At 42.3% G+C, this 60,948-nt stretch overlaps 3 protein-coding genes across 3 annotated transcripts; 1 reads left to right on the plus strand and 2 right to left on the minus strand.

The window, feature by feature from the left end:
* Positions 14,362–15,749, minus strand: LOC8083622 (probable NAD(P)H-dependent oxidoreductase 1). The gene is made up of 3 exons (XM_002467348.2): positions 15,723–15,749; positions 15,307–15,486; positions 14,362–14,966 (listed from the first exon to the last, which is right to left on the minus strand). The coding sequence occupies exons 1-3, from the start codon at positions 15,732–15,734 to the stop codon at positions 14,688–14,690; spliced, it is 471 nt and encodes a 156-aa protein (XP_002467393.2). The 5' UTR covers positions 15,735–15,749; the 3' UTR covers positions 14,362–14,687.
* On the minus strand, positions 24,479–26,942 carry LOC8086255 (non-functional NADPH-dependent codeinone reductase 2). Its single transcript, XM_002467349.2, has 4 exons — positions 26,460–26,942; positions 26,061–26,310; positions 25,424–25,603; positions 24,479–25,083 (listed from the first exon to the last, which is right to left on the minus strand). Exons 1-4 carry the CDS (start codon positions 26,789–26,791, stop codon positions 24,805–24,807), a joined length of 1,041 nt encoding a protein of 346 aa, XP_002467394.1. The 5' UTR covers positions 26,792–26,942; the 3' UTR covers positions 24,479–24,804.
* On the plus strand, positions 36,557–37,143 carry LOC8086256 (translation initiation factor IF-2). The gene is made up of 3 exons (XM_021455661.1): positions 36,557–36,684; positions 36,764–36,949; positions 37,062–37,143. The coding sequence occupies exons 1-3, from the start codon at positions 36,661–36,663 to the stop codon at positions 37,128–37,130; spliced, it is 279 nt and encodes a 92-aa protein (XP_021311336.1). The 5' UTR covers positions 36,557–36,660; the 3' UTR covers positions 37,131–37,143.

The following is a 60,948-nucleotide window of genomic DNA, read 5'->3' on the forward strand; positions in this document are numbered from 1 at the left end:
TCAAAAGTTTGTTAGAAGGCATATGGCTATGAAAAAAAAGCATCCGAGAAAATAAAATGGGACATGTGTCCGAAACCTCAAAAAGAAAGATCACGAGGAAATAAAAAGGGACATGTGTCCGGAACCTCGAAAAAATAAAAAAAAATGGGCAAGTGCCCAACAGTAGAATTAGCCACATAGCCTAAACTCTTTCTCTTTGGAAAAGAAAAAGTTTTCAAAAATTCAATGGTATGATTAACTTTCTCTTTGGATCCATTGTTTAATTTGACAAATAAATGTGCTAAGTTTTGAAAATCAAAAAACTCCGGAACAAAAGTAAAGTAAAGAACTAGGGATATAGCGCTCGATCTGATCAAATCCATCCTGCAAATGCTTAAGGACTCGAGGTATGAGCAATAAGCCCCATGACACATCTATTCAAAATTCAAAGGAGAATTCTTGTTTGATGGTATGTACTGGATAGAAGTGAAAATATTGTAGCAACTCCTCATCAACAACCAAGATCTTAGCTTCTTGCTCGAGGACGAGCAAGGGGTAAGCTTGGGGGAGTTTGTTGGCGGTTCTTAATGACATATTTACCCCGCCAACATAGTCCATGCAAAGGAAGAAAAGCATGTATTTTACTCACATATACTTATTAAATGCTTACCAAGTTCCACATGTAGTGCAAGTTGTGTTTTGCAGATCATATACAGGCATACAGGTGGAAAGCAAATAAAAAGGCGCAATCCGACACGTCAAAAAAATGTGCAAATAAGTACCCAAAAGCCCAATATAGAAGTGCATCAATTTGCAGGTGGATCTGGACTCAGGGGCCCGAGAGGAAGGCAACGGGCTTCGAGCCAGGTCCAGCGGGGCCCACCAGGGGGCGGCCGCCCCCTAGGGTCGGCCGACCCTGACCCAGCCCATCTCGGCACCGCCTTTCACAGAGGCGGTGCTGAGCCTATCCTCCCGCAGTCCCCGCGTGCAAATTGCAGTTTACACCCTGGGGAACCGACCTTCCCCACCTATTTAAGGAGGGGGAGAGGGAGGCTCCATTCATCTCATCACATTCACAATCAACACTCCACCTTCAAGGCACTTGGGCACTACCTCTTCTTAGTTTTTCCTTTTAGCTTTTAGAGAGAGAGTTGGGTGAGCTATCAAGGAGGGCTTGGCTCCTTGGAGAGAAACTTGGGTATGAATAAAGAATATCTTTACTCCAAGTCCATGCCTTATCATGTCCGATATAGTTCTTCATATGAACTAGAGTATAGTTCTTATGCTATGGTATATGACATAGAACATTGGCCCTGTTTTATGATAACATATGAACTAGAATATAGTTCTAGTGAAAATGATATGACATACATTTTAGTATATAGTTCTTATAGTATAATGCTATCCTAGGGCTAGTAGTGTATTATATGAACTAGTGCTAAGTGTATGTTGTATTATTCTCACTTAGGACTTTAGTCTAATTGCTTCATGTTAATTAATTGCCTAGAAATAGCTTTGTGTGAAGATGGGGGTTTATCATGCTCTTTTGAGTAGGCTCGGGCATCTTACCTGTCGATCCGTAGGGTCGGGGACCCGGGGGAGTCCGAGTAGGTTCTTTGCATGTAAGCATGGTGCTTGGGTGTAAAGGCCGGGTAAATGCATTGTCCTAGTCCACGGTTGAGGGGATGGCGGCAGGTGGTGACAGCCCTGTCTGTCCTTGGCATTCCCCCACGTTCGGCTAGGGTGTAGGAGTCTAAATAGTTGCGGAGGTTGCTGGCAGACCAGTACTCGCGTAACCTCCCAAACCATCTAAACACAGGACTAGATCTAAGTAGTATAATTACATGATTAACTTGTTCTATGACATGATCTGTATCTAGGACCACACCTGCTCCAATAGGTTGTTTGTTTATTCTTTGATTCAATTCATTCTTTTAGTCTCTTTTTATTCCTTAGCCCATATGCCATGCCTAGATTGTGATGGATCACTATTCTACATATAAATGTTTATCACATGCTATGACTTTTGATTCCATTATTGCTATCATAATTACTTTGATCTATGCTTATCTTAGAACCTTAACATATTAAGCCTTCCTTAGAGCAAACCTATAAATACGACACTCGGTAAATCCTCGGGTTGAAATGCTACACGATAATTCCCGTCCGCTTGCGGTACTTAAACTCCAAACCTAAGGAACTATCACCCCGGTATATACTTAACACTGTTGCTAGACATGCGCCGAGCTAGTGACTTGTTAAGGAATACCAACATGGCAATCCTAGTGCCACTACCTTGTGTTGACGGTCCTTAAGTATCAAATTTAATTATTAAATAAACAAAGAAAAGGATCCAAATGAAATCAACATCCAGACTTAGGGTTTTATCTGACAGAATTCCACGAGTTTTGGTGTTTGTCTATTTCTGTAGGGGGTTATCAGGAAATACGAAAGAAAGGCCCACACGTCGGGATTACATAGAGATATTAATGTGCCGCGCAATTATCTTACATCTAGAAGACTCTAGAAGCCACGAGACCGAAGCGAAGACGAAACGGGGCCAGAGGCAGGGCGCCCGCCCTGTTCCCCTGGGCGCTAGCCCCCTCCCTGAGTCCAATCAGGACTCTATTTTGTGGGAGATCTCCACCGACCTAAAGGATGAATCTAAACCATACAATCTATGTCGGTTTGATCCAACGGCCCATATTCACTTGAAGGGACTATAAAACCAGACCCCCTGGCCCCTGGAGGAGAGAGCCTCTCAACCCTAATTCATTATTCTTCAAGGGAGAAGAAGCCTCTGATCAAGATTAGAGCCACCACATCAATTAGATATCTAGATTAGCATAGCTACATAGGATTAGAACTAGAAGGAGTCAATCTTCGATTGGTTTCCGGATCTGTCAAGAGGATTCTTGGTAATTCTCTAATTGTGCTTCTAATTGTTCTTCTAATTATCTTTGTTCTTCAATATTATGAATATGACTTTGTTCTACTTCAATATATTGCTTATGACTTTACTCTACTTGCTTATATTCAAGATTATATTGTTCTTAGTTTATCATAGTTATGTACTTGGCTTAGTTAGATTGGATCTATATACATGCTTAGGATCATATAGCATTTATCCATCGGATCCATGGGTAAATGATAGATATTGTGTAGGCGTGGTGCTTATACCGTATTTATCTGCGATCGTACCCAATATGCCAGATCGTGGGGTAGTTCATGATAGTGACAGCTTCATTGATTCTTATATAGTCCCCCTCTCGTGTATTGGGCTGGCAGAGCAATATTATTACAGGGGAGTGATTGTTATGTTTCTCATTTACCTTGCTAATATCACTATGCATGGGCGTAGTCTTGTCTCGTAATGATTGCTAAGTATGCTTGCACTAATTATGATAATGCTAGACTATATAGTTGAGAATAACTTAGGAAATATTCTTGTAGTTCGTTCTAATACCATGCTAATGACTTTCTAGAGTATCTAATTGAGGTGCTTATCATATTTATATGTGGCTGATCAGATTAATTATCCTTGTCACTATTCATTATTTCATATATCTTTTATGTGACATTTATCCCTGTATGAAGAGTAAGATAAATGTTCTCAATTACATATGCAATGATAGATACTCAATCTCATATTATATTCTGTAATCAATATTGATGATTGCTAATCCCTTCCCAGTGGTAAAAATATAAATAACGATACCTGGAATACTTCCCGGTTTAAATGCTGCATCGGTATTAATCTGTGCGCTTGCAGATCCCATTCATTATTTATTTAGAAGAGCAATTGCATATTCAATACCGCGTCTCTCATGTCATGCTGGGGATGACAACTTGGCTTAAGTGGTGTGAGGGATAGGTTTGGCATTTTTGGCACCGTTACTAGAATTAGAAAACTAAGTCTACTTTTGGTAATGATGTTAAGAATACCCAACAAGCATTTTTGGCGCCGTTGCCGGGGAAGGTTGATTACTAATCAGGAATGGAATAAAAGATTTTGAGTTATCATTCGCATCACTAATTTGATTGAGCTAATCTATTCTCTCATACAGTTTTATCCTGATATTTTTCTATTTTATCTTATGCAGGGGAATGTATGAATAGAAGACATCTTCTAGGAAAATTTGTTGACAATCCCGAAGCATTATTCAAGAAGACGAGAGCCAAGCTCAAGAAGAGATCATCAACACTTCAGCAAGAAGCTTCATCCAATCAAGAAGATCACCGGAACTTGTCATCAGAGTTCGAAGCCATGGCGAACAAATCAATCCACGAGTTCTCAGCTCCCACTACGGACAACATCCGCACTGGACCTGCTGCAGAGATCGATGGCAACTTTGAGCTCAAGCCTGGACTTATTAACATGGTGCAATCCAACCAGTTCTGTGGGAAGGCACACGAAGATGCTAGTGCTCATCTACAACACTTCCTGGAGATTTGCAACACATTTACCATATCAGGAGTTTCCAAAGATGCTATACTACTTCGCCTCTTCCCATTCTCACTATTAGGAAGAGCGAAGCAGTGGTTCTACGCTACAAAGGAGAAGAATACTACGTGGGCACTCTGCTCAACAAACTTCCTGGCTAAGTTCTTTTCCATGGGCAAGACCAATGCTCTCTGTGGGAAGATTACAAGTTTTCAGCAACAAAATGACGAATCTATTCCAGAAGCATGGGAGCGCTTCCAAGACTACATCCCAGAATGTCCCCATCATGGAATGGAGAGTTGGCTAATGATGCAGACGTTTTATCATGGGCTCGGCAACAGTGCCCGAGAGACCATGAATGCTGCAGCTGGAGGAGCATTCTTATCACTTACTATACCGCAAGCCACAGCTCTAGTGGAGAAGATGGCGTCCAATCAAAGCTGGAATGAAGAGAGGACCCAGACACGCAAGAGAGGTGGAGGTATGCATCAGCTCAAGGAGGTAGACATGTTGTCTGCAAAGCTAGACCTGCTCATGAAGAAGCTCGACGGTAGAGCTGAAGATAATAAAGAAGTTATGCACATCTACGACTCTCACATGACTTGTGAGGAGTGTGGAGATACTGGACACTCAGGCAATCACTGCCCTAAGATGCTTGAGGATGTGAACTACATTAACAACAACAACAACTACTACTACAACCGTCCTCAACAAAATCAAGGTTGGAATCAACAGAGGCCAAACTACTCAGGTAATTATCAAGGTAACAATTCTTACAACAATAATAATAATTTTCCACCTCTAAGAGAGTTAGTGTCTAATCAAGGAAAGCTAATGGATAACCTATCTAAGAAATTGGCATCTAATGATAAAATGCTAGAAAATATAAATAATAGAATGAATAATTTCTCTACTGCCATCAAGAATCAAATTAGCTTTAATAAAATGATTGAATCTCAGATAAATCAAATAGCTGCTGCTGTTCCTACTACTAACCCCGGTATACCATCACAACCGGAAGGATTAGAATCTGTAAATCTTGTAGACATGTTTGATGCAGGTAATTGGAGTAACCCTGTCACTGAATTCACTACTGACCTTCTGCCGGTCAAGAGAGGCGATCCAGGACGCCCCATCATCCTGATTTCCATCAGCTTGGTGGACGTTTTAGAAGCACTCTGCGACTTTGGCTCTAGCGTCAACATTATACCCAGGGTACTCTATGAAAAATTCTTTACATATCCTTTATTAGAGACAACCATGTGTTTGCAGTTTGCAGATCAGACGATAACTTTTCCAAAAGGAATATTGAAGAACCTTTGTGTCCGAGTTGGTACCTTATATGCCCCAGCAGACTTCGTAGTGGTAGAGACCGGAAATGATGAGAGGGCACCCATCATCTTAGGGAGGCCATTCTTGAACACCACGGGAGCTATCATCTACGCCAGTGCTGCCAAGATCAGTTTCTACATCAAAGGGAGGAAGGAGACGTTTTTCTTCAGGAACAAGACTACACAAATCCCAGATCAATCCAGACGTGAATCAAGGAAGAGGAGCAACAGGAGGAACAGGAACAAGCAAGTGTGGACCGAGTCAGCTAAGATGGTCACTGTAGTTCATAGAGGTCAAGATCACCAACCTAAGTCACCATTTTTGACCAAGAAGGACGACCTAGGAATGCCAAGCATCTATTGCTCCATAAATGGATACAACTTCTACAAGACGTTTTGCGACACCGGATCTGGCGTCAACATAATGGCCGCAGTCACCTATCGGCTCTTGTTCGGAACCATGCCCCTGAAACCAACATACATTCAGCTCCAGATGGCAGACCAGACATTTCGAGAAGTTAAAGGAACAGTAACTAATGTCCCAGTCAAAATAGACGATCATTCTGTCTACATAGACTTTCAGATTATAGACATGGGAGAAGATGAATAAGATCCACCCATCATCCTTGGAAGACCGTTCCTCAGCACCGTTAAAGCAATCATCTACATTGGAACTGGAGAAGTCCATATGCACTTCCTCTCAGAGAAGGTACGCCATTATTTTACTGACCCTAACTATATCATTGAAGAATCTAAGCAGGTAAGGAAACGACGCAACCGCAACCATAGGAGGCAAATCATCAAGGACAGATGGGTAGACTATGAAGGAGAAGTTGTAAGGTCAGAAGACGTAGAGTTTAAACAGAATTATCCTGAGGAGACCGAAGCACTGAGTCAGGTATGGAAAGAGAAGATAACTATACATGAAGAGGAGGCGCTGCCGGAAGTACCGACTCCGCCACCCAACGAATCCCAGGACAATTGAAGAAAACGGAGAGTCCTGTTCGGAGGACTTAAAAACACTGAACGCCTTGCCAAGAGGTAAACTTGCTAGTTATCCTTTCCCTTTTAATTATTTCAAATAGTTTGCTTAGTTAATCATGTTCATACCATCCTAAAAAGAAAATAAAAATGTTAAAAACAGTAAGCCCCATGTGAGTATACGAGTGGCATAAAACTCATAAGTACATTCACTGTGGTGGCATAAAAATAAAATAAAATTTTCATTTCTACTCTATAAAATGAAAATATAAAAACAGGGAGTAATAATTATTAAGAGTCTCAACATGATAAAGGCTAGATATTTATGCTAACACTTAATCAAGTTTCACAAGCTTTGTTGTCTATTTGAGCTCCACAGAATTTAAGAATCAGGAAGACTAGCAGACGGAGGACATTCTAATCGCTGTCAGAGTGTTGTTGACTTTCAAATACACCTCTGCCACCTGCTAGCTTCATCAAGAGAAATTACGTCAAAATTCAGCTTGGGGGAGAGCACCCCCACTTATCCCGATAAGTATTTCTATCTATCTTTACACTTATATTATATTAGAATTTAAATATACATAACTATGAAAAACCAAATAAAGATTTTATGCTTATATATATATATATATATATCTTTTGCTTAGTTTAATAAATAAATAAAGTGGCTATGCTAATCTGTATCTAAATAAAACTCTAGCATGGATTTGATGAATAGTTGCTCTGCTTAATTTTTAAAATTTAAGTTTTCTCTCAAGTTTAGACATAACTGTTATAATTTAAAGCTTGCTCTAGACCTAAACTTGTAGGATGAAAACATGATCTGAAGTCTAAGTTGTTAACAGATATGATATAGGAAGGTTGAGCTGCTGTTTATCTATTCCTAGAGATGCTAGAATTCTGGAGAATTTTATCTTCGAAAATCTTTAAAATGTTGCATGATGAGTTCCTGTATGATGAGAGTTTAAATTCCTACCACAGCCATATATACATGCTTGCTAGACTTTGAGCCACACATTTACTATTTACTGGTTATGAGCATTGAGTGTGGTCAAGCTGTGTAGACCCTTAGGAGCTTGTCATGTGGTTAAATCAAGATTTCACTTGCACGTTCACTCATATATGCTACTTCTACTCCGGAAGTACCATCCACATATATCCACCCATTTCCATCTCCAGAACCACCTAAAAATATTCTACTCCTAATCTGGGAGAGAATAGGCAAAAATATTTCTGTTTTTCCCTTGTGAAATAAATGCTCAAGTTATCTTGTTACTACCACTTGCTATATTATCTCAAGAGATGAGTGCTCTAAAAAAAAGAGAAGGGAGAAAAAAAGATACGAGGAAATAAAAAGGAGCAAGTGCTCGGAACCTCGAAAGAAAAGAAAAAGTGAGACGAGAGGTAAAAATAGACAAGTGTCCAACAGTAGAATTAGGGGTACAAGATACCCACCTGAGAGGAAAGAAAAAGAAAAAGAAGAGCATCTCATTCTCCTCATAAATTCAAAAAGCAAGGAAGGTATGTATCCCCTCAAAAGAGCAAAAGTAGAATTAGACTTTCACCATTGTTATCACCATCATCACCATACACCATTCATTCGCCACACATGCACATCTTGATTTGGCTTATTGATTTATTTCTTTGGATCCATGGTTTGACTATGCAATACATGTCTTGTAAGTATGTATACTTTATCTCCCACCTATGAGCTCTAGATATTAAAGCCTTATTAGAGTAGGGTGAGAGAGAAGGCAATGTCACTATGCCTTATACAACAAATACTACATATCTTGAGAGAAGGCATATACCATCACTGCCTTGGTAAGGATCCAGAAATACTACAAAAGAGAGATTTGAGAGAGTCATACAAGGAATCTCAGAGTTTTATTTGAAAATCTGCAAAAACTCTAGAGCTATAGTTGATCAAGAATAAGAGACATGGCACTTGACTAGACTGTTCTATCTTTTCACCACTCAAGACAGAAGTGACGGTTACAAGTCCCATGGTGAAAGGTAAAGTAAGTAAGTTTTAAGTCTTGACAGTTTACTCTAACTCAGAGATGAGATTTTATTTAAAAGCATGTGTACCGTCAATTTTTTAAAAAAAAAGATATTGCAACAACTTCTGATCCATCGCTGAGTCTATCCTTGCTCAGGGACGAGCAAGAGGTAAGCTTGGGGGAGTTTGTTGATGGTCCTTAAGTATCAAATTTAATTATTAAATAAACAAAGAAAAGGATCCAAATGAAATCAACATCCAGACTTAGGGTTTTATCTGACAGAATTCCACGAGTTTTGGTGTTTGTCTATTTCTGCAGGGGGTTATCAGGAAATACAGAAGAAAGGCCCACACGTCGGGATTACATAGAGATATTAACGTGCCACGCAATTATCTTACATCTAGAAGACTCCAGAAGCCACGAGACCAAAGCGGAGACGAAACGGGGCCAGAGGCAGGGCGCCCGCCCTGTTCCCCTGGGCGCCCGCCCCGTCCCTGAGTCCAATCAGGACTCTGTTTCGTGGGAGATCTCCACCAACCTAAAGGATGAATCTAAACCATACAATCTATGTCGGTTTGATCCAACGGCCCATATTCACTTGAAGGGACTATAAAACCAGACCCCCTGGCCCCTGGAGGAGAGAGCCTCTCAACCCTAATTCATTATTCTTCAAGGGAGAAGAAGCCTCTGATCAAGATTAGAGCCACCACATCAATTAGATATCTAGATTAGCATAGCTACATAGGATTAGAACTAGAAGGAGTCAATCTTCGATTGGTTTCCAGATCTGTCAAGAGGATTCTTGGTAATTCTCTAATTGTGCTTCTAATTGTTCTTCTAATTATCTTTGTTCTTCAATATTATGAATATGACTTTGTTCTACTTCAATATATTGCTTATGACTTTGCTCTACTTGCTTATATTCAAGATTATATTATTCTTAGTTTGTCATAGTTATGTACTTGGCTTAGTTAGATTGGATCTATATACATGCTTAGGATCGTATAGCGTTTATCCATCGGATCCATGGGTAAATGATAGATATTGTCTAGGCGTGGTGCTTATATCGTATTTATCTGCGATTGTACCCAATATGCCAGATCGTGGGGTAGTTCGTGATAGTGACAGCTTCATTGATTCTTATATAGTCCCCCTCTCGTGTATTGGGCTGGCAGAGCAATATTATTACAGGGGAGTGATTGCTATGTTTCTCATTTACCTTGCTAATATCACTATGCATGGGCGTAGTCTTGTCTCGCAATGATTGCTAAGTATGCTTGCACTAATTATGATAATGCTAGACTATATAGTTGAGAATAACTTAGGAAATATTCTTGTAGTTCGTTCTAATACCATGCTAATGACTTTTTAGAGTATCTAATTGAGGTGCTTATCATATTTTTATGTGGCTGATCAGATTAATTATCCTTGTCACTATTCATTATTTCATATATCTTTTATGTGACATTTATCCCTGTATGAAGAGTTAGATAAATGTTCTCAATTACATATGCAATGATAGATACTCAATCTCATATTCTATTTTGTAATCAATATTGATGATTGCTAATCCCTTCCTAGTGGTAAAAATATAAATAACGATACCTGGAATACTTTCCGGTTAAAATGCTGCATCGGTATTAATCTGTGCGCTTGCAGATCCCATTCATTATTTATTTAGAAGAGCAATTACATATTTCAATACCGCGTCTCTCATGTCATGCTGGGGATGACAACTTGGCTTAAGTGGTGTGAGGGATAGGTTTGGCATTTTTGGCACCGTTACTAGAATTAGAAAACTAAGTCTACTTTGGTAATGATGTTAAGAATACCCAACACCATGATTAAGAACTGGAACCCTACTCTAACGGTAATAAGGCGCCGTTATCGGGAAGGTAGATCTAGCTTCCTATTCAAGGTGGTGATGCTACGGATCTGCCAATATAACACTGCCAATGTCATTATCATGAGTAGAGCGGAACCCTATTCTAGGTAGCGACGCTAAGAAACGCTAACAAGCATTTCTGGCACCGTTGCTTAGGATAGATTTATACTCTAATCTTGGTGATTGCATTAGTAAGTGTTATCACGACATTTCTGACATCGTTGCTGAGGACAGATTAAACCCTGTTCTTAGTGATGACGTTAAGAAATGCCAACACTTATCTCAAAACTATATGTCATGATAGGCTTTGAAGATTTTGGTGGTTCGAGATGTGTGCTCGTAGGTCTATTAAACTGATAGATAGACATGTTTGCCTTCATGATAGACCAGAGATCAAGGATTAGATAACAAGAAAGAATAGCAGAGATGAGGCAAAGGATAAAAGAAAAAATATATTATTTTTTTTTATTTTTAGAAAAATGATTAAGCTAGTTCGTAGTCAACTCAGCAACCGTTTCCCCGGCAACGACGCCAAAAATGCTTGTTGACACTTGCTAACACCACTTGAATACTAGGTTGTCATCCCCAGCATGGCACTAGAGTGTACTATGGTATTTATACGCACACAGATAAATCCGCAAGCGCACGGATACCGTTGTAGCTTTTACCCGGTTAAAGGTTTTATCGTATCCACAGGGAAACGGGAGAACTGATGTACGCTCTAACTTAACCTAGATAGATAGGAAGGTGTAAATAGGGAAGATGGTAGAATTGAATAAGAACAATATTAAATGTAAGATAACAATGGGTGATAATATGGGAATAGAGAGTAGAGCAATCTAGTATATGGGCGATGGTAGGAGAATAGAGAGGATAACTATGGTTTATCTACTTCAAAGGGGTATGTCTATGTCTAGGATGAACCACGTGATAAGAATTGTCGAGGATATCGGAAAGGGGTACCCTAACCAACGCATATAATGAGAGCACCCGTACATAAATCGAGGCTCCTGAACTCGACGCCCCCCCGATCGCATACATGATTGTCAAAACAAGACAACGTCCTTGGCCTCGAACACGGAAAGAGCGTCGTGCGAATCAGCAGGGGCTCGACCAAACAGCAACCGTCGAATACGGAAACTGGCTCGTGCGAGTTGACAGGCCTCGAGCGCAAGGACGCCGCCCACCGCGTGACGCGGGTGCGGGAACCAGGGCATTTAATGCGCCTGTCGCGTTCCCACCTAACCCGACAATCACGGGAAGCGTGATAGGGAGCAAGCACCCATCCAATCGCCCCCTTTGCAGCCTTCTCCACCGGATGAGTCAGAGCATGGCAGGGTGCAGCAAGGCAGACGGGACGTCCCGTCACGACCCCCCTCGAGACACCCAAAGTCAGCGCTCTAACCAGCAGAGCTTTACGTGGCGTTAGGACCTCGAGCAAGCACCTTCCTTCCCTGAGAAGAGTCAGATGGCGAAAGACAGCACCTCAACCACCCCGGCGCAACTGTAGCCACGACGTATAGGCGTGCCCGCGGATGAGCCAATCCAGGACGACATGCAGAAGCCGGAATCAGAGGCACACGTAATCATCATCTAGGTACTGGGTAACAAGACAGCTTGAGGCCACGCCGGTACGGAAGCCTCGAGTGGGTCAGCGCGCCACACCCCTATCGACCTCTACTCTGTCACCTACGCATGTAACCTAGGTCTCCCCTTGGGACTATAAAAGGGGAGGCTAAGGAAAGGATAGGGGAGAGAAGACATACGTAGAAGAGCAACCAACACTTCATCTCCATCCATACCACACTTGTATTCGCCCCTGTACAAGCACTTAGGTGCAAGATAATACAAACACTCCCCCCCCCCGCTGGACGTAGGGCCTTCTCTTGCCCGAACCAGGATAAATCTTTGTGTCTTTCTTGCATCACCATCTGAAAAGGGGAGCACGCACTAGTTTTACTCGTTGGTGTGACCCCCCGGGGGGAAAACACCGACAAGAATACACCACAAAGGATGCTTATCCATAGGCCGATAAACCCTACAAGTCCTGCTAACGGGAGGTGGAGTACAGAGGACCAACGTAGCTGTCACATACGCGGCCTACCACACGATCCGGCTAGACAGGGGATATCCACAAGTAATCTAGGTCTAAGCACCACGCTTACACCTATACTACAACTCTCACCTATAGCGTCCTATAGATTAAAGTACTCAAAAGGGTTGTGAACCAGAACATACATGGATAGTAATTGCATAATGAAATAAGAAGTAGATTACCAGAGTCATCCCATGACCAAGCTTGATTAGAGCTTGATCATGGCGAAGTACAACCGGAGGAAGAACCGACAGGTCGGCCTCTCCTCCAATCCTTCCTCGCTCTCCATCTTGCTACTATCTAGATCTACTCTAGTTTAGAGAATAGAGGAGAGCTCTCATCTCCAAACCCTAGCTTTTGCTCTACCTATGAATAATGAATAGGGATCAAGGGGTGTCTCCTCCAGGGGGCCTGCTTATATAGACCTTCCAAATGAATGTGGGCCGTCGAATCAAACCGACCTTAATCGCACGGTTTTCCTTGATCCTTTAGGTCGGTGGAGCATAATCCGTGAGGCGGAGCCTGATTGGTCCAGATGATAGGGCGGGTGCCCTGCCCCCGGGCCCACTCGGCTTCCCGTTCGTTTCCATGGCTTCTGGAGTCTTCTAGATGATAGAAAATTGGCGCACACGTTAATATCTCTATGTAAACCCGACATGTGGGTCTTTCCTCCATATTTCCTGATAACCCCCTACAGAAATAGACAAACACCAAAACTCGTGGAATTCTGTCAGATAAAACCCTAAGTCTAGGTGTTGGTTGTATTTGGATCCTTTTCTTTATTTATTTGATGATCAAATTTGATACTTAAGGACCGTCAACAGTGTATTCGATACTATAGGGCCTATAGGTATTATAAGATCAAAGGTGGAAGGTGCGATTCATCGGAATCGGGGCAGCCATTGAGATTATTTTATAAATGACCGGTACGTACCGAAATATCACAAGCAGTCTTTTATAAATATAATATGCATATGACGATGTTGCAACTAATAAATATCCACTTTTTCGTCATACATTAGTGCCATAAGCAACCAGTTGGATCGGTCCACTGTGGATTCTACGTCTGCGAGTTCATGAGAGAGACCGGAAGATATGTAACTAACCCTTATAAGGTAATACTCTAATAGTCGTTTATATAATTGTGTCATTTTTTGTTTCTAAGCATGTGTTATGAACTATAAATTTATGATGTTTCTAACTTCCTCCGCAGCAACATGAGTTGGAAAAGGTGAAGAGCGTGACTCAAGCTGTTCTACACAATATAGTTGAGGACCTTTGCACTTTTCTCTTGAGAGAAGTCATTCCCACCGAAGGGAAATATCATGACCCGACCAGCATCCTAGCAAAGCCTGAGTTTATAGCGCTAAGATATATTAGTAGGCTAAAGCTATCTCGATCGGGTTATTAGAGCAGAGGTTTTTAGATGTGAAACCTCATATGTCTGTAAACAAAAAACTTTGATGTGTGATGTTTGTAATTAATATAATTTTATGTACAAAGTAATGATATATATAAATATATTGCATGTTGCATTGGTTGAAATCCTCTAGCCTAACATAGTTTCAATATTAATTTATATAATATATATAATATATTATATATATATATAATATTAAAAATAGGGTTTGCAGGGAAAATTTAAAAATTGGGTTAAATTGCATGTATATTCACATAACCGAACCGCCTACAGACGGTTCTCATTTAACCGCATGTGGAAACATTTATTTCCACAGGCCTATAGTCACTGGCGGTTTATCAATCCGCCTGTACAAAGGAGTTGCGAACCGCATGTAATAGTGAAGGAAGATGCCGTTGATACATGGGAGAACCATTCTTGCAATTATATATTTATCTCCATATTATTCTTGCTGGAAATCCAACTTAATTAGAATTAGATCGATGGAACTCGACTGAGAGAAGATCGTCACCGATCAAGATGAAATCCATTTAATTTAAATCCAGTTTACTGTAAGCTGGTCGGATCCAAACGGACAGCAACTTGGTTAGTGGATTGGCCAGCAACGATCTCACCATCCCAAAACTCTTCGGCGGTTTTGAAAGGCCCGGACTCATGGACGAAGAAATCGAAGGTTCCTCTCGATTCTGGGAGGCCGCTGATTTTGCGACGGTCGTCTTCCGTGAGCTCCCAGCCGAATATGTCGAGGTTCTCTCGCATCCTCTTCTCGTTGAAGCTTTTTACGATGACGCAATCTCCCTGCTCAAACACCCACCTAATGCACACCTGCAACTCGATAGGAGAAAAATAGTTTGTGAATAAATGGTTCCGAAAGTTTAATGTTTGCATTCACTTAGCTTGTACTATCATGCAAATAAACCTTGCCAAATAGAAATATAATTAATTTGTAGAATGTATTTTATTTTAATACAAATTTTAGAATGACTTTATTTTAGGATGGAAGGAGTATATTTTAGGAACGAGATTTTGGAAAATGTTGGAGAAGGTGAACAAATATATTCCCAAACGTCTTTAGCTACTTAGAAAACTCATTCATTTAGTTAAAAAAAAAGAAAAAATGGAGGGAGTAACAGATACCACTTTATTTGGTCTTAGCAAAATTTACCTGGGCGACGGTCTTGCCCTTTTCATGGGCTATCTGCTTGAGGACAGGGCACTCCATGACGGAGTTGTTAGCCCATGCCGTGCCCTTGGCACCTAGCGGTGAGAATGCACAAAGCTGGATTCCTTTCTCCCTGCAAAATGCCCTTAGCTTGTTCTGACGGCAGTGTGGGTGCACCTCCACCTGTTCTCCGAATATGAGAACAAGTGTGAAAAAAGACGAAGGAACAATTTCTAAACTGTATGCGTTGCTTTCTACGTACACACGAGACCAATTGCAAAAGGAACTGGTAAATGGTTAGGAATTCTACTGGTTATTACACAATTTTTTCGAGATAACTTAAATTATATGAGCGACCTTATATATTAATGACTGTGCTTGGGTTGCATGCATCTACCACTACAAGGGTAGTAGTTGACCAAGAAATACATGCATGCAGTTGCAGAGTTGCTCGTCTTCAAGAGTAGTTTGCTTCTTTTTTCCAGTTGAGGGCCTTTGTGTCCAAGGGTAGTAGTTTACCAAAAGGAATATTGAAGAACCTTTGTGTCCGAGTTGGTACCTTATATGCCCCAGCAGACTTCGTAGTGGTAGAGACCGGAAATGATGAGAGGGCACCCATCATCTTAGGGAGGCCATTCTTGAACACCACGGGAGCTATCATCTACGCCAGTGCTGCCAAGATCAGTTTCTACATCAAAGGGAGGAAGGAGACGTTTTTCTTCAGGAACAAGACTACACAAATCCCAGATCAATCCAGACGTGAATCAAGGAAGAGGAGCAACAGGAGGAACAGGAACAAGCAAGTGTGGACCGAGTCAGCTAAGATGGTCACTGTAGTTCATAGAGGTCAAGATCACCAACCTAAGTCACCATTTTTGACCAAGAAGGACGACCTAGGAATGCCAAGCATCTATTGCTCCATAAATGGATACAACTTCTACAAGACGTTTTGCGACACCGGATCTGGCGTCAACATAATGGCCGCAGTCACCTATCGGCTCTTGTTCGGAACCATGCCCCTGAAACCAACATACATTCAGCTCCAGATGGCAGACCAGACATTTCGAGAAGTTAAAGGAACAGTAACTAATGTCCCAGTCAAAATAGACGATCATTCTGTCTACATAGACTTTCAGGTTATAGACATGGGAGAAGATGAATAAGATCCACCCATCATTCTTGGAAGACCGTTCCTCAGCACCGTTAAAGCAATCATCTACATTGGAACTGGAGAAGTCCATATGCACTTCCCCTCAGAGAAGGTACGCCATTATTTTACTGACCCTAACTATATCATTGAAGAATCTAAGCAGGTAAGGAAACGACGCAGCCGCAACCAGAGGAGGCAAATCATCAAGGACAGATGGGTAGACTATGAAGGAGAAGTTGTAAGGTCAGAAGACGTAGAGTTTAAACAGAATTATCCTGAGGAGACCGAAGCACTGAGTCAGGTATGGAAAGAGAAGATAACTATACATGAAGAGGAGGCGCTGCCGGAAGTACCGACTCCGCCACCCAACGAATCCCAGGACAATTGAAGAAAACGGAGAGTCCTGTTCGGAGGACTTAAAAACACTGAACGCCTTGCCAAGAGGTAAACTTGCTAGTTATCCTTTCCCTTTTAATTATTTCAAATAGTTTGCTTAGTTAATCATGTTCATACCATCCTAAAAAGAAAATAAAAATGTTAAAAACAGTAAGCCCCATGTGAGTATACGAGTGGCATAAAACTCATAAGTACATTCACTGTGGTGGCATAAAAATAAAATAAAATTTTCATTTCTACTCTATAAAATGAAAATATAAAAACAGGGAGTAATAATTATTAAGAGTCTCAACATGATAAAGGCTAGATATTTATGCTAACACTTAATCAAGTTTCACAAGCTTTGTTGTCTATTTGAGCTCCACAGAATTTAAGAATCAGGAAGACTAGCAGACGGAGGACATTCTAATCGCTGTCAGAATGTTGTTGACTTTCAAATACACCTCTGCCACCTGCTAGCTTCATCAAGAGAAATTACGTCAAAATTCAGCTTGGGGGAGAGCACCCCCACTTATCCCGATAAGTATTTCTATCTATCTTTACACTTATATTATATTAGAATTTAAATATACATAACTATGAAAAACCAAATAAAGATTTGATGCTTATATATATATATATATATATATATATATATATATCTTTTGCTTAGTTTAATAAATAAATAAAGTGGCTATGCTAATCTGTATCTAAATAAAACTCTAGCATGGATTTGATGAATAGTTGCTCTGCTTAATTTTTAAAATTTAAGTTTTCTCTCAAGTTTAGACATAACTGTTATAATTTAAAGCTTGCTCTAGACCTAAACTTGTAGGATGAAAACATGATCTGAAGTCTAAGTTGTTAACAGATATGATATAGGAAGGTTGAGCTGCTGTTTATCTGTTCCTAGAGATGCTAGAATTCTGGAGAATTTTATCTTCGAAAATCTTTAAAATGTTGCATGATGAGTTCCTGTATGATGAGAGTTTAAATTCCTACCACAGCCATATATACATGCTTGCTAGACTTTGAGCCACACATTTACTATTTACTGGTTATGAGCATTGAGTGTGGTCAAGCTGTGTAGACCCTTAGGAGCTTGTCATGTGGTTAAATCAAGATTTCACTTGCACGTTCACTCATATATGCTACTTCTACTCCGGAAGTACCATCCACATATATCCACCCATTTCCATCTCCAGAACCACCTAAAAATATTCTACTCCTAATCTGGGAGAGAATAGGCAAAAATATTTCTGTTTTTCCCTTGTGAAATAAATGCTCAAGTTATCTTGTTACTACCACTTGCTATATTATCTCAAGAGATGAGTGCTCTAAAAAAAAGAGAAGGGAGAAAAAAAGATACGAGGAAATAAAAAGGAGCAAGTGCTCGGAACCTCGAAAGAAAAGAAAAAGTGAGACGAGAGGTAAAAATAGACAAGTGTCCAACAGTAGAATTAGGGGTACAAGATACCCACCTGAGAGGAAAGAAAAAGAAAAAGAAGAGCATCTCATTCTCCTCATAAATTCAAAAAGCAAGGAAGGTATGTATCCCCTCAAAAGAGCAAAAGTAGAATTAGACTTTCACCATTGTTATCACCATCATCACCATACACCATTCATTCGCCACACATGCACATCTTGATTTGGCTTATTGATTTATTTCTTTGGATCCATGGTTTGACTATGCAATACATGTCTTGTAAGTATGTATACTTTATCTCCCACCTATGAGCTCTAGATATTAAAGCCTTATTAGAGTAGGGTGAGAGAGAAGGCAATGTCACTATGCCTTATACAACAAATACTACATATCTTGAGAGAAGGCATATACCATCACTGCCTTGGTAAGGATCCAGAAATACTACAAAAGAGAGATTTGAGAGAGTCATACAAGGAATCTCAGAGTTTTATTTGAAAATCTGCAAAAACTCTAGAGCTATAGTTGATCAAGAATAAGAGACATGGCACTTGACTAGACTGTTCTATCTTTTCACCACTCAAGACAGAAGTGACGGTTACAAGTCCCATGGTGAAAGGTAAAGTAAGTAAGTTTTAAGTCTTGACAGTTTACTCTAACTCAGAGATGAGATTTTATTTAAAAGCATGTGTACCGTCAATTTTTTAAAAAAAAAGATATTGCAACAACTTCTGATCCATCGCTGAGTCTATCCTTGCTCAGGGACGAGCAAGAGGTAAGCTTGGGGGAGTTTGTTGATGGTCCTTAAGTATCAAATTTAATTATTAAATAAACAAAGAAAAGGATCCAAATGAAATCAACATCCAGACTTAGGGTTTTATCTGACAGAATTCCACGAGTTTTGGTGTTTGTCTATTTCTGCAGGGGGTTATCAGGAAATACAGAAGAAAGGCCCACACGTCGGGATTACATAGAGATATTAACGTGCCACGCAATTATCTTACATCTAGAAGACTCCAGAAGCCACGAGACCAAAGCGGAGACGAAACGGGGCCAGAGGCAGGGCGCCCGCCCTGTTCCCCTGGGCGCCCGCCCCGTCCCTGAGTCCAATCAGGACTCTGTTTCGTGGGAGATCTCCACCAACCTAAAGGATGAATCTAAACCATACAATCTATGTCGGTTTGATCCAACGGCCCATATTCACTTGAAGGGACTATAAAACCAGACCCCCTGGCCCCTGGAGGAGAGAGCCTCTCAACCCTAATTCATTATTCTTCAAGGGAGAAGAAGCCTCTGATCAAGATTAGAGCCACCACATCAATTAGATATCTAGATTAGCATAGCTACATAGGATTAGAACTAGAAGGAGTCAATCTTCGATTGGTTTCCAGATCTGTCAAGAGGATTCTTGGTAATTCTCTAATTGTGCTTCTAATTGTTCTTCTAATTATCTTTGTTCTTCAATATTATGAATATGACTTTGTTCTACTTCAATATATTGCTTATGACTTTGCTCTACTTGCTTATATTCAAGATTATATTATTCTTAGTTTGTCATAGTTATGTACTTGGCTTAGTTAGATTGGATCTATATACATGCTTAGGATCGTATAGCGTTTATCCATCGGATCCATGGGTAAATGATAGATATTGTCTAGGCGTGGTGCTTATATCGTATTTATCTGCGATTGTACCCAATATGCCAGATCGTGGGGTAGTTCGTGATAGTGACAGCTTCATTGATTCTTATATAGTCCCCCTCTCGTGTATTGGGCTGGCAGAGCAATATTATTACAGGGGAGTGATTGCTATGTTTCTCATTTACCTTGCTAATATCACTATGCATGGGCGTAGTCTTGTCTCGCAATGATTGCTAAGTATGCTTGCACTAATTATGATAATGCTAGACTATATAGTTGAGAATAACTTAGGAAATATTCTTGTAGTTCGTTCTAATACCATGCTAATGACTTTTTAGAGTATCTAATTGAGGTGCTTATCATATTTTTATGTGGCTGATCAGATTAATTATCCTTGTCACTATTCATTATTTCATATATCTTTTATGTGACATTTATCCCTGTATGAAGAGTTAGATAAATGTTCTCAATTACATATGCAATGATAGATACTCAATCTCATATTCTATTTTGTAATCAATATTGATGATTGCTAATCCCTTCCTAGTGGTAAAAATATAAATAACGATACCTGGAATACTTTCCGGTTAAAATGCTGCATCGGTATTAATCTGTGCGCTTGCAGATCCCATTCATTATTTATTTAGAAGAGCAATTACATATTTCAATACCGCGTCTCTCATGTCATGCTGGGGATGACAACTTGGCTTAAGTGGTGTGAGGGATAGGTTTGGCATTTTTGGCACCGTTACTAGAATTAGAAAACTAAGTCTACTTTGGTAATGATGTTAAGAATACCCAACACCATGATTAAGAACTGGAACCCTACTCTAACGGTAATAAGGCGCCGTTATCGGGAAGGTAGATCTAGCTTCCTATTCAAGGTGGTGATGCTACGGATCTGCCAATATAACACTGCCAATGTCATTATCATGAGTAGAGCGGAACCCTATTCTAGGTAGCGACGCTAAGAAACGCTAACAAGCATTTCTGGCACCGTTGCTTAGGATAGATTTATACTCTAATCTTGGTGATTGCATTAGTAAGTGTTATCACGACATTTCTGACATCGTTGCTGAGGACGGATTAAACCCTGTTCTTAGTGATGACGTTAAGAAATGCCAACACTTATCTCAAAACTATATGTCATGATAGGCTTTGAAGATTTTGGTGGTTCGAGATGTGTGCTCGTAGGTCTATTAAACTGATAGATAGACATGTTTGCCTTCATGATAGACCAGAGATCAAGGATTAGATAACAAGAAAGAATAGCAGAGATGAGGCAAAGGATAAAAGAAAAAATATATTATTTTTTTTATTTTTAGAAAAATGATTAAGCTAGTTCGTAGTCAACTCAGCAACCGTTTCCCCGGCAACGACGCCAAAAATGCTTGTTGACACTTGCTAACACCACTTGAATACTAGGTTGTCATCCCCAGCATGGCACTAGAGTGTACTATGGTATTTATACGCACACAGATAAATCCGCAAGCGCACGGATACCGTTGTAGCTTTTACCCGGTTAAAGGTTTTATCGTATCCACAGGGAAACGGGAGAACTGATGTACGCTCTAACTTAACCTAGATAGATAGGAAGGTGTAAATAGGGAAGATGGTAGAATTGAATAAGAACAATATTAAATGTAAGATAACAATGGGTGATAATATGGGAATAGAGAGTAGAGCAATCTAGTATATGGGCGATGGTAGGAGAATAGAGAGGATAACTATGGTTTATCTACTTCAAAGGGGTATGTCTATGTCTAGGATGAACCACGTGATAAGAATTGTCGAGGATATCGGAAAGGGGTACCCTAACCAACGCATATAATGAGAGCACCCGTACATAAATCGAGGCTCCTGAACTCGACGCCCCCCCGATCGCATACATGATTGTCAAAACAAGACAACGTCCTTGGCCTCGAACACGGAAAGAGCGTCGTGCGAATCAGCAGGGGCTCGACCAAACAGCAACCGTCGAATACGGAAACTGGCTCGTGCGAGTTGACAGGCCTCGAGCGCAAGGACGCCGCCCACCGCGTGACGCGGGTGCGGGAACCAGGGCATTTAATGCGCCTGTCGCGTTCCCACCTAACCCGACAATCACGGGAAGCGTGATAGGGAGCAAGCACCCATCCAATCGCCCCCTTTGCAGCCTTCTCCACCGGATGAGTCAGAGCATGGCAGGGTGCAGCAAGGCAGACGGGACGTCCCGTCACGACCCCCCTCGAAACACCCAAAGTCAGCGCTCTAACCAGCAGAGCTTTACGCGGCGTTAGGACCTCGAGCAAGCACCTTCCTTCCCTGAGAAGAGTCAGATGGCGAAAGACAGCACCTCAACCACCCCGGCGCAACTGTAGCCACGACGTATAGGCGTGCCCGCGGATGAGCCAATCCAGGACGACATGCAGAAGCCGGAATCAGAGGCACACGTAATCATCATCTAGGTACTGGGTAACAAGACAGCTTGAGGCCACGCCGGTACGGAAGCCTCGAGTGGGTCAGCGCGCCACACCCCTATCGACCTCTACTCTGTCACCTACGCATGTAACCTAGGTCTCCCCTTGGGACTATAAAAGGGGAGGCTAAGGAAAGGATAGGGGAGAGAAGACATACGTAGAAGAGCAACCAACACTTCATCTCCATCCATACCACACTTGTATTCGCCCCTGTACAAGCACTTAGGTGCAAGATAATACAAACACTCCCCCCCCCCCCGCTGGACGTAGGGCCTTCTCTTGCCCGAACCAGGATAAATCTTTGTGTCTTTCTTGCATCACCATCTGAAAAGGGGAGCACGCACTAGTTTTACTCGTTGGTGTGACCCCCCGGGGGGAAAACACCGACAAGAATACACCACAAAGGATGCTTATCCATAGGCCGATAAACCCTACAAGTCCTGCTAACGGGAGGTGGAGTACAGAGGACCAACGTAGCTGTCACATACGCGGCCTACCACACGATCCGGCTAGACAGGGGATATCCACAAGTAATCTAGGTCTAAGCACCACGCTTACACCTATACTACAACTCTCACCTATAGCGTCCTATAGATTAAAGTACTCAAAAGGGTTGTGAACCAGAACATACATGGATAGTAATTGCATAATGAAATAAGAAGTAGATTACCAGAGTCATCCCATGACCAAGCTTGATTAGAGCTTGATCATGGCGAAGTACAACCGGAGGAAGAACCGACAGGTCGGCCTCTCCTCCAATCCTTCCTCGCTCTCCATCTTGCTACTATCTAGATCTACTCTAGTTTAGAGAATAGAGGAGAGCTCTCATCTCCAAACCCTAGCTTTTGCTCTACCTATGAATAATGAATAGGGATCAAGGGGTGTCTCCTCCAGGGGGCCTGCTTATATAGACCTTCCAAATGAATGTGGGCCGTCGAATCAAACCGACCTTAATCGCACGGTTTTCCTTGATCCTTTAGGTCGGTGGAGCATAATCCGTGAGGCGGAGCCTGATTGGTCCAGATGATAGGGCGGGTGCCCTGCCCCCGGGCCCACTCGGCTTCCCGTTCGTTTCCATGGCTTCTGGAGTCTTCTAGATGATAGAAAATTGGCGCACACGTTAATATCTCTATGTAAACCCGACATGTGGGTCTTTCCTCCATATTTCCTGATAACCCCCTACAGAAATAGACAAACACCAAAACTCGTGGAATTCTGTCAGATAAAACCCTAAGTCTAGGTGTTGGTTGTATTTGGATCCTTTTCTTTATTTATTTGATGATCAAATTTGATACTTAAGGACCGTCAACAGTGTATTCGATACTATAGGGCCTATAGGTATTATAAGATCAAAGGTGGAAGGTGCGATTCATCGGAATCGGGGCAGCCATTGAGATTATTTTATAAATGACCGGTACGTACCGAAATATCACAAGCAGTCTTTTATAAATATAATATGCATATGACGATGTTGCAACTAATAAATATCCACTTTTTCGTCATACATTAGTGCCATAAGCAACCAGTTGGATCGGTCCACTGTGGATTCTACGTCTGCGAGTTCATGAGAGAGACCAGAAGATATGTAACTAACCCTTATAAGGTAATACTCTAATAGTCGTTTATATAATTGTGTCATTTTTTGTTTCTAAGCATGTGTTATGAACTATAAATTTATGATGTTTCTAACTTCCTCCGCAGCAACATGAGTTGGAAAAGGTGAAGAGCGTGACTCAAGCTGTTCTACACAATATAGTTGAGGACCTTTGCACTTTTCTCTTGAGAGAAGTCATTCCCACCGAAGGGAAATATCATGACCCGACCAGCATCCTAGCAAAGCCTGAGTTTATAGCGCTAAGATATATTAGTAGGCTAAAGCTATCTCGATCGGGTTATTAGAGCAGAGGTTTTTAGATGTGAAACCTCATATGTCTGTAAACAAAAAACTTTGATGTGTGATGTTTGTAATTAATATAATTTTATGTACAAAGTAATGATATATATAAATATATTGCATGTTGCATTGGTTGAAATCCTCTAGCCTAACATAGTTTCAATATTAATTTATATAATATATATAATATATTATATATATATATAATATTAAAAATAGGGTTTGCAGGGAAAATTTAAAAATTGGGTTAAATTGCATGTATATTCACATAACCGAACCGCCTACAGACGGTTCTCATTTAACCGCATGTGGAAACATTTATTTCCACAGGCCTATAGTCACTGGCGGTTTATCAATCCGCCTGTACAAAGGAGTTGCGAACCGCATGTAATAGTGAAGGAAGATGCCGTTGATACATGGGAGAACCATTCTTGCAATTATATATTTATCTCCATATTATTCTTGCTGGAAATCCAACTTAATTAGAATTAGATCGATGGAACTCGACTGAGAGAAGATCGTCACCGATCAAGATGAAATCCATTTAATTTAAATCCAGTTTACTGTAAGCTGGTCGGATCCAAACGGACAGCAACTTGGTTAGTGGATTGGCCAGCAACGATCTCACCATCCCAAAACTCTTCGGCGGTTTTGAAAGGCCCGGACTCATGGACGAAGAAATCGAAGGTTCCTCTCGATTCTGGGAGGCCGCTGATTTTGCGACGGTCGTCTTCCGTGAGCTCCCAGCCGAATATGTCGAGGTTCTCTCGCATCCTCTTCTCGTTGAAGCTTTTTACGATGACGCAATCTCCCTGCTCAAACACCCACCTAATGCACACCTGCAACTCGATAGGAGAAAAATAGTTTGTGAATAAATGGTTCCGAAAGTTTAATGTTTGCATTCACTTAGCTTGTACTATCATGCAAATAAACCTTGCCAAATAGAAATATAATTAATTTGTAGAATGTATTTTATTTTAATACAAATTTTAGAATGACTTTATTTTAGGATGGAAGGAGTATATTTTAGGAACGAGATTTTGGAAAATGTTGGAGAAGGTGAACAAATATATTCCCAAACGTCTTTAGCTACTTAGAAAACTCATTCATTTAGTTAAAAAAAAAGAAAAAATGGAGGGAGTAACAGATACCACTTTATTTGGTCTTAGCAAAATTTACCTGGGCGACGGTCTTGCCCTTTTCATGGGCTATCTGCTTGAGGACAGGGCACTCCATGACGGAGTTGTTAGCCCATGCCGTGCCCTTGGCACCTAGCGGTGAGAATGCACAAAGCTGGATTCCTTTCTCCCTGCAAAATGCCCTTAGCTTGTTCTGACGGCAGTGTGGGTGCACCTCCACCTGTTCTCCGAATATGAGAACAAGTGTGAAAAAAGACGAAGGAACAATTTCTAAACTGTATGCGTTGCTTTCTACGTACACACGAGACCAATTGCAAAAGGAACTGGTAAATGGTTAGGAATTCTACGGGTTATTACACAATTTTTTCGAGATAACTTAAATTATATGAGCGACCTTATATATTAATGACTGTGCTTGGGTTGCATGCATCTACCACTACAAGGGTAGTAGTTGACCAAGAAATACATGCATGCAGTTGCAGAGTTGCTCGTCTTCAAGAGTAGTTTGCTTCTTTTTTCCAGTTGAGGGCCTGTTCGGTTAAGCATTCCTAGCCTGGAACGGTCCGGAATATTTTCAGCCCAGTACAAAATATCAAATAGTTCCAGGCCCGAAATAGTTCCAGGCCGTTCCAGCCCAGAAACGAACGGGCCCTGAATTGGAATGGGAATCACCTCACCTGGTTGGCAGCCGGGGGAATGTTAGCAAAGGATAGCAAGTATTCTAGCTTCTTGCAGCTGAAGTTGCTGACGCCAATGGCCCTCGCAAGCCCTCGCCTGTGGCACTCCTCCATCTCCTCCCACACCCCCTTCATGTCCATCTCTACCAGGTCCTCCTTCACCACCGCCAGGCCTCCTTCCACCACCGGCGGCCGCATGCTCACCGGAAAGTGAATGAGATAAAGATCCACGTACTCCATCTGCAGATTCCTGACCATCGATCGAATTGAACCATGCATCCGCACAGATGGAGATCGTCGTTTTAGGACCTTTGTTTTTTTTCTTATGAAGAACCAAACCAACAACCAAATAGCTAGACTGATCGATGAGCTGTATGTGTTGCAATTGCAAGAACCAACCGGAGTGACTTGTGTAGCGCCGGCAGAACACGGCCGGGGTGCGCGTCGGTGATGGCGAGCTTCGTCGTGATGTAGAGGTCGTCGCGGACGGCGGCGGCGTGGATGACGGCGTCCCCGACCGCGGCCTCCGAGTTGTACGCCGACGCCGTGTCGAAGTGGCGGTACCCAGCGCTGAGAGCGCTGAGGACGGCCTCCGTCACGCCGGCGCGGCCCTCGGCCTGGCCCAGAGTCGCCGACGCCGTGCCGAAGCCGACGCGCGGCATCGGCTTGCCCAGACTCAGAGCTACCACGGGCACGCCTGTCCTTTCCTTCGAAACACAAGACGCCGCCATGGGTAGCTAGCGAGCTTTTTCCGTGTGACTGTGAGAGGAGCCACGCGGATGTGATGTGTGAGCTCCATCGGTCAAGAAGCCTTTTAATGGGTAGAAGCTAGTAGATCTGATCCTAGCTGAATCACGCCTGTTACATGAGCGGGTGTATATTGTAGTTTTCCGGGAACGAAACGACGACACAGCAACAGGGACAGACATATGTGTGGAATTCTTTTTCTTTTTTCTTGGACACCTTCATCCAAACTAATAAATCTCTTTAGAAAGTGACCTCTTGTCTGATGGTATCCTGATCCTATCCCTTTACCAACCATTCTTTATTGGGTTAACGACGTACACATGTTTCTAATACAAATCTTGGAAGAGATATATACTCAAATTTTTGATCTTCTGTGACAAAATAGGAGATCCCCACTACTACTTCAACATATATACATCAGAAAAATCTTCACAGCTCCCTCGCGGCTCCCGCGTGCGTGTAAAACTACTGAAAAGACAGCATCAACCACTACCGGAAAACCGGAGGTTGCCGTGTGCCCGTAGCTTTGCCGTGTGCAATACGTCGAGCACACGGCAAAGAGCTGATTTGTCGTGTGCCACCCAGCCCAGCACACGGCAAACGTCTAGCACTCGGTGTTTACGTCCTTCGCCGTGTGCTGAACAGAAGAGCACACGGTGAAGTCAACACATTTGCCGTGTGCCGAGGAAAAACACACGGCGAAAATAAAACACACGGTGAATGCACTCTTTGCCGTGTGCCAGCACGGGGTTGACGGCAAAATTCTGACGCCGTCAGCCACCGTTGGCTGCCGTCAACTATTTGCCGTGTGCCAACTGGAAGCACACGGCAAACCCTCAATCTTTGCCGTGTGCTAGTCTGAGGCACACGGCAAAGACGGTCTTCGCCGTGTGCCCTTTAAATAGCTCACGGCGAACTATAAATTTTTTTCCTTATTTATTAGTTAATTAGTGTTCCTTTGACTTTAATTATTATTTCAACTTGTAATTCTGATCTAATCTTATGTTCTAGTCTTAAGTTAAATTGTTTATAGCTCGCTCATGATGATAATTTGGATGAGAAACAATCTTTGATGGTTAGAATAGCGAGTTATGGTGTTGACGTGAGCTTGTGAGTGGCTCACCAACTCTCGCTATTGAAACCACATGTATTTAGGTTGCATTCATGCTAGTTGCGACCGACCTGAGGTGGTGCATTCATGCTAGTGGCTCACGAACCATCTCGACACCAGCCTCTTGGAATGCAGTAGCATAGGTACCTAATGTGGTCCTGGATCTAGCACAACATGAAATGACGATGTTTTCTTGTGTTCTTGTCTTGTGTGTCGGCATCTAGTGAAGTTTGAGCTACATGAAATGATAGTTCAAATAGCTCTACTACATGAAATGATGATGTTTTCGTGTCTTCCTCTCTTCTCTACAGGCTAGAAGTGAAGTTTGAGTTACATAAAATGACAGTTCAAATAGCGCTACTACATGAAATGACGATGTTTTCTTGTCTTCCTCTCTTGTCTGCAGGCTACCAGTGAAGTTTGAGTTACATGAAATGACGATGTTTTCTTGTCTTCCTCTCTTGTCTGTAGGCTACAAGTGAAGTTTGAGTTACATGAAATGACGGTTTACATAGCTCTACCACATGAAATGACGATGTTTTCTTGTGTTCCTCTCTTATCTGCAGGCTACCAGTGAAGTTTGAGTTACATGAAATGACGATGTTTTCTTGTCTTCCTCTCTTGTCTGCAGGCTACAAGTGAAGCTTGAGTTACATGAAATGACGGTTTACATAGCTCTACTACATGAAATGACGATGTTTTCTTGTCTTCCTCTATTGTCTGCAGGCTACAAGTGAAGTTTGAGTTACATGAAATGACGGTTTACATAGCTCTACTACATGAAATGACGATGTTTTCTTGTCTTCCTCTCTTGTGTGTCGGCATCTAGTGAAGTTTGAGCTACATGAAATGACAGTTTTACATAGCTCTACTACATGAGATGATGATGTTTTCGTGTCTTCGTCTCTTGTGTGCAGGCTAGCAGTGAAGTTTGAGTTACATGAAATGACAGTTCAAATAGCGCTACTACATGAAATGACGATGTTTTCTTGTCTTCCTCTCTTGTCTGCAGGCTACCAGTGAAGTTTGAGTTACATGAAATGACGAAAGAGGGAGACGGGGGATCGATGGTGTATGGGGCGGGGGGTCGTCAAGGAGCTAGCGATCGATCGAGACCACATGGGGTGTTTGCTAGGAGGGTTTGTAGCAGGAGTAAGATACTTGGCCCTTGTTTATTAGGAGGGTTTCTCCTCACAAAACGCTTATGATTTCTACTTGCATTTGCTAAGCTCTGTTACAGTCTCACCATCAATGGCTCTGGAATTCAAGTTGTTTACCAAAGAGGAAAGTCTCGTTTTAGTTAGCTTTGAATAATGATCGCCTATAAGCACGAGAAAGCTCCTAAGAATAAGGAATATGGATCTACCGGGCTATAATTGCGTGCTATGTCTTCTGAATGCTGATTCTGGGGAATCTGGTCTGCTACAAACCTTTCTTCAGCTGATTCTGGATAATCTAATTGATATAATATCCACCTTGACTTTTAGCTTGAATATTAGAAACTGCTGCCAGCGAAGTCCCTGTACGATCTCAGCAAATCATTCATTTTCTTATTCTCTCATGTTTTATTTGTTAATTATTGTCCAATCACAGACTAACTAGGTTCAAAAGATCCGTCTCGCAAATTACAAGTAAACTGTATAATTAGTTTTTATTTTCGTTTATATTTGGTACTTCATGCATCCGACCAAAGATTCGATGTGACAGGGAATCTTGAATTTTTTTTGAACTAAACAAGGCCTAAATGGAAAAAGAAAAAAAAAAGAAATCTTTGTCGTGTGCCCCTGGCAGGCACACGGCAAACCGAGTGCTTCAAGATACACGGGGCAAAGGAATTTAAAATAATAAATAAATTCTAAAAAATAATTAAAAGCCTTTTGCCGTGTGCCATCCCTGCCGGCTCACGGCAAAGTAACTAAAAAAAATTATTTTTTTTTGCCGTGCGATAGATCATAGGCACACGGCGAAGTAATTAAAAATAATAAAAAAAATCTTTGCCGTGTGCCAGATCGCGGGCACACGGCAAAGAATTGGTTTTTGACTTCCCAGCCAACGCACCCGCGCCCACAGACACACGCACACCGCCCGCGCGCCCGTCCCGCACGAACCGCGCCCGGCCGCCCGCCGTGCGCCCTCCCCGCCGTCTGCCGCCGCCCCCGCACTCTCCCCGCCGTCCGCAGACACACGCGCCCGCCCGCGCACACCGCCCGCGCCCTCCCGCACGCGCACACCGCCCGCGCCCGCGCCCTCCCGCGCACACCGCCGTGCGCCCTCACCGCCGGCGCCCTCCCCGCCGTCGGCCGCCGCCCCCGCACTCTCCCCGCCGTCCGCAGACACACGCGCCCGCCCGCGCACACCGCCCGCGCCCTCCCGCACGCGCACACCGCCCGCGCCCGCGCCCTCCCGCGCACACCGCCGTGCGCCCTCACCGCCGGCGCCCTCCCCGCCGTCGGCCGCCGCCCCCGCACTCTCCCCGCCGTGCGCCCTCCCCGGCGCCCTCCCCGCCATCGCCCGCGCGGCAGAGGGCGCGGCGGCGGCGCTCCGCTCGGTTCTGTCGCGCGCGCAGCAGGCGGCGGCGCGGGCGGGGCTCGCTCCGGGGTCCGTTCTTGGTGCCTTGGTTCGGTGTGCTTTATCATCTCTTCCCGGCGTGAGTACATATTCCCTTGCACCTCGGCAGTCATCGAATTTTCTAATGCATTTCGCTACAACCTCTGATGTGTACCTGATGATGATAGATATGCACCTTAAAATATAATTTTGGTAGGAAATTTTTGGTCATGGCCATCTATTTTGTTTTGTTCCTGCCATATGTACTGAAAGTTCCATTCTTTTGCAAATTCGATGCTCCGGGCAGGAATAGCTACATTATTTACACTAGTTTGTGATATACTTATTTTGTCGCGTAAGTATATGTGGTTGTCGGCCATCGAGCCGTTGTTTCTTGCAGGTTTTGGATACCTCACCGTGTAGGGGAGGTGCTGCCCAAATTTTTATTTGACAATATTGTGCCTTTTTTGCAGTGTAGAACCCGTGGGAGCTTAGCCGGAGCACCCTCGAGGGCTTGCCTCGTCTTTGTTGCCGGTGTGGATCTGCCTGCACCGCGTCAGCTCGCCGCTGCACCGACCCGACACTGCCACGCTATCCTTACTCCACCGCCACCTAAGGTATAATCCGTTTTACCTTCTCTTAGTCATAGGTCACGTAACCTAGTTAGGCGTCTCCCGTTCGAAATAGATAGGGTTATACATATGTAGATCTTTGCATATGTATAACTATATCTATTTCGAATTGTCCACGTATTTTGGACAGCCCGTCGATGTGTAGACGAGTCTAGTTTCCATGTTTTACTCTTATCTGAGACAGAGTTTCGGCATCACCTCCTTGTTGTTCTCCAGATACACAATCTCCTTGCTAGGACGTGTATCGGGAGAACAGCGGGGAGGTGCTGCCGAAATTTTGTCTTAGATAGAAGTAAAGCATGGAAATTAGCCCCGTCTACACATGGACGAGTGGGATTAGGACCTATCTTTACCTATTAGATAGTAGGATTGTCTTGTAGATGTAAGTGGTCTTATATTAATCGTGTATATGTTAGACGATGGATGACCGTGAGTGGATGTACTCTGGCCGTTCAAGTTTTGGAGAGTGGACCGATGAATGGATCAAGAAAACCGATGTTTTTTTGGAAACCGCATTTCGGTTGGCGAAAGGAGCTCGCAAAATTTGGTGTCCCTGCAGCAGCTGTGAGAACGGGCTTCGACAAACAAAGACTGATATGGGTAAACATCTTTGCAAGTATGGATTTATGCCAGGCTACATCCGGTGGACTCTCCATGGTGAACCCGATCGTATGAGAGATGAGGTCGTGAGACAACGGGTCGCGGAGTTTGAAGATGAAGGTGGAGTAGCAGACATGATAGATGACTTTCATGATGGCAACTTCATTGAAGGACGTAGTGAGGATGAGGAGCCAGAGGCTACTGCAAAGGCATATTACGACATGTTAGAAGCGGCACAGAAACCGCTTCATGAGCAGACAAATGTATCTCAACTAGATGCCATTGGACGTTTGATCGACTTGAAGTCGCAGTTAAACATGAGTAGAGCCGGATTCGATGTTATGCTGACAGTGTTTGGCAGCATACTTCCGAAAGGTCACATTCTGCCAAAGAACATGTATGAGTCGCAGAAACTGCTTCGTGCACTTAAAATGCCATATGAGCCGATACATGCTTGTGAGCATGGGTGCATCTTATTTAGAGAAGAACACGCTGAAGCAACGCACTGTCCAAAGTGTGGGTCCTCTAGATTCGTGGAGCAACACCATGGGGATGGTCGTATAGAGCAGCTTTCGATTCCCGTGAAAATCCTACGGTACCTTCCCGTCATACCAAGGCTCCAACGACTATACATGACCGAGGAGTCTGCGAAACAGATGACATGGCACAAACATGGACGTCGATACAATCCTGAGAAGATGGTACATCCTTCGGATGGTGAAGCATGGACCCATTTTGATAGTATTCATCATGAGAAAGCTCTAGAGGCTCGTAATGTACGTGTTGCCTTTGCAACAGATGGGTTCAATCCTTATGGAATGATGGCTGCCCCATACACTTGTTGGCCCGTATTTGTTATACCACTCAATCTTCCCCCTGGTGTATGCTTTCAAGCGCAGAACATTTTTTTGTCTTTGATAATTCCTGGTCATCCGGGGAATAATATGGGTGTGTATATGGCGCCTCTGATCGATGAATTGATCAAATCTTGGGATGAAGGGGAATAATATGGGTGTGTATATGGCGCCTCAGATAGATGCTCTTGAGGTCAGTGAAGGTGGTGGTTTCGTGGGATATGGTCATGAACATGCATGGACACATAAGTCGGGCTTGGAGAGGCTCCCCTACTACCAGGACCTGCTACTTCCACATAACATTGATGTAATGCACACTGAAAAAAATATCGCCGAGGCACTCTGGGGAACAATCATGGACATTAAAGAAAAGTCAAAAGATAACGTGAAGGCTAGAATCGATTTGGCAGCCATATGCGACAGACCAAATCAAGAAATGCGGCCTCCTAGAGCAGGCAAGACTTGGAGACGACCTCCGGCTGATTACATGTTGACCAGGCCTCAAAGGAGAGAAGTACTGGAATGGTTTCAAAACTTAATGTTTCCTGATGGGTACGCAGCGAATCTGAGAAGGGGAGTGAACTTGTCTACTATGCGAATCAATGGGCTTAAGAGTCATGACTACCACATTTGGATTGAACGGCTTCTTCCGGTGATGGTACGAGGCTATGTCCCAGATCATGTGTGGCAAGTGCTTGCAGAATTGAGTAATTTCTTCCGACAGCTTTGTGCTAAGGAGTTATCTCGGTCCGTGGTTAAAGACCTGGAAAAATTGGCACCTGTGTTGCTCTGTAAGCTAGAGAAGGTCTTCCCACCAGGCTTCTTCAATCCGATGCAACATTTGATTTTGCATCTCCCGTATGAGGCACGAATGGGGGGACCTGTGCAGTTTCGTTGGTGCTATTTTGTTGAGAGAACCCTAAAGGTTGTTAGAAAGAAATGTAGAAATAAATGCAAGATTGAAGCTTCCATCGCAGAGGCATCGATTTTAGAGGAGGTGTCAAACTTCACAACAAAGTACTATGGTGACAACCTTCCCAATGTACATAATCGTCAATTGCGTTATAATGTTGGCGAAAATGAATCCAATCTTAGCCTTTTTCGCGGGCAACTCGGGAGTGCAAGTGATTGGACCCAGAAGACTTTGAGGCATGATGAGTGGCGCATTATCATGTTCTATGTATTGTCCAACCTTACCGAAGTGCAGCAATACATAGGGTAAGTCACTATTCTCAACAAACTTGTTTTCGAGTAGTCAATATTCTGGCCTAAAACCCCTTGTTCCTCGTTGGTATAGGGAATTTCTTCATGAATTCTGGCATCTATCAAGGGAACCTACTCCTCAGGAATCTGAGTCCCTTCTTAAAAAGGGAGCGGGAAGTAGAGCACCCGATTTTATTTCGTGGTTTCAACAAAAGGCCCAAAATGATGAATCCATGAGTGCCGAGTTGACACAGGTTGCCGATGGTTTTGCATATAGAGTCAGGACATTTTCCGCTTATGATGTCAATGGCTATCGATTTCACACAACAATGCACGAGCAATGTCGGCCTAATCGAACAACCACAAATAGTGGAGTTTTCACGCGCGGCGATGATGAGGTGGATTATTACGGCCGAGTCGAAGAAATCTACGAACTCTCATTCGATGGCTGGAAACCTCTTAATCCTGTCATATTCAAATGTCATTGGTTTGATCCTGCAGTAACGAGAAAGACACCGAATCTTGGTCTAGTTGAAATTCGTCAGGATTGTGAGTTACCAGGAGAAGATGTCTATGTCGTGGCTCAACAGGCCACACAAGTTTATTATCTTCCATACCCATGCCAAACCAAAGAGCATCTAAAAGGTTGGTATGTTGTGAACAAGGTATCACCACATGGTAAACTACCTATGCCAAATGATGATGACTACGTCTTTGACCCAAACACATATGCCGGAGAGTTCTTTCAAGAAGAGGGGCTAGAAGGGTCTTTTACAATAGACTTAACCGACCCGATCGGAATGGACATAAATTATGAAAGAGTTGTTGAAGACGACGATGGAGATGAGGTTGAAAATGCGAAGGACATAGAATTACTTCGACGAATACATATAGGCGATGACAATTACGCCAACATTCTTCCTTCGGACGGAGCAGATCTTATCGAGATGTATGATAGTGATGACCCCTCTTATGATCCAGCTAATCCGGATCATGAAGAATATTTCTAATACATGTAATGCTACATTACCTTCTAATTATGTTTTATTTACTTTGCATTTCCTTCTAATTATGTCTTATTTATGTTTCATCTATTTCTAACTATTTTTTTGTCTCATTTTATAGGAGCGAGAATAAAGATGGTGGGCGGCGGTGGTATGAGGAAGTTACAGGCGGTGTACCAACAAACGGCTGGGTTGTTGAAGGGTGGAGGCAAAGGTAAAGGTGCAGCAGGAGGATCAGGAGGAGGAGGCAAAGGAAAAGGTAAAGCAGGAGGATCGGGAGGAGGCGGCGGAGGACGACGAGGACGACCGCGTCGTCGTGAGCCGTCCCCATCACCGTCCCCACCGCCTCAGGACGAGGATGAGGAGGACGAGGAGGACGAGGAGGAGGTGCAGCAGGAGGAGGAGGAGGAGGAGGAGCAGCAGCAGGAGGACGAGGTGGATGAGGAGGAGGACGGCGAGGATGATGAGGACGAGGGGGAAGCGGCAGACGGCACCGCTTCTGGTTCGGCGGGGGGAGGCTCCTCTTCTTCCGGTAACCCGGTTGTCTACTTGAGAGGTCCCTCGCGTCTCCCGCAGCGAGGGATGCCTGCTGATAGGCTTCCGGTGCTTCGGCCGACTGGTGCAAGGTAATTAATTATTTATGTTATTCATACTTTATCATTTCTTATAGTCAACTAATAATTACTCTTCATCACTTGTGCAGGTCTTTCACCATTGTGCAAGACGGTTTCCACAGTCGCAAGGCCAATGGCATTCTGGGGATTTTGTGTAGGCGCCACTTTCCTGGCATTGTTCTACATGCCGGGAAAAATGAGCCAGCCTACACAATTGAGCACTACACCGCCGCCCGCGACGTCTTGGATCGTAGGGGCAGGGTTTTTGATAACAAGGCGGTACGAGTGTGCACGGAGCTATGGGTAAGTCTTCATATAAGCTTATGTTCCTCAATACAGATGCTTATGTGCACGGAGCTATTTGGCTTATTCTGTCTTTATGCAGGATTTCTACAGATGCGAGCCTGGCTATGAGGCTCAAGCTTCCGAAGTGGCTTACAACGCCTGCGGAAAGCTCATAAAGGACATGCACTACGAGTGTCGTGTCCAGGCCGTCGTGACGTACCACGCCCAGTACCTTTTTCGGAAGGTGACCAAGGAACAAGCGAGAACCATGTCGCTGACCAAGGAAGAATACATGAAGGTAAATGTGCAACAATAATAATATTTTCCTTCTTAAGATTAAGTAACCTTTATATGATCTTCTTATATGTCACATGCTTGATGGCGTGTAGGTTCCTCCGTGGTGGTGCAATACGAAAATCCAGTGCTGGGAGATGATGGTGGACAGGTGGTTCGACCCTGAGTGGCAGGAGGCGCACAATCAAGGCAGGGAGCGGCGCGCCATGATGCAAGGTCCATCGCACCATCAAGGCAGTCTTAGCCTTGATGCATGGAAAGCTAAATGGGTAAGTTGAATCCATTTTTTGTCCTAATGCTTAATTTGGCATTACTTATAATCATTGTGTTATTTCTTTTTCAGTCGAATGCACATGGTGGTGAGCAAATTACCAACTTCCAGGCGTATGCTATGGGGCACCAGACCAAGTACTCGACAGCCGCTCGCTATGACCCAGCTGCCCCCGCTTCGTCGTACAGCAACCCCTCCGTCCACGCACGCCTCACTCAGTACATAGAGACGGCAAAGGAGGTATATGGGCCAGATTACGATCCCGCCACCCACGACATTGATGGAGAAGTCGTCATGAGGGCGGGAGGAGGAAAGGTTCGTGGCCGTTACATGATTGGCCACGGCAGCTTGGATTCTGGCGAGGTTCCTAGCCTATCCCAGATCCGAGCAAGGAGCACAGGCACGAGCGCGCCCATACGCCAACGACCAAACACTACGATGAACATTGTGGCGGACCTCCAGGTAATTTCTATTTTATTCGCCATTCATTGATTTCGACATATGTTTGCTTCACATTGTAACATTGCCGTCAATTGTGTAGGAGCGGCTGGCAGAATCGGAGAGGCAAAGGGACGAAGAAAGGATAAGGAGGGAGGAAGAAGCGCAGGCTATGCAAGCCAGGATGAATGCAATGTACGAGTACTTGCAAAACCTTGCACCTGCTATTGGTCAACCTCCTCCGCCAGCTATGTTGTTCCAACCTCAAACTCCTCCTTTCAGCACTCCTGTGAGTTTGGCTTTTATTTATAATTTTTGTTAAGTTCATATATACGTTGTCACAAATCACACGTGTATTTCTAACTTTTGTCTGACACAAGCAACATATTTATCTTGTGCAGAATCAGTCGGCGGCGTCAAATAATCCACCTCCTGGGCAACAAGGGGAACAAGGTGGACCGTCGAGGTAGGTGGATGATGGACTGTGTGATGGATGTGATAATGGACTTTGATGGATGTGATAGACTTGTGAATGTTTTGTGATGGTTATGGACATTTGAAGGATGAATTGTTATGGATTAGTTCGGATTTGTGATATATATGTCGTATGTGAGCTCTAAATATTATTTGTGATATAAATGTGATCTGTGATGGTCTGGGAATATATATATATGTGATTTGTGTGTTTGTTTTCATGGGGAAGCAAATAAACAAAAAAAAAATTGACCAAATTCGCCGTGTGCTGCGCACGGCAAAGAGGTCCTTTGCCGTGTGTCCAGGGCAGGGCGCACGGCAAAGAGGCCTACCAGAGGCACCTGGGGAGTGTCTTTGCCGTGTGCAGTAGGCTTTGCCGTGTGCTTTAGCCAGGACACACGGCAAAAGAGGCCATATTCGCCGTCAGTTGCTCACGGCAAAGAAATCTACCGAAAAGCTTTTTAGAATTATTTTCTGATTTTTTAATAAACTATTTGCCGTGTGCTGGATGAGGGGGCACACGGCAAACAATAATTTACAGATTTTTTTAATACAATATTCGCCGTGTGCTGGCCGTGGAGGCACACGGCAAAGAAGCAAACAATAATTTACAGATTTTTTTTAATACAATATTCGCCGTGTGCTGGCCGTGGAGGCACACGGCAAAGAATAATTTTCAGATTTTTTTTAATAAAAGATTTGCCGTGTGCTGGCTGGGGGCACACGGCGAAACTCGCCGTTACACAGCCGGCGGCCGTTACGTCACTTTTGTGTGCCGTGTGCTGTGGGGAGCGCACGGCGTCATGTTTTGCCGTGTGCCCGATATAAGGCACACGGCGAAGAAGCCGTTCGCCGTCTGGCCCTGTGCCGTGCGCGGTTTGCCGTGTGCATCTCACGGCATGCGAGTTGCCGTGTGCCTCAGGCACTTTGCCGTGTGCCCCAGGCACACGGCAAAGCACGCGAATCCGGTAGTGAACGCCATATTTGGTGCACTTTCTCCCAATCTCAACGATCATAAATGCTCCTGTAATGCATGGAGGCACTCATCGAAGAATTCAAACCATCCGTGTGGATTCATGAGTCCAGGCATGGAGTCGACATGCCATTGCTACACAAATTAATAATTTTCTATTGTTCTAGCTACCTAAACCATGATGCAAACCATTATCCATAGGCCATTTGGTGGCTAGGTTTCTCAGCCAGTGCCCACACCACCAAAGGATATAGGATTTTTCTGGCTTCTCATGCTGCCATGTCACCATGGCCCGCCCAACTACTGCAACAACCTATATACCAGAAAAATCTTCATAGCTCCCTCACGGCTCTTGTGTGCGTGTCCAACGGCTGATCGAGCAGATGGCATCAAGCTGCTGAACAGATGACCTATTTGGTGCACTTTCTCCCAATCTGAACGAGATGCAGCTCGGAATATTTCCGCAAAGTTCAAATCACTCTGAGCTAAGCTGAAAGCGTGGAGTAAGCAACTATCAAACCTACGGCTGCTGATCAGCAATTGTAACCAAGTTATCTGCTTTCTTGATACTACCTTGGAAGACAGGCGTGGCCTTTTTAACCCAGAGGCCAACCTCACAAATGCAGTCAAAAAACAGCTCCACACTTGGTTGCACTATAAGAATTTGTACTGGCAAAAGAGATTCGCAGTCAACATGATAAAATCGGGAGATGAATGGACTAAGTTTTTTCCATGGCAACCATTTTGTATAGAATAAACACCATCTCTCAGATTATGAATGAGCATGGTGTCTGGGTCCAAGATCACGGTGGCAAGGCTGGTCTTCTCCGCAACTCTTTTAGGAACCGTATGGGCACTACACTCTCTCCCACCATGCTTTTTGATTTGGGCAGTATGATCACATACACTGAAGGTTTGGATGACATAGCAGCACCTATTCTCCAAGATGAGGTGGATTCAGTAGTCAAGCGCATGCCAAATGACAAAGCACCCAGCCCCAACGGATTCAGTGCGTTGTTCTTGAAAAGATGCTGGAAAATCACTAAAGATGACCTTTACTCGCTCTGTTCAAGCTTCTCCTCTGGGCTGGCCAACTTAGAATGCATCAACAAATCCTATATCACCCTGGTACTGAAAAAGGACAGCCCAGAGACAGTGAATGACTTTTGGCCCATCTCTCTATTGAACATACCACAGAAGGTGATCACTAAAATTCTAGCTGACAGGTTGCAAGCAGCCATCCTACGTGTCCTGCATCCGAACCAATATGGACGATACAAGATTGTTTGGCCTAGAGCTATGAATATATTCATCAATGTCACCAGTCCAAGCGGGAGATTATTATTCTTGAACTATATTTCGAGAAAGCTTTTGACACCATGGAACATTCAACCATCATCCAAGTTATCAGACACTTGGGTTTCCCAGAGAAATGGCTAGATTGGATGAATGCAATTCTCTCATCAGGCTCTTCTATTATGCTACTTAACGGTGTCCCAGGAAAATTCTTCATATGTAAAAGGGGAGTTCGTCAAGGGGACCCACTATCCACATTCCTCTTTATGCTTGCATATGAGCTTCTGCAGATTCTGATCAACCGAGCTACCTCAATGAATCTCCTATCCTTGCCATCCCTCAGCCCATGGCCGATTTCCCAATAGTCTAGTACGCGGATGACACGCTACTTTTACTACAACAAGCTGATGCCAGACAATTATTTTTCCTCAGAGTGCTGCTTCACAGCTTTGCATCTTCTACAGGGCTCCATATCAACTACAGAAAATCACATATGTATATATCCTATCGAGAGAAGCTGTCACATCTTGCAAACATGTTCAGTTGTGATGTTGGTTCAGTATCGTTCACATACCTTGGCCTACCTATGGGTACAACCAAGCCAAGGATGGAGGACCTTACTCCATTGATGGACAAGATAGAAAGCAGGCTCTCGACGTGTTCAACATGGCTGTCCTACTCGGGTAGGCTAGCTATATCACGCCAATTATCACCTATACAATGTGCACCATCAAATTGCCAATAGGAGTAATTGACAATATTGATCATGCAAGAAAACAATGTCTCTGGCGAGGCAATGATAGTGAAAGAAAAAGTGGTAATTTGGTTGCTTGGGAGATAGTAATGAAGCCAAAAGAGAAAGGGGGACTTGGGGTTTTGAATTTGAGGCTGCAAAATGATGCTTTACTCATGAAGCATCTGCACAAGTTCTATATATAATAGAGTGGATGTTCCCTCGGTGCACTTGATCTGGATCAGATATTACACATCCAAAGTGCCTCATGCTGCTAGGGAAGCAAGCTTCTTCGGGTGGAAGGATGTGCTCAGACTTCACATCATCTACCGAGATGGCTCCTCTATTTGTTTCTAGGACGATCTCTGGAGTGGTATTGTTCTCTCGTAAACATATCCAAGGCTTGCTTCCTTTGCGAGAAATAAAGGCGCCTCTGTGTTGGAAGTCATGCAAGCTGAGGATCTTGATAGTCTATTCCTTCTGCCCCTTCACAGCAAGCTTTTGAGGAGCTCGAGAGTTTTCAGGCACAATTCCAAGAGACCTATCATATGACGTGGATGCTGCTGATAGATGGATCCCCATCTAGGGTAATCAATACACTTCAAGGTGATTCTATTCTGAAGTATTCCAGAACATGGAGGCTCATCCAATTTTCAAAGTCATATGGAAATCTAGACGTACTCCACGTGTCAAGTTCTTCGCCTGGTTGATTCTTGTGGATCATCTCAACGCCAAGAATATGTTGCAGAGAAGAAACCTTCACATTCAAGATGGCCCATTCTGTGTTATGTGTGATAGCGGGGCAGAGGAAACTGTAGAGCACTTATTCTTTGAATATGAGTTTGCAAAAGAGTATTGGGCAGCCATAAATATTTTTTGGGACATGTCATTGCCTCTGTTGGACAGGTATACTCAAGCACAGGAGACACACTCAATCCCTTACTTCACTTAGGCGAGTTTGATAGTAGCGTGGGAGCTGTGGAAAGCTCGAAATGACAAAGTCTTCCAGAGGAGGGATCATGTCCTAGTGTTTGGCTTTCTAATTTCAAACTTCAATGTAATCTTAAGTCAGTTAGGTTCAAGGATGACCTTAGGTCATCTTTCTGCGTGTGGCTAGATGCCTTCAATTAAGATATGTATGTAAGAATCTTTCTCTCTCTCTGTTAAATCACACTATTAAAGAGTGAGTTTTTTGAGGGGGCTCTCCCTCCATAATAACCATTCGATCTAAGCGACGTGTTATATTAGCCCTTCATTATTCAAGATCTTACATATAAGATGTAAGACTCCTCTCAACCTAAGACTATAAGACTCCTCTCAACCTAAGACTTAATCTCACGTCATCCTGTGTACGACTCGATCTCGTGTCGTCACATAACCGCGCTAGCACACCGCCTAAGCTCCTCCAATCATGGAACAACACCTCCTAACTTGTGTCCAACATGGACACGCTACCAGCCATCTGTTGGGAATATGCCCTAGAGATAATCATAGAGATGATGATATTACGATTGTATCCATGACATATATTATGAGTTCAGTGAATATCCATTATAGACAAACTTGTATTGATTAACAATTATGTGAATTGTTTGTGGAACTCTTTTACTTTTATGGTTATTCTAAAGTTGTCCCTGATCAGAGTTCGTGTGAGGATACATATGAACATTGGATTAGCACATGTATTAGTTGATGACTTTGTTTCACAAGTCATAGACATAGAGATGTCAAACTAATAATGTGGGCACATGTATGACATGGGGCTGGACTGACCCAATATGAGATGTTCTTATTATCTCTTTATACATCATGTACATTATGTCCTTAGACCTGAGATTGTTGTATGTTCTCAAGATGTGAAACGACCTACTTAGGGACTATTGACACTTGCTAACACCACTTGAATACTAGGTTGTCATCCCCAGCATGGCATTAGAGTGTACTATGGTATTTATACGCACACAGATAAATCCACAAGCGCACGGATACCGTTGTAGCTTTTACCCCGGTTAAAGGTTTTATCGTATCCACAGGGAAACGGGAGAACTGATCTACGCTCTAACATAACCTAGATAGATAGGTAGGTGTAAATAGGAAAGATGGTAGAATTGAATAAGAACAATATTAAAGGTAAGATAACAATGGGAGATAATATGGTAATAGAGAGTAGAACAATCTAGTATATGGGCGATGGTAGGAGAATAGAGAGGATAACTATGGTTTCTCTACTTCAAAGGGGTATGTCTTTGTCTGGGACTAACCACGTGATAAGAATACACCACAAAGGATGCTTATCCATAGGCCGATAAACCTTACCCATCCTGCTAACAGGAGGTGGACTACAGGGGACCAACGTAACTGTCACCTACGCGGCCTACCACACGATCCAGCTAGACAGGGGATATCCACAAGTAATCTAGGTCTCAGCACCACGCTTACACCCATACTACAACTCTCACCTATAGCGTCCTATAGATTAAAGTACTCAAAAGAGTTGTGAACCAGAACTTACATGGATAGTAATTGCATAATGAATTAGAAGTAGATTACCAGAGTCATCCCATGAGCAAGCTTGATTAGAGCTTGATCATGGCGAAGTACAACCGGAGGAAGAACCGACAGGCCGGCCTCTCCTCCAATCCTCCCTCGCTCTCCATCTCGCTACTATCTAGATCTACTCTAGTTTAGAGATGAGAGGAGAGCTCTCATCTCCAAACCCTAACTTTTCCTCTGTCTATGAATAATGAATAAAGATGAAGGGGTTTCTCCTCCAGGGGCCAGGGGCCTGCTTATATAGTCCCCTCAAGTGAACGTGGTCCGTCGGATCAAACCGACATTAATCGCATGGTTTTCCTTGATCCTTTAGGTCGATGGAGCATAATCCTCGAAGCGGAGCGTGATTGGTGGAAAAAGTAGGGCGGGCGCCCAAGGGGGGAGGGCGGGCGCCCTGCCCCTGGGCCCGATCGGCCTCCAGTTCGTTCTCATGGCTTCTGGAGTCTTCTAGATGATAGAAAATTGTGTGGCACGTTAATATCTCTATGTAAACCCGATATGTGGGTCTTTCCTCCATATTTCCTAATAACCCCCTGCAAAAATAGACAAACACCAAAACTCGTGGAATTCTGTCAGATAAAACCCTAAGTCTAGGTGTTGGTTGCATTTGGATCCTTTTCTTTATTTATGTGATGATTATATTTGGTACTTAAGGACCGTCAACAAACTCCCCCAAGCTTACCTCTTGCTCGTCCCTGAGCAAGGATAGAATTGCTGCAATGCCTTAGAAAGTTGACGGTACACATGCTTTCAAACAAGGTCCTATCTCTGAGTTAGAGTAAACTGTTAAAACTTAAAACTTACTCAATTTACCTTTCACCATGGGGCTTGCAACCGTCACTTATATCTTGAGCAGTTAAAAGATAGAATGGTCAAGTCAAGCACCATGTCTCTTGTTCTTTGATCAACTATAGCTCTAGAGTTTTTGCAGATTTTTAAAATAAAACTCAGAGATTCCTCTATGACTCTCTTTAGTCTCTCTTTTGTGGTATTTCTGGATCCTCACCAAGGCAGTGATGATATATGCCTTCTCTCCCACCCTACTCTAATAAGGTTTTGATATCTGGAGCCCATAGGTGGGAGATAGCTAATACATACTTACAAGACATTTATTGCACAGTCAAACCATGGATCTAGAGAAACAAATCAATAAGTCAAATCAAGATGTGCATGTGTGGCGAATGAATGGTGTATGGTAATGATGGTGAAAACAATGGTGAAAGTCTAATTCTACTTTTGCTCTTTTGAGGGGATACATACCTTTCTTGCACTTTGAAGCTTTTGGAGAGGAATGAGATGCTCTATATTTTCTTTTTCTTTTCTCTCAGGTGGGTATCTTGTACCCCTAACTCTACTGTCGGACACTTGTCCATTTTTACCTCTCGTCTCACTTTTTCTTTTCTTCGAGGTTTCGGGCACTTGCCCCTTTTTATTTCCTCGTATTCACTCTTTTTTTTCAGAGCACTCACCCTCCTGGAATAATGTAGCAAGTGGTAGTAACCAAAATATCTCGAGCATTTATTTCACGGGGAATAACAGGGATAGGATAATGTTTTTGGCTATTCTCTCTTGGATAGGAGTAGAAAAATTTTGGGTGAATCTGGAGATGGAAATGAATGGAAGTTTGTAGATGCATACTTCCGGAGTAGAAGCAGCATGTATGAGTGAACGTGCAAGTGAATCTAGATTTTAACCGCATGACAAGCTCCTAAGGGTCTACACAGCTGGACCACACTCAATGCTCATAAGCAGTAAAAAATAAATGTATGGTTCATAGTCTAATAAGCATGTATATATGGCTGTGGTAGGATTTTAAACTCTCATCATACAGGAACTCATCATGAAACATTTTAAAGATTTTAAAAGATAAAATTCTCCAGAATTCTAGCATCTCTAGGAACAGATAAACAGCAGCTCAACCTTCCCATATCGTATCCGTTAACGACTTAGACTTTTGATCAGGTGTTGACGGTCCTTAAGTATCAAATTTAATTATCAAATAAACAAAGAAAAGGATCCAAATGAAATCAACATCTAGACTTAGGGTTTTATCTGACAGAATTCCACGAGTTTTGGTGTTTGTCTATTTCTGCAGGGGGTTATCAGGAAATGAGGAAGAAAGGCCCACATGTCGGGATTACATAGAGATGCACTTTTTTATTATTATAACTTGATCCTATATATACTTTTAGTCATGCACTTGGTACTATATATCGGTATTTCGTATTGAGTTTTCGTATATCGATCGTGTTCGACATAAATCCGATCGAATTGGTTCGTTTTCGAAATTCTTGATATTTCGTAAGTTCGTGTTCGTTTTCGTGTCCGACTTTACCGTTTTTGTTTTCGTTTTCGTATTTCAAATGTAAAAGTAGAAAACAATTTAGGTGTTTTTCGACCGTTTCCGACCGTTTTCATCCTTAGCCCTGAGGACCTGGGCGCCCGCCCCCCTCTGGACTCCGTTCCGGACTCTCTTCGCACACGACGTTCCACCGACCTATTGGATCCAGAATAACATAGTACTACCTCGTCTATCGACCCAAAAACGCATAGAAGGGGAGGACTATATAAGGAGACCCCCTCTGGCTCTAGAGGAGACAAGAAATTATCATAGAGATTGAGGGGTGCCCTCGAAGGAAAACCTCTTCTCTAAATAATATTTCTTTTAGGCTTAGCAACCAATGTAAGGTAGAAATAGATCTTCTAGTTTCTACTAGATTGAGAGAGATAGAGTGGAGGTGTGGATCGGAGGAAGGCCGGCCTGTCGGTGTCTACTCCGAGTTGTACCTACGGGATCAAGTCTCCTAACCCGAGGCTTGCTTCTAAGATTCTTCAGTAATTCGACTTCTAATTCTAGTAAGTTCTTGTTTTATTGTTCTTTGGTTTATGAGTTTACTTTAATCCTCTTCCGGTTGAGTATTAGAGTAATCACTTGCTAGCGTAAACGTGGTGTTTAGGCTAGGGTACTCATAGATATCCCCTGACTAGCTGGACCGTGGTAGTAGCGAGGAACGTGACATTTCCGAGTTACCTTTGCAGATCACATCTCGTTAGCAGGACGGGTAGGTTTATAGGTGCGGGTCGAACATCCTTTGTGTTGTCTAGATTCCGTGAGCCTCCCCAATAGAACAGTAGATCATCCTTATTAAGGTTAGAACGAGACTATGGTTGCAGTCTTCTCTATACATCACTCACATCGGAAGACATTCTTTGTGCCTAAAGGGATAGTAGCAATAGATTGGGTTAGTCAGATGCACCCTTTCTCCCAATGGTAAAAATATAAATACGATAACTCTGGATAACCTCCCGGGTGAAATGCTCACCGATATCCGTGTGCTTGCGGATCATTTCCTTATTGCGTTACCAAATATCAACAAGCATTTCTGGCGCCGTTGCCGGGGAGAAAGACGGTTTGCTGAGATAACTTTGAATCTTGCTATTATCTTGTATTATACTTTTATACTTTTATTATTTTATCTTTTTATTTTTATCTTTATGGATAACCTAAATTCCATACCTATTATTAAATTCTTTGCACCTTCGGAGACCAGCCATAGACCATGGGAGTCAACACGTCCTGCCCCTAATTATGATCTGTGTCCGGAGTTGATTGCAATAGGTCAAAACCAACCCTTTTCTATAGCCGAGGTCCTATCTTTTAATCAAGAATATAATGCACTTTTAGCTACACCTAGGGAATCTATTAATCTTTCTATACATTTTGGTTTAGACCTAGCCCTACAAGACCAGGTTTTTCCTAGATATTTTCACATTGGTCTTAATCATATAACCTTTGGTAGAGTCATTCTTTCTTTATCTATTAGTAAAGGAAGGTATGTCTTCATTTGTGGACATCCTTCTTGTACTAGCCTTCATAGAATAATCTTAGAGATAGAGAAGGAATCATCTCCCAGACGAGGAAAGGAAGTTTCAATAGCCGATTTCCAAACATTTCAATCCCATGATTCGGCTATCCAACCCATCCTTGAGCTTAATAATCTCTACTATGCTATTTCTCTTGAACCTCCCGATAATCCTATAAATCTATCTAGACATCCCATGCATAAGAAGGAGGATCGAGAAGAGCAACATCAATGGCTAGAGGGCATTAAAAATCCATGTGCTATCACCATTGAATGGATAGATAAAACAAACTTGAGAGACAATCCTAGAGGAATTTTAAACATTCATGAAGAATCATCCTTGGAGTTTGAGAATGAGAGAAACAACAGTGAGCATGGAAGTTATTTCATAAATACCTCACCCAGTCCTTGCTCATATAAAACATCTCTCCAATCAATTTGTCTCTCCATCCTTACCACATTTGAGATCTCCAACCCCCTCTTCTTTTCTATTTATAAAAACTTTAAAAGGGCGGTTGTCGATGCATATGTCTATAATAAATATTGCAGATCTCGTTGAGTTAATTGATGGTTCCCCAAGGACAAGCTTAGTGTCCTAAAACAAGCACTTCTAAATATTTGCAACATTGCCTTGTGTATTGAGCATATAAAGATAATTGTAGAAATATTCCTTCGGGTATTCTTGCCACTAACCTTTCTAGGATTGGAGCAAGAAGATCGGATGAATGACAAGCGCAAGGTATGCCCAACCAATCATCATGCAACATTAAATTAAATTCATCCAATCTTGAATTTTGCAAAATTCAAGCTTGGGGGAGTACTTTACATAAAACATCCTTTGTCATGTTGCTATGTTGGTTGTCCTTACCTTTGAGACATGCTCAATTTGTTAAATACTAATCACACTACTTCATCTCCACTTGAGTAGATCTCTATAAAAGCCATCATGCTACCTTTGTTTATCCTAGTAAGTGTTAGTTTGGAAGTACTGGTCACACTTCCAATGGCATTTAAATTAAGCGTGGTGCTTAGGTTAAATAGCCTTCCTTAATCTGATTAGACATGGAGTCTAGTTTGGTTACTGAACTAAAAACTGCTTGAGCAGATATTGGTATATTTTGTTGGACTAACCCCTGTAGGAAAACTTTCAATATCAACTTGGGAAGTCCTGAGATGCAAACTCATTAGAGATGAAGAAAGTGACACATGAAGTTTAACAATTTGCACAAGAAAGACGTAGCTCATAAGAGATGATTCATGGAGGGTGCCACAAACACGATGCACAACCGCTAAGAAAGGAAAGCTTCCACAAGGTGATACTGTACCATCACTCTTCAAGTAAGGTAACATCTTAAGGTACTTGACTAACACTTTTATAAGCTCCTCCTTGGTTCTGGCATTCACATAAATAAAGAGACAAACATGTATGATTTATAACTCCAAATTAACCAACTCAATTAATTCAACATGTTTAGTCCTTTAATCTTTGTTCTTAGTACTACCTTCGTGACCCCACACTCCTAATCATGTAAGCTAAAGTAGTGCACATTCAATCTTTGGAAGATATAAACAAAACATAAATATAGATAGATTATCTTTCCATTAGGTTGAGCCATCTGATCTGACAAATGCTACACTCATGATCCATCAACTTTGTCTTGCTCACTATGCTTAAGGTTAGAGAAGAACAAATACACTTTTGGTTCTGTTGGTGTTTTCCACCAACAGGGCCCATGCACTTGATCTCTACCTTGTCTCTATGAGCAGGAACACTTCGAGCATAATATGAAGGAGTTCTACAACTCCCAGATTCCACCAAGTGAAGAACTAGGATCTACGAGCACAAATATACTGGAGATACTGGACGCTCAGGCAATCACTGCCCTAGGATGCTTGAGGACGTGAACTACATCAACAACAATAACAACTATTACTACAACCGTCCTCAACAACATCAAGGTTGGAATCAACAGAGGCCTAATTACTCAGAGAGGTGATCTAGGACGCCCCGTCATCCCGATCTCCATCGGCATGGTGGACTTCCCAGAAGCACTCTGCGACTTTGGCTCCAGCGTCAACATTATGCCCAGGGTTGCAGATCGGACACTCAGTTTCCCAAAGGAAATATTGAAGAACCTCTGCGTCCGAGTTGGTACCTTGTATGCTCTAGCAGACTTCATGGTGATAGAGACTGGTACTGAGGAGAGGGCACCCATCATCTTAGGGAGGCCATTCCTAAACACTAGAGCTGTCATCTACGCTAATGCTGCCAAGATCAGTCTCTACATCAAGGGGAAGAAGGAGACTTTCCTTCAAGAACAAGACTACACAAACTTCAGAGCAACCCCGACATGAACCAAGGAAGAGGACCAACAGGAGGAACAGGAACAAGCAAATGTGGACCGAGTCAGCTAAGATGGTCACTGCAGTTCAAGGAGGTCAAGATCGTCGACTCAAGTCACCTTTCTTGATCAAGAAGGACGACCCTAGTGTTCTAAGCATTGAGTGCACAATCAACAGATACTCTTTTCAGAAGACACTCTACGACACCGGATCTGACGTCAACATAATGGCCGTAGTCACTTATCAGCTCCTGCATGAAACCATGCCCCTACAACCAATATACATTCAGCTATAGATGACTTTCAAGTTATTGACATGGGAGAAGATGAATATGATCCACCCACCATCCTTGGAAGACAGTTCCTCAGCACTATCAAAGCCATCATCTATATTGGAACCGGAGAAGTCCACATACACTTCTCCTCTGAGAAGGTATACCGCTGTTTTACTGACCCTAACTATATAGTTGAAGACTCTAAGCAGGTCAGGACAAGAAAAAGACAACGCAACCGCAACCAGAGGAGGCAAATCATCAAGGACGGATGGGTAGACTACGAAGGAGAAGTGATAAGGACTGAAGACATACCACTTGAACATAACTGTCCTGAGGAGACCATAGCACCGAGTCAGGTGTGGAGAGAGAATATAGTTACACACGAAGAGGAGGCGCCACCGGAATCACCGACTACGTCATCCAGCGAATCCCAGGACGATTAAGAAAATGGAGAGTCCCGCTCGGAGGACTTAAAAACACCGAACGCCTTTCCAAGAGGTAAACTTGGTAGTTATCATTTCCCTTTTAATTATTTCAAATAGTTTACTTAGTTAATCATGTTCATATTATCCTACAAAGAAAATAAAAATGTGAAAAAAACTGTAAGCCCCATGTGAGTAGACGAGTGGCATAAAACCCATAAGTACATTCACTGTGGTGGCATAAAAATAAAATAAATATTTTTCTTCTTTATAAAAACAAAAATAAAAAAACAGGGAGTAATATTTATTAAGGAGTCTCAACATGATAAAGGCTAGATATTTATGCTAACACTTAATCAGTTCCACAAGCTTTGTTGTCTATTTGAGCTCCACAGAATTTAAGAATCAAGAAGACTAGCAGACGGAGGACATTCTAATCGCTGTCAAAATACTGCTGACACCTCTGCCACCTGCTAGCTACATCAAGAGAAATTACGTCAAAATTCAGCTTGGGGGAGAGCACCCCCATTTATCTCGATAAGTATTTCTATCTATCTTTATACTTATACTATATTAGAATATAAATACACATAACTATGAAAAACCAAATAAAGATTTTATGCTTATATATATTTTGCTTAGTGTGTTTAATAAATAAATAAAGTGGCTATGCTAATCTGTATCTAATAAAACTTAAGCATGGATATGATGAATAGTTGCTCTGCCTAAATTGCAAATTTGAAGTTCTCTCTCAAGTTTAGATATAACTGTTATAATTTAAGGCTTGCTCTAGACCTAAACTTGTGGGATGAAAACTTGATCTGAAGTCTAAGTTGTTAACGGATACGATATGGGAAGGTTGAGCTGCTGTTTATCTGTTCCTAGAGATGCTAGAATTCTGGAGAATTTTATCTTTAAAAATCTTTAAAATAACACATGATGAGTTCCTGTATGATGAGAGTTTAAAATCCTACCACAGCCATATATACATGCTTATTAGACTTTGAGCCACACATTTACTTTTTACTGCTTATGAGCATTGAGTGTGGTCAAGCTGTGTAGACCCTTAGGAGCTTGTCATGTGGTTAAATCAAGATTCACTTGCACGTTCACTCATACATGCTACTTCTACTCTGGAAGTACGCATCCACATACATCCACTCATTTCTATCTCCAGGTTCATCCAAAAGTATTCTACTCCTAATCCGGGAGAGAATAACCAAAAATATTTATGTTTCCCCTTGTGAAATAAATGCTCAAGTTATCTTGTTACTACCACTTGCTATATTATCTCAAGAGATGAATGCTCTGAAAAAAAAATAAAAGATACGAGGAAATAAAAAGGAGCAAGTGCTCGGAACCTCGAAAGAAAAGAAAAAGAAGAGCATCTCATTCTCCTCATAAAGTTTCAAAAGCAAGGAAGGTATGTATCCCCTCAAAGAGCAAAGTAGAATTAGGCTTCCACCACCATTGTTATCACCATCATCAACATACACCATTCATTCGCCACACATGCACATCTTGATTTGGCTTATTGATTTGTTTCTTTGGATCCATGGTTTGACTATGCAATAAATGTCTTGTAAGTATGTATACTTTATCTCCCACCTATGAGCTTCAGATATTAAAGCCTTATTAGAGTAGGGTGAGAGAGAAGACAATATCACTATGCTTCATACCACAAATACTACATATCTTGAGAGAAGGCATATACCATCACTGCCTTGGTAAGGATCCAAAAATACCACAAAAGAGAGACCTGAGAGAATCATACAAGGAATTTCTGAGTTTTATTTGAAAATCTGCAAAAACCCCAGAGCTATAGCTGATCAAGAAAAAGAGACATGGCACTTGGCTAGACTGTTCTATCTTTTAACCACTCAAGACAGAAGTGACGGTTACAAGTCCTCTGGTGTAGGTAAAGTAAGTAAGTTTTAAGTCTTAACAGTTTATTCTAACTCAGAGATGAGATCTTGCTTAAATGCGTGTGTACTTCTAAGAAATAAAACCACTGAAGAAACTCTTGAGTTCATCCTTGCTCAGGGACGAGCAAGAGGTAAGCTTGGGGGAGTTTGTTGATGGTCCTTAAGTATCAAATTTAATTATCAAATAAACAAAGAAAAGGATCCAAATGAAATCAACATCTAGACTTAGGGTTTTATCTGACAGAATTCCACGAGTTTTGGTGTTTGTCTATTTCTGCAGGGGGTTATCAGGAAATAAGGAAGAAAGGCCCACATGTCGGGATTACATAGAGATATCAACCCACCGCGCAATTTTCTACCATCTAGAAGACTCCAGAAGCCACGGGAAGGAAGCGGAGCCCGAAAGGGGCCAGGCCCAGGGCGCCCGCCCTGAGGACCTAGGCGCCCGCCCCCCTCTGGACTCCGTTTCGGACTCTCTTCGCACACGACGTTCCACCGACCTATTGGATCCAGAATAACATAGTACCACCTCGCCTATCGACCCAAAAACGCATAGAAGGGGAGGACTATATAAGGAGACCGCCTCTGGCCCTGGAGGAGACAAGAAATTATCATAGAGATTGAGGGGTGCCCTCGAAGGAAAACCTCTTCTCTAAATAATATTTCTTTTAGGCTTAGCAACCAATGTAAGGTAGAAATAGATCTTCTAGTTTCTACTAGATTGAGAGAGATAGAGTGGAGGTGTGGATCGGAGGAAGGCCGGCCTGTCGGTGTCTACTCCGAGTTGTACCTACGGGATCAAGTCTCCTAACCCGAGGCTTGCTTCTAAGATTCTTCAGTAATTCGACTTCTAATTCTAGTAAGTTCTTGTTTTATTGTTCTTTGGTTTATGAGTTTACTTTAATCCTCTTCCGGTTGAGTATTAGAGTAATCACTTGCTAGCGTAAACGTGGTGTTTAGGCTAGGGTACTCATAGATATCCCCTGACTAGCTGGACCGTGGTAGTAGCGAGGAACGTGACATTTCCGAGTTACCTTTGCAAATCACATCTCGTTAGCAGGACGGGTAGGTTTATAGGTGCGGGTCGAACATCCTTTGTGTTGTCTAGATTCCGTGAGCCTCCCCAATAGAACAGTAGATCATCCTTATTAAGGTTAGAACGAGACTACGGTTGCAGTCTTCTCTATACATCACTCACATCGAAAGACATTCTTTGTGCCTAAAGGGATAGTAGCAATAGATTTGGTTAGTCAGATGCACCCTTTCTCCCAGTGGTAAAAATATAAATACGATAACTCTGGATAACCTCCCGGGTGAAATGCTCACCGATATCCGTGCACTTGCGGATCATTTCCTTATTGCGTTACCAAATATCAACATCAGGTACTATTCCCACAAGTTCAGGTTTAGAGCAAATCTTAATTCATAACAGTCATGCCTAAGCTTGAGAGAGATTTCAATTTTGAGAACTAGTCATGGCAGAGCAACTATTCATCATTTCCATGTGAGAGCTTATCACGAGGGTTCATAGCAAACTTTATTTATTTATTTATTTATTTATTTAGCAAACTAATCAAATATATATAAGCACAAAATCTTTATTTGGGTTTTTATGATTATGCATCTTTTTATTATTTGAGTAAAGTATAAACGCGAGTAGAAACACTTAGCTGGATAAATGGGGGTGCTCTCCCCCAAGCTGGATGTAATTTCTTCTGATGTAGCTAGCAGGTGAGAGAGGTGTATTTGAATGTCGGCAGCACTCTGACAGCGATTAGGATGTCCTCCGTCTGCTAGTCTTGTTTGATCCTTGAATTCTGTGGAGCTCAAATAGACAACAAAGCTTTGTGGAACTAGTTAAGTGTTAGCATAAAAATCTCTTTGCCTTTATCATGTTGAGCTTCCTCTAATAAATATTACTCTCTTTGGTAGGATCAAAAATTTATTTTTATATTTTCATTTCTATAGGACAGGAATATATTTATTTTATTTTTACGCCACCACAGTGAATGTACTTATGAGTTTTATGCCACGAGCATACTTACATGGGGCTTACTGTTTTTAACATTTTTATTTTCTTTTCAAGATAGCATGATTAACTAACAAGCTATTTAAGGAAAGTAAATAGTTTGAGGGAAAAGGAAATACAGAAAGGATAAATATGGATAACTACCGATTTTACCTTTCGGCGAGGGTTCAATGTTTTAAGTCTTCTGAACAAAACTTCTCACTGTGTTCATTCTTTAGGTGCGCCATTTGATTCAGGTGTGGACCTTGACGTCTGCACCTCATGATACGGTGTCACCCATGTTCTTCGTTTGCCTAGCAGTTCAAAGTGCGGCGTTGGCATTATCTTGCTCAGTGTGTTTGTGCTCGTAGATCCAGGTTCTTCACTTGGTGGAGTCTGGGAGTTGTAAAACTCCACCATGTTTTGCTCCAAGTGTACCTGCTCATAGAGACAAGGCAGAGATCAAGTGCATGGGCCTTGTTGGTGGAAAACACCAACAGAACCAAAAGTGTATTTATTCTTCTCTAACCTTAAGCATAGTGAGCAAGACAAAGTTGATGGATAATAAGATCATGAGTGTAGCATTTAAAACATTTGTCAGATCAGATTGCTCAACTTAATGGAAAGATAATCTATCTATGTATATGTCTTTTTCTATATATCTTCCCAAAGATTGAATGTGCAACAGTCTAGCTCATATGATTAGGAGTGTGGGATCATGGAGGTAGTACTAGAAACAAAAATTAAGGGACTAAACATGCTGTTGGTTAACCTAGAGTTATAAATCATATATGTTTGTCTTTTTTATTCATATGAACGCCAGAACCAAGGAGAAGCTTATAAAAGTGATAGTCAAGTACCTTAAGATGTTACCTTACTTGAAGAGTGATGGTACAGTATTACCTTGTGGAAGCTTTCCTTTCTTAGCGGTTGTGCATCGTGTTTGTGGCACCCTCCATGGATCATCTCTTATGAGCTACGTCTTCCTTGTGTAAATTGTTAAACTTAATGTGTCTCTCTCTTTGTCTCCAATGTGAGTTTATCTCAGGATTTCCCAGGTCGATATTGAAGGTTTTCCTGTAGGGGTTAGTCCAACGAAATATCCAATATCTACTATAGCATACTATCGGCTCAAAAATCAACCTAGACACCATGTCTAATTTGATTTAGGAGGACATTTTAACCTAAGCACCATGCCTAATTTAAAATCTCTTGGAAGTAAGATCATCATTTCTAAACTAAGCACCATGCTTATTTAAGAGATAAATGAAACTACTCCAACCCTAGACATATACTAGAGCAAATAAAGGTAGCATGAGAGCATTTATAGAGATCTACTCAAGTGGAGATGAAGTAGTATGATTAGTATTTAACAAATTGAGCATGTCTCAAAGGTAGGGACAACCAACATAGCAACATGGCAAAGGATGTTTTTATGTAAAGTACTCCCCCAAGCTTGAATTTTGCAAAATTCAAGTTTGGATTTAATTCAATGTTGTATGATGATTGGTTGGACATACCTTGTGCTTGTTATTCATCCAATCTTCTTGCTCTAATCCTTGGAAGGTTAGTGACAAGAATACCCGAAGGAATATTTTTACAATTATCCTTATATGCTCAATACACAAGTTAATGTTGTAAATAATTAAAAGCTCATGTTACAATCTGATCAGTGCTTATTTTAGGACACTAAGCTTGTCCTTGGGAAACCATCAATTTATGTCGGTGAAGTGGTTTCCCTTCCAACGCTGACCTATATCAAGATCAACTCAACGAGATCTGCAATATTTATTATAGACATATGCATCGACAACCGCCCTTTTAAAGTTTTTATAAATAGAAAGGAAGAGGGGGTTGGAGATTTCAAATGTGGTGATGTTGGAGAGACCAATAGATTGGGAAGATGTTGCATATGAGCATGGAGTGAACGAAGTGGCTATGAAATAAATTCCATGCTCATTAATGTTATCTTCGTCTTCAATCTGAATGTTCGGAGTTTCTCCTGGATTGGTCTCACCCATGTCCTCTTCTATAGTTGGATGAATCTCATCTTCAAAGGGAGTCAAGAACTCACCATTTGAAATTGAGCCAAAGTCATAATCCATTAAGGCTTCTTCCTTATCCATCCATTCTACACATTCTAGCCATTTAGAACTTGTGATCAGGAAAGGGGAGCTGATAGAATCTTCTATATGGCTTAGCTCTCCTTCTATGGCATTACTTGACATGCCATCCTTATGGTCTTCATGACTCCTATGGTTTGGTCGTCTTGGTGAATTGCTAGGATCCTCATGAGACTTAAAAGGAGAGGGATAAGAGGGGTCTCTAAGGTCAAGGATGGATTTAGAATTTGTGAACATGGAAGGGGAGCATATCGAATCTTCTATATGGTTTAGGCTCTCCTTCACTTGATATGTCATCCTCGACTTCTTCATAACAGGAACCAAGACATTCTCTAAGAGAACCATTATTGCAAGGATTTGAATTATCCCTGCTTGAAGGTCACTTATGGAACCAGAAGTCTAAACCATTAGCATCTGAAAGATTTAAGGTCGGAATTCCTTCTTCCCTTGGAGAATTTTGGGGTATTGATGGTTTAGGATCGATAGCTAAAGTTTGGGATTGAAGTGGTTGTGATCTGGCTATCGAAACTTCTTCTTCTTGTCTAGGAACTGGTTCTTTCTCTTTCTCAGGGATATAAATACTAGGAAACTTTCCACACAATGAATCAATTAAATCCCTAGCTTCACTAGCAGGTAGGTTATAGAAGGACCCTCTAGAGGCTGTATTCACGGTTTGCTTATTTTCCCTACTAAGGCCCTCAAAAAAGTGAATTAGAAGAACTTCTTCTGGAATAGAAAGCTTTGGGCCAGTGAGAGTAAGGTTAATAAAGTAGTCCTATGATTTCCCGAGGTTTTCTTCTTCCAGTTGTCTAAAAGAAAGAATCTCACGCTGAAGTTCCACCACTTTGGAGATTGGAAAATATTTAAAAAGAAAACTATTATATAACTCCTTCCAATCACCATGAACACTCCCTACTTTGAGTTTGTACCAATGTCTAGCTTTTCCTGTTAAAGAGAACGGAAAGAGCTTCCATTTAAGGGTCTCATCGGACATGCCTTCAATGCGAAGGAGGTCACAGACTCGATACAACTCTCTTAGGTATGTGTATGGGTTTTCCTCACCTTCTCCTGAGAAAGGTTGTTTTTGAACAAATTCTATGTATCCAGGGTCTATCTCAAAACTAAATGTTATGATAGGCTTTGAAGATTTTGGTCGTTCGAGATGTGTGCCCATAGGTCTATGAAACTGATAGATAGACATGTTTGTATTCATGATAGACAAGAAATCAAGGATTAGATAAGAAGAAAGAATAGCAGAGATAAGGCAAAGGATAAAAGGAAAAGTATATTTTTTTATTATTTTTTTGAAAATGATTAAGGTAGTTCGTAGTCAACTCAGCAACCGTCTCCCCGGCAACGGCACCAAAAATGCTTGTTGACACTTGCTAACACCACTTGAATACTAGGTTGTCATCCCCAGCATGGCACTAGAGTGTACTATGGTATTTATACGCACACAGATAAATCCGCAAGCGCACGGATACCGTTGTAGCTTTTACCCCGGTTAAAGGTTTTATCGTATCCACAGGGAAACGGGAGAACTGATCTACGCTCTAACTTAACCTAGATAGATAGGTAGGTGTAAATAGGAAAGATGGTAGAATTGAATAAGAACAATATTAAAGGTAAGATAACAATGGGGGATAATATGGGAATAGAGAGTAGAACAATCTAGTATATGAGCGATGGTAGGAGAATAGAGAGGATAAGTATGGTTTCACTACTTCAAAGGGGTATGTCTATGTCTGGGATGAACCACGTGATAACAATACACCACAAAGGATGCTTATCCATAGGCCGATAAACCCTACCCGTCCTGCTAACAGGAGGTGGACTACAGGGGACCAACGTAACTGTCACCTACGCGGCCTACCACACGATCCAGCTAGATAGGGGATATCCACAAGTAATCTAGGTCTAAGCACCATGCTTACACCCATACTACAACTCTCACCTATAGCGTCCTATAGATTAAAGTACTCAAAAGAGTTGTGAACCAGAACATACATAGATAGTAATTGCATAATGAATTAGAAGTAGATTACTAGAGTCATCCCATGAGCAAGCTTGATTAGAGCTTGATCATGGCGAAGTACAACCGGAGGAAGAACCGACAGGCCGGCCTCTCCTCTAATCCTCCCTCGCTCTCCATCTTGCTACTATCTAGATCTACTCTAGTTTAGAGATGAGAGAAGAGCTCTCATCTCCAAACCCTAACTTTTGCTCTGTCTATGAATAATGAATAAGGATGAAGGGGTTTCTCCTCCAGGGGCCAGGGGGCCTGCTTATATAGTCCCCTCAAGTGAACGTGGGCCGTCGGATCAAACCGACATTAATCGCACGGTTTTCCTTAATCCTTTAGGTTGGTGGAGCATAATCCTCGAAGCGGAGCCTGATTGGTGGAAAAAGTAGGGCGGGCGCCCAAGGGGGGACGGTGGGCGCCCGGCCCCCGGGCCCGATTGGCCTCCCGTTCGTTCCCGTGGCTTCTGGAGTCTTCTAGATGATAGAAAATTGCGCGGCACGTTAATATCTCTATGTAAACCCGACATGTGGGTCTTTCCTCCATATTTCCTGATAACCCCCTGCAGAAATAGACAAACACCAAAACTCGTGGAATTCTATCAGATAAAACCCTAAGTCTGGATGTTGGTTGCATTTGGATCCTTTTCTTTATTTATGTGATGATTATATTTGGTACTTAAGGACTGTCAACAGGGACTATTAAACGCTACTCCGTTACAGGATAGTTATAAAGGTGGTCTTCGGGTTTGTCGGGGAACATGCTATGAGACATAGATGATCAAGATGGAACTTGCCCCTCTCTAAGTGAGAGAGATATCACTGGATCACTCAAGTGATTGGATCAACAAATGCATGGCCGTGCTTGGGTTAAGTGTTAACCCACGAGTTGGACCAAATATCATGTGGCAAGGGAATAACATGTATATGTATGTAGTGGTTCGTCTGATATGATCTTTGCGTATGTATAGGAGTTGTCACGCCTTGCTAGAGGCCGCTATCAACTATTGGGCGAGTAGGAGTACTCGGCCCATGTCTATATGTACGTGAACCCAGGGTCGCACGCTTAAGGGGCTGGAAACCTAATTCAGGTTGGACCCAAATTAGACAAGGCTCAGGGTTTCTAATTGGGCCCCTGATTCGGGGCTGGTTGGAGGACGCCTATATAAGAGAGGGAGGGGGCGCTGCTAGGGGGAACCCCACGCCATTAGGCATCCACTGCCGTTCACCACGCTTGTGCCTTTTGCTCCTCGCGGACCTAGCTGTCCGGAGGCGCAAAGCTTCTTCCCCGCACGTGTGGGATACCTCGGAGGTGCTGCATCTGGAGCACAAGGACAAACCGCAGGAGAGAGATTGGCATGGTGGATGACCATGCAACTACACGGCACTGCTACTATGCGCACAACTACACCGAGTCGCTTCCGCTGCACCTGCGCGTCTAGTGGTAATCCCGTGATCTATAACTTGCAGTTGATCCTTGTTTATGAGGTCGAAATTTTTATTTCCTAGCTAGCGTAGCGTCCTCATAATTCTTCAATGGTATCAGAGCCGTTACTACATTGTTATAGATTCGATTGGGTACATATAGAGATATGTGCAGTTTTAGATGAGTCTCATGATCTTGGTTCACGGTTTTGTTGTGCTGGTATTGTAACGATCTACTCGTATCGGTCGGAATTTCGCCATCCGAGTTAAGTGATACATGTAAACCCAGTGTAATACCCGATTTTAAGGATAAAACCAGATATGCACCATATGTGAGTCTTAGAAGTCAAATCTCACATATAGCTACAAATAAGGGGTAATATCAAAAGACAATGCATAAATATATAACGTACTTAGTATAAAAGAGATAACCTTTAATAGCAAACAGCGGATAGACAACTCCAACTTCGGGTATTAACTTCTCTCTACAGGATCCAACTGACTGGTTGATCACAAGCCTAAACTTCTCCTAAGGTTTGGGGGAATAGCAAGAGTGAGTCCATGTCGAACTCCACAAGTATAGCAACTAGATTGTATAGATCTCACAATCTCATGATCAATGTGATATAATTAATGTAGAGCATTAAACAATAAATAATGAGTATTTTAACACAACAAGAATCATCATCGTCGATGTAAGAATCCCCAAGGCCGCTCATGACCGTGAGCACGGCTAGTATACCAGTTTTACACTCTGCAGAGGTTGTACATCTTTACCCATGAGTCATGATTTACCCTTTCGCCCGAGGTGATCAGCCTCTTAACCCACTTCCAAGGAAGGTCGGCAGGGATCACTATGAAGCCTTTCAAAGGTTTCGTCTAACAAGTTAGGGCCATTAGATTCACTCGGCAGGCAGATATAGAGCCCCCCTTCCATGGCACATAACCCGCAGCCTATACACACGGACAGAGGCCACACTATACCCAACGTGTCTAGCCATTCTTACGCCATTGAAGGTAACCGCTAACAAGCTAGAAAAAGGTCCTCATACTGAGCTAAAGCCAGAGCCATTATAGCCCTCATGGTTGCACTGTTGTCCCGGTTATCACTTACAGATAAATCATCAAGTTGCTAAAAAGTCATTTTTATCATTTATTACTTAACATTAATCTAGTCACAGGATCATGGTCACAGAAATAAAATCCAAATGCTATACTTGCCTTGATAAAAGCTTTCCTGCTGCCCTTGCTGACTCTGCTAGTCCAAATCTTAAATTAATTGCTTGCTCACTATTACCAACTCTAGTCCTTCTTGATCACCACATAAAACTCATCGACTAGATACGATCATACTATACAAACATCCGAACAAACATGCATAGCAAACACAATAAATTTAGAACAATACACCAATCAATAAAAAGGTTTAAAAACAAATATACGCACAGCTACAATCACGCAGACACAAAAAGTACACTAATCGGATCTACGGTGTAAAAAGAACCACTACCGAAAAATTTGCAAGAGTAAAGACTATATGTTTGTTTTATTTTAATTAACAAAACCATATGAAATCTATTAATTCAAATTAATCAAATTATATTTTAGTTTAGAAACTGAGCTAAAACTAATCATATTTTATTAACATATATTATCACATAATTCAACTTAGATTTATCTTGGCCAAATTAAAAGGACGTGCGAGAACACCTATGTGGCGTGGATTAAAGCTAAACAAGTTATTATAATATAAAAATACATTGGTGATAGTAATTAATCTATATTAATATTTTCATATAAAACATTGAAGTGCGGCACGTATATTAGAAAACTAGTTGCATGCAAGTTAATCAAGTT

The sequence above is a fragment of the Sorghum bicolor genome, chromosome 1 (assembly GCF_000003195.3).
Source record: "Sorghum bicolor cultivar BTx623 chromosome 1, Sorghum_bicolor_NCBIv3, whole genome shotgun sequence".
NCBI lineage: Eukaryota > Viridiplantae > Streptophyta > Magnoliopsida > Poales > Poaceae > Sorghum > Sorghum bicolor.

Coding starts and splice junctions, on each gene's coding strand:
- LOC8083622 (XM_002467348.2), bottom strand. Junction 14,967..15,306: donor AGGGCAAGACCGTCGCCCAG/GTAAATTTTGCT, acceptor ATCGAGTTGCAG/GTGTGCATTAGGTGGGTGTT.
- LOC8086255 (XM_002467349.2), bottom strand. CDS start 26,791: ATGGCGGCGTCTTGTGTTTCGAAGGAAAGGACAGGCGTGCCCGTGGTA. Junction 26,311..26,459: donor GCGCTACACAAGTCACTCCG/GTTGGTTCTTGC, acceptor ATCGATGGTCAG/GAATCTGCAGATGGAGTACG. Junction 25,084..25,423: donor AGGGCAAGACCGTCGCCCAG/GTAAATTTTGCT, acceptor ATCGAGTTGCAG/GTGTGCATTAGGTGGGTGTT.
- LOC8086256 (XM_021455661.1), top strand. CDS start 36,661: ATGAACATTGTGGCGGACCTCCAG. Junction 36,685..36,763: donor ACATTGTGGCGGACCTCCAG/GTAATTTCTATT, acceptor TCAATTGTGTAG/GAGCGGCTGGCAGAATCGGA. Junction 36,950..37,061: donor CTCCTCCTTTCAGCACTCCT/GTGAGTTTGGCT, acceptor TATCTTGTGCAG/AATCAGTCGGCGGCGTCAAA.